Below are 72089 nucleotides of genomic sequence, written 5' to 3'. Positions count from 1 at the left end.
AAATTGGCTACAGGCCTATAGAGTATCTGACAGACCATTTTCAGAAGCAGGATTTCTGAAGGACCATCTTACCCTGTCTTGGCAGAGTATAGTGGTCACTTTCCTTGTGTCCCACTTGTCCAGAAAGGACAGCATTGCATTTGTACTGTCAGCCATCAAGGCAAGGGCAGTTCTTTGCCCAGTAGGCCATTTTGTGCCAAAAAGACAAACTTTCAAATGGAAATGTCTTAGAAGCCCAACATTCTCTCGGGATCAATTGGTGCAGCCAGGAGCAATTGTGTCTCACGTCAACAGAATTTTAAGTTATTTAAATGCCATATTCTCTAGGTCTATGAAGTGTTTGAAGATTACCTATCTATCTGAAATATATCTATGTATACCTAGAAGACTTAACTAACATGGCTACAGATATGATTATCATAGATGACTAATTATTAATCTATTTTTTAATTATCCATTACAATTTTAAATGAGTTACATAAACATAATACCTCAAACAAGAATAGAAATATATATATACAGTATAACAAAATTAACTTCAAGTTTGTATCAATAAACTAAAATTTATACCAATGTAAAACATTTTAAGCATAAACTAAAATCTATACCAATGTAAAACATTTTAAACAGGTTGTTCTTTAAAAGTAGGTTCATTAATCTACCCTTTTATCTTGTCATCTCCATATCCTCCTATATATCTATATTATATCCCCTTTTCTTTTTTAGAAAGAGATCACATTTATGATCAACCTGTTTTAAATAAAAATATTGGTTTTTCTCTGTCCCACACCAGAGGGCTCTTCTGATTTGGGACACAAGATTCTCTTAACCATTTTTTTTAAAAAAGCAATATGTCTATTTAGAGGGGGAGTGAGCCAATTCAACCTCTAAAGCCAGCTTGGTATATTTGGGAATTTGGGCGTAGCATCTCTTACTACTTCCTGCTGGAGGGGGGGTGCTGTATCTTATGGGGACGCAAAGAAAATTTTAGGCCTATGGGGTAGTCCGTAAGGCTGTATTGTGGGAGCCAGTTGCCTTGAAACCGCTCTGGATGTTGGATCATCTGGGCCATGGTGTCATCGGAGACCTTTCATGGGGTCTTGGCTGGTGAAACCTGATGTATCTTAATCTGGAACAAATCCACAGCCTCTGGCTTTCTGTGGAAACAAAAGCAGAACCTCTTTTCCAAAGCAACATATCCTTAAATCCAAATTTTGAAGTCAAGGTACCTTTAAAATATACATTTTGGCATAACTCAACAGCTTTTGCAATCAAATGTTTTTCTTCAGTTACAAATATCAAAGAGAACATAATCCAGATTCTCTGTGTGGTAGCCATCTTTACGTGGCTTATGTTCTATATTACCTTGAGCCTATTGCTTTAAACTGTACCATTCTAAGACTGAAACGGCGCTGTGGCTGCTGGCTCCGCCCAGTTCAGCTTCCCAACATAGCAGTGGTACATTTTCTGCCAGCTCTGGGAGTCATCAAGTCTCAGAAATAGTGGGTCTAAGCTTTTATCAAAGCAGCGTGTAGCCCAGAAACCTCTTTTTTTTTTAAATACTAGTAAAGACTAAATCTACCACACAGCTTAATGTGCCGCTGGCAGATGCCTCATTTCCGCCATACTGCTGGTCAAACGCACACGCCAGGAACCCGCCAGTGTTCAAACCTGCGTTTTGCGGCATCTAGCTGCCCGTATGAGACAAGAAGCAGGAACCTGGTTTTGGCTCTGTTTAGAATTGGTTATTAAATATTCTCAGGTTTAAGGTGGAAACTCGAGCCGTTGGGTGCCATTTGTTGCTGGAGGGCTTCTCTCCAGGTTCCCCAAGCCCCACAGTCCCACAATCCACTTATAAAATAATCACTCAGATGCTTATATCACTTATAAACTGTATGGCCGTAGCAGGCTTCTTGCTAACTGTTCTTATATCTTAAATTAACCCATTTTTATAAATCTATACCTTGCCACGTAGCTGGTGGCTTACCAGAGTCTTTACATGCTGCTTGTCCTGGCGGTGGCTGCAGTGTCTCCCCCCTCAGCCTTCCACTTCCCAGCTGAAGTTTTTATTATTCTTTTACCTTCAGATATATTTCAATACTTTTTATGATGAATCAAAATATAATTTTATGGTCTCAGTGGCCCCTGGAAAATAAGCAAAGATGTCATAATTAGGGGGAGCTTTTTTTGTCTTCTTCCTAAAAGTTTCCATTCCTCATCTATTTCTGTTTATAAAGGGGTAAGTTTTATAAGTGGCCCTACCACAGAGGGGTAGGCCTACTATAATCAAGTTAGTTTGTATAGAAATTCTACTGCTGTGATAGGAACACATGAGCTACTTAAACAGCTAAAATGTCTTTATGATTAGTATGGGTTTTTGTTTACTTGAGTGGATACTTTGATATGTTTTGAAATGACTGTTTTCTCCTGGGAATCAAAATAGTCTCTTGAAAGTTTTATTGAACATCTGTTAGGAGAGAGTTTTGATTTAGAAAAGTACTGAGTCCAGCTAAGACTGCTGTAGTTTCCTTAGACCCATTCCAAATAGGACATTCCATCTTTATTATCCTCTACTCCTTTACTGGGAGGTGTGGTAGCTATGGAGATCACTGTGGATATTTACAAGCTCTTAGTAGGGACCTGAATCAGAGCTGAGTTAGGCTGTGTCCCCTCTCTTGCCAGAGGCTGGTAGCCAAAGACAGGCAACATTCTTCTTGATAGCTTCCTGAATGTATATTTGTAAAATTTATCAAGAAGGATGACCTCAGACAGGCACAGTATATCTGATTGGCCTGGGTAGCCCCTTATTATATCAAGAAGGGGGAATTGTGGAGGCCCACAAAGGTTTCCTAGTGAGACCTGAGCTTGCTTTACCCAGCAGGGCTGAATTAGAGGATTGCTTGACAATGTGTGTAGTTACCAGGTGATTGGAAAGGGTCTGCACTTGGTTGTGCTTGGGGGAGGTCTTTTGCTCCACCCCTTGGCATTCCTATAAAAGGCCCTTTAGAAAAGACAGAAAGGGCTGGTGGATAATGATCCAGCCCTTCCCGAGGCTATCTTGTGCATATATCTGTTTCTCTCTCTTTTATTCTTTCATCTAAATATTTCTCACTCCTCCTTCCTCAAGAGTACACTGGGGATAAAGTGGGAGTGGGCCTCCCACAGAGAAATGGATGGGACCCCTCACACTTATTCCTCTTTATTCAACCAATCTGTGACTCTAAAGTTCATCACCATCTTGAACCTAATTGTGAAGTCTTCCTGTTCTCACATATTACTGCATGACAGGGCTTAGCCACGGCTTCCCCATGGCATACCATCCTGGCAATATTTGCAGTATCTAGTCTTTCCATTACTAATGTAGGTATTGTCATTTGTGGTGGTTTGAAGGAGAAATGACCCACATAGACCCCAGAATCTGAACACTTTTTTCCCCAGTTGATAGCACTCTTTCAGAAGATTTATGAGGCACAGCCTTGCTGGCAGAGGTGTATCATGGAGTATGGGCTTTGAGAAGTTAAATTCTTTTTTTAAAATTAAATTTATTCATTTATTTTACATTCTGACTTTTATTTCCCCTCCTCCTCCTCCCATTCCATTCCCCCACCTTCACCCCATGCTACCCCCAATCCACTCCTCTGTTTATTTCATAAAGGGACAGGCCTCAGCATGGGCATCAACAAAACATGACTAAGTTGAGGCAGGACTAAGCTATTCCCCTTGTATTAAGGCTGGGCAAAGCAATCCAGTATGAGGAATAGGTTCTTAAAAGTCAGCCAAAGCACTAGGGTCAGGCCGTGCTTCTACTACTAGGTGTCTCACAAGTAGATCAAGGTACACAACTGTTCCACACATGTAGATGGCCTAGGTTGGTCCCATGCAGGCTTTCTAGCTGTCAGTCCAGTCTGTGAGTTCCTATCAGCCCAGCTTAGTTGTTTCTGTGAGTTCCCTTGTGATGACCTTGACTCCCCTGGCTCATACAATCATTCCTCCCAAACTTCAACAGGATTCCCCAATCTTTGCCCAGTGCTTGGCTGTGGATCTCTGCATTTGTTTCATCAGGCACTGGATTAAGGATCACTGATGACAATTGGAGTATTTACCAGTCTGATTACAGGAGATTGACATTTTAGGCTACCTATCCACTATTAGCTTGGATCATCCTTGTAGATTCATGGGAGTTTCCCTTGCAAAATATTTCTACTTGACCCCAAAATGCCCCCTCATCAAGACATCTCTTTCATTACTCTCATCCTCCATCCATGCCACCAACCTCATGTTTTCATCTCCATTGGCCTCCAGACTACCCAGGAGGCCTCTTCTATTTCCCCTTCTGAGGGACATCCATCCATCTTCATCTCTCTTTGGGCCTTGCTTGTTACCTAGCCTCTCTGTGACTGTGGATTGTTGCATGGTTATCCTTTACTTTACAGCTAATATCCACTTTTGAGTGAGTATATACTATGTTTCTCTTTCTGGGTCTGGGTTATCCAGGATGGTTTTTCTCTAGTTTTATCCATTTGCCTTCAAATTGCTTTTAACACCTGAATAGTACTCCATTGTGTATATGTACCACATTTTCTTTATTCATTCTTTGGTTGAGGGAATTCTAGGTTATTTCCAGGTTCTGGCTATTATGGAAAATGTTACTGTGAACATGGTTGAGCAAGTGTCCTTGTGGAAAGATTGAGAATCTTTGGGTATATACCCAAGAGTGGTATAGAGCTGGATATTGAGGTAGATTGATTCACAATTTTCTGAGAAACCTCTATTTTGATTTCCAAAGTGTCTGTACAGGTTTGTACTACCACCATCAGTAGAGGGTTAGTCCCCCTACTCCACATTGAAAAGTTGAATTCTTAAGTCACTTCCAATTTCTTCCCTCTGCTTCCTACTTGTAGTTGAAGAGATGACCTCTCAGCTTCCTGCTCTTATAGCTCTGCCTGCCACTTGTTGCCATTGCTTCATTTCCATCATTTATTCTTATTCATCTAGAATCATAAGCCAAAATTAAGCTCTTTCTTGCTTAAGTTGCTTTTGTTCATAATGTTTTATCACAGCAACATAAAAATAACAAATGTGCTTGTCTTCCTACCACACATCCCATTTTTGGAGTCTCTTAGTCTTTTTTTCACTTACTTCCTATACATTATTCTGACTGACCACCATTTTTTTCAATAATTGAGTAAAATTGAAATTTATTATGAGCCACAGTCGTCCTAGGGACCTCCATGGTTCTATGGGTTGTGGTCTGATTGTTCTTTATTTTATATCTAGAATCCACTTATGAGTGAGTACATACCATGACTGTCTTTCTGGGTTTGGGTTACCTCACTCAGGATGATTTTTTCTAGTTCCATCCATTTGCCTGCAAATTTCATGCTTTCATTGTTTTTCTCTCCTGAGTAGTACTCCATTGTGTATATGTACCACATTTTTTTCATCCATTTTTCCATTGATGGGCATCTAGGTTGTTTCCAGGTTCTGGCTATTACAAATAGTGATGCTATGAACATACCTGAGCATGTATCTTTATGGTATGAATCAGCAATCCTGGGGTATATGCCCAAGAGTGGGATGGCTGGGTTATGAGGTAGTTCGATTCCTAATTTTCTGAGAAACCGCCATACTGATTTCCACAGTGGTTGTACAAGTTTACATTCCCACCAACAGTGGAGGAGTGTTCCCTTTGCTCCACATCCTCTCCAACATTGATTGTCATTGGTGTTTTTGATTGTAGCCATTCTGACAGGTGTAAGGTGGTATCTAAGAGTCGTTTTGATTTGCATTTCTCTGATGATTAAGGATGTTGAGCATTTCTTTAAATGTCTTTCAGCCATTTGTAGTTCTTGTTTTGTGAATTCTCTGTTTAGCTCTTTAGCCCATTTTTTTTTAATTGGACTGTTCAGTATTTTGATGTCCAGTTTCTTGAGTTCTTTATATACTGTGGAAATCAATCCTCTGTCAGATGTGGGGTTCTGTCCACCATTTTTTAAGATTCATTTTTCCAATTATTGTAAATCCTACTTGTTTGTCTCAAAACTATTTTCATAGGCAGTGGTTCCTTACAATTTGTATATAGTTTAAGTTTTATTGAGATATAATAATTATATACAATAAATTGTTTCATTATCACCTTTCCATCATCTATGTATGCAGGTATTTTGATTCCATTAATGGCCGACTAACCTCTCTTGTCCTGTTCCTATTCTTACTGATCCTTGTCCTCTTCCCAATGAACTCTGCTTTCTACTTCCACGTCTCTTTTCTTCATGTGTGTGTTTGTGACCAAGTGATTTCCATTAGTGTTGCTTAGTGGGATACAGGAAAGGAACCACTTACAGGATCAGAGGTACCTTACCAGTAGCTACTCTACTGAAAAAAAAGTCATCTCCTTCACCAGCAACCACTAACTACCTAAAGATTCTGAAGTGAGGCCATCTCATGAGTCCTGCCCCTAACTACTCTTAACTGCTTATAAAGTCTCAGAGAAGGGTCATGGCTTGTGAGCACCTCCTCCCTCCTTGGTAGAATATTGAAGGGCTCAGTCTTCTGTAGGTCTTGTAATCACAGCTACTGTGAATTAAAGAGTGCTGTGGCCATGTTGTCTAGTAAACAATATGCCACATCATTCTACCACATCACTATGCTTTTACATAATTTACATACCTTCTTCTCAAAGTTTCTTAAGCCTATATGGGGGGGTCTTGATGTCTCATTTAGGCTAAGCACTGGAAAGACACTTATTCTCAGCATTTTTCACAGTTTTGTGTCTTCAAAATCACCATTGCTCACTACAAGCAGAATTTTTTTTTATCAAACTTACAATAGTGGTATATAAGGATAAACATAGCTATTTAGGAGATAATTTGATGTGCACATCATGTCCATTTAGCAGAACAGCAGTGATAGTTTAAACACTATGACCTATACTCTCCTCAGTATGGGTAGTCAACCATGTTGACTGTACCAGATGTGAACTTTTCTCAATCAGAAAATGATTCATTACTCCAATATCAAAATTGCCATCATTGTACTAGCGGGCATATCTTGTAAGGCTGGTTGATGTATAGATCACAGTGTCCACAGATGAGTAATACTGCTGATGACAATGTCCCACTGTCAGGCTGCAGAACACTTTTTGGTACTATGAGAGCCATTCAGCAGGAAGGCTTATTTCAGCCCATTCCCAGCTTTCTTTCTTTATCTACCATGACAAGAGTATAAGATGTCTTTTGAAATACGGTCTTACCAACTAGTTATTGGGGCAACTGACAACAGTGACAATTGCCTATATTATTTGGATCCTCAGGCCTTTTTTTAGACAACAACTCCTAATGAGGTATCCCAACACTAGCAATGAAGTTTTCAACACTAGCAATGAAGTTTTCAACACTAGCAATGAAGTTTTCATTTAGTATCCTGTGATTTCTGGGAGCAGTACTGTCTACTCACATAAAGTGCCTTGACTTAAACTTTCCAATATTTTTTTAAATGAGCTTACAACCTACTGAGTTTCAATAAAGTATTTTAATATATTCTTGTCTGGTTAATTTTATCTTTCATATTCCCACACTATCTTTGCATTAACCCACTCAATCTCATATTCCCTCCCTCCACATTCATACCAGAGGTGTTCTGGAATTTCTCTTTCTTTTAGGTCTCTTCTTTCATGTTCCCCTTCTGATGGCCCCTTTCTAGTTTCCTGGACTTAATATGCACATCATGTTAGACACACTAAGAATTTGTCTAGGATCCTTATATGAGAGAGAACATGCAATGGTTGTCTCTCTGTGCTGGCGTTACCTCATTAGGCATATTTTTCAGTTCCATCTATTTTACTGAGAATTTCATAATTTCATCTTTATAGCTAAATTATATTTCATTATGTATACAGATCACAATTTCATTATCTACTTTTCGGTTGATGGCGTGTAGGGTGAACCTGTCTCCTAGCTATTGTGAGTAGAGCTGCAATGAACACAGATGTTTGAGTACCTGTGTAGTTGTACATACATAAGTATGTAGTAGACGATACCTAAATAATTTGAGTATATACTGAAGAACTGATAGCTGGGTCCTATGGAAATTCTGTTTGCAGCTTTATAGTAAACCCCACAGTGATTTCAGTGATTGGGTCAGTGTGCACTCCCACTAGTGTTTCTCTTTCCCCATATTTTCTTCTTAAAATTTAAAAAACTAAGTCTTGTCATAAAGAAATTTGTAAATAAGTAAAAATAAGATACACACAAATTAATGAGACTCTAAGTCTATACAACCTAATGGATATGAATTGTATATAATATACAATTAGATTTGGTATTCAAAAGAGAAGCTGCAAAGATTAGCATTAAATATTACACTTTCAATCACTTACATTTCACTCAATTTTCCAACACCCAAACCAAAAATCCATGACAAATTTGTAGCTAGAACACAGCAGCCTTGTATTGTCTTTCAACACTCTCATCCATTATCTGCATCTACTCCTTTCTCACCCCCTTATATTTGGATTTTCTTCTCTTTGCCCCACACTTCAAACATTTGTTGTCATTTGATGTCTTTTTTCTTTTCTTTTCTTTTCTTTTCTTTTCTTTTCTTTTCTTTTTCTTCCTTCCTTCCTTCCTTCCTTCCTTCCTTCCTTCCTTCCTTCCTTCCTTCCTTCCTTCCTTCCTTCCTCCTTCCCTCCCTCCTTCTCTCTTTCTCTCTCTCTCTCTCTCTCTCTCTCTCTCTCTCTCTCTCTCTCTCTCTCTCTCTCTCTCTCAGAGACTGGGTTTCTCTGTGTAACTGTTCTAGCATCATTTGTTTTCTTGACAATAGCCATTCTGACTGGGTTAAGATGGACTATCCAATTAGTTTTATTTTTATTTTCCTGACAGCTAATGATGTTGAATATTTAATATGTTAAAAATGCACACAAGGCATGATTTTTCTTTTTTGTTAACATTGCTTTTTCTTTTTTGGTAACATGGCCCAAGTTTTGCTCCAGGATTTTTCCCATAATGTTGAAAGTTTGTTTTTGTGTTGTTTTGTTTTCTTCATAGATACTAGATACAAATTGTCTGGAGCATGTACCTGGCAAAGATTTTCTTCCATTTTGTAGGTTGCATATTCACATGATTAATGCTTTTTTTTGGTTGATAGAAACCTTTCAGTTTCATGAGATCCCACTTGTTTATCTGCCTCATATTCTGAGTGAGATGAGTATATTTAGAAAGTCCTTAGCTGTGATTTCATCTCAAAGTGAACTTCCTATTTATTCTCTACCAGTTTCAGAGTTTTGGATCTTTTGTTGAGGTTCTTGACCCATTTGGAATTGGGGTGAATGCACGTGCACGTGCATGTGGTGTATGTGTGTGTGTGTGTGTGTGTGTGTGTGTGTGTGTGTGTGTGTGTGTTAAGAGGTATTAAGATCTAAATAAATTCTTCTACACATAGTAATCCAGTTTTAAAAGCACCATATACTAAAGATCCTGTCTTTATTCTAATGATTATTTATGGCATTTTGCCAAAAATCAGATGCCTACAGTTATGTGATCTCATGTCTTGGTTTTCTATTCCATTAATATATGTGTCTGTTTTGTATCAGTGTAGTGCTGTTTTTATTACTGTATCACTATAGTATAACTTGAAAGAGGGTACTGTTTTTCTTTTTAAGATTGGTTTCATTATCTGGAGGAGGTTGTGCTTTCATATGAATTTGTAACTGAATTTGTTCTTTGGAAATTCCATACCTTGAATAAATTATATTCTGATTATTGAAATCCTTCACCCTCTCTAATCACACTCTCATCTCTACTAACTCCCATTCCCTACAGTTCTCTTGGAAAACTTTATGTCTCTTTATTTGTGAGCCATTTAGTTTGATTATGATTAGGATCATCTGTGGGATGGGGTTTGTACTACCATTTAAAACCTGAGGTACCGTTTAAAAGTTGGTACATCAGTGGGACACTACTGAAGACATTACTTCTTTTTTTTTAAAATCACCAACATAATATTTTTTTTATATTAAGAGATTTTCTATTTATTTTACATACCAACCACAGACTCCCCTGTCCTCCCTACTCCCTTCCCCCAGCATTTCCTCCCATCACACTCCCCATTCCCACCTTCTCCAAGACAAGGTCTTCCCTGGGATGTCAGTACAGCCTGATACATTCAGTTGAGGCAGGTTCAAGCGCCTCCTTCCTGCACCAATGCTGTGCAAAGTGTCTCATCATAGGCACTAGGTTACAAAAGCCAGCTCATGCACTAGGGCAATATCCTGATCCCACTGCTTGGGGGCCCCCTATACAGCTCAAGCTAAACAACTGTCATGCTTATCAGGAGGGCCTAGTCCAGTACCATGAGGACTCCTCAGCTATTGGTCCACAGTTCATGTGTTTCCACAAGTTTGGCTAGTTGTCTCTGTACTTTTTCCAGCCATGGTCTCGATATCCCTTGCTCATAGAATGCCTCCTCTCTCTCATCGATTGTACTCCTGGAGCTTGGCCTGGGATCCAGCCATGGATCTATGCATCTGCCTCCATCAGTCACTGGATGAGGGTTCTATGATGACAGTTATGGTATTCAGCCATCTGATCACCAGAGTAGGTTAGCTCAGGCACCCTCTCAACTATTGCCAATCCTGTGGTGGAGTCATTTTTATGGATTCTTGTGAACCTCTCTTGTACTCTTTTTCTCCCTGTTCCCATGGTGTCTTCATTTGTCATGGCATTTCTTTCCTTGCTCTCCCACTTTGTTCTTGTTCCAGCTCGAACCACCCACTCCCCTAAGCTCTCATTCCCCCATCCCCTGACCTCCATTACTCCCTTTACCCTCAGTATTCTTATGCATATCTCACCCATTTCTCCATCATTGGGCAATCCATGCATCCATCCTAGGTTCCTCATTACTAGATAGCCTTGCTGGATGTGTGGGTTGCAGTCTGGTTATCCTTTGCTTTATATCTTGTATCCACTTATGAGTGAGTATTGCTGTGGGATGTTAATGGATGTCCTGTGGGAGCCCTTCTTGGGTTCCTTGTGGCGTTACCCAGCAGGTTTGCATAGAGGATGATTAGGACCATGGGCCTGAGTGCAGGTGTCTGAGATGGTCTGCATTTGGCTGTATTGGGGGATGGTCTGTATGTCAAGTTGCTCTGATTGGTCAATAAATAAAACCTGATTGGTCGTGGCTGGGCAGGAGGTATGGGCGGGACTAACAGAGAGGAGAGATAAAAGAACGGGAAGGCAGAAGGAGACGCTGCCAGCCGCTGCCAGATGCTGCCAGCCACTGCCAGGACAAGCAGCATGTGAAGATGCTGGTAAGCCACGAGCCGCGTGGCAAGATATAGATTTGTAGAAATGCGTTACTTTAAGATCTAGGAACAGTTAACAGGAGGCCTGCCATGGCCATACAGTTTGTAAGCAATATAAGTCTCTGTGTTTGCTTGGTTGGGTCTGAGCAGCTGTGGGACTGGCGGGTGACAGAGATTTGTCCTGACTGTGGGCAAGGCAGGAAACTCGAGCTACAGAGTATGTACCATGGTTGTCTTTCTGAGTCTGGGTTACCTCACTCAGGATGATATTTTCCAGTTCCACCCATTTGCCTGCAAATTTCATGCTGTCATTGTTTTTCTCTGCTGAGTAGTACTCCACTGTGTATATGTACCACATTTTCTTTATCCATTTTTCAGTTGTGGGGAATCTAGATAGTTTCTAGGTTCTGGCTATTACAAACAATGCTGCTATGAACATAGTTGAGCATGTGTCCTTGTGGTATGATTGAGCATTCCTTGGGTATATGCCCAAGAGTGGTATAGCTGGGTCTTGAGGTAGTTTGAGTCCCAATTTTCTGAGAAACCGCCATACTGATTTCAAAGTGGCTGTACAAGTTTTCCTTCCCACCAACAGTGTACGAGTATTCCCCTTGCTCCACATCCTCTCCAACATAAGCTGTCTTCAGTGTTTTTGATCTTAGCCATTCTGACAGGTACAGGATGGTATCTCAGAGTTGTTTTGATTTGCATTTCCCTGATGACTAAGGATGTTGAGCAATTCCTTAAATGCCTTTCAGCCATTTGAGCTTCTTCTGTTGAGAATTCTCTGTTTAGCTCTCTAGCCCATTTTTTAAATTGGACTATTAGGTATTTTGATGGCTAATTTCTTGAGTTCTTTATATATTCTGGATATCAGCCCTCTGTCAGATTTGGGGTTGGTTAAGATATTTTCCCATTCTGTAGGCTGTCATTTTTCTTATTGACCATGTTCTTTGCCCTACAAAAAACTTATCAGTTTCAAGAGGTCCCATTTATTAATCGTTTCTCTCAGTGTCTGTGCTACTGGTGTTATATTTAGTAAGTGGTCTCCTGTGACAATGCATTCAAGACTACTTTCTACTTTCTCTTCTATCAGATTCAGAGTAACTGAATTTATGTTGTGGTCATTGATCCACTTGGACTTAAGTTTTGTGCAAGGTGACAGATATGGATCTATTTGCAATGTTCTACATGTTGACATCCAGTTATGCCAGCACCATTTGTTGAAGATAATTTTTCCCCCATTGTACAGTTTTGGCTCCTTTGTCAAAAATTAGGTGTTCATATGTGTGTGGATTAATGTCAGGGTCTTCAATTTGATTCCATTGGTCCACATGTTAGTTTTTAATGCCAGTACCAAGCTGTTTTTATTACTGTAACTTTTAGTAGAGCTTGAAGTCAGGGATGGTGATGCCTATAGAGGTTGCTTTATTGTACAGGATTGTTCTGGCTATCTTGGGTTTTTTGTTTTTTCCATATGAAGTTGAGTATTGTTCTTTCCAGGTCTATGAAGAATTGTATTGGGATTCTGAAGGGGATTGCATTGAATCTGTAGATTGCTTTTGGTAAGATTGACATTTTTACTCTGTTAATCCGACCTATCCATAATTATGGGAGATCTTTCCATTTTTTGATATCTTCTTCAATTTCTTTCTTCAGGGACCTAAAGTTCTTGTCATACAAGTCCTTCACTTGCTTAGTTAGAGTCACACGAAGGTATTTTATATTATTTGTGGCTATTGTAAAGGGTGATGTTTCTCTGATTTCTTTTTCAGCTCCTTTGTCATTTGTATATAGGATAGCTACTGATTTTTTTGAATTAATTTTGCATCCTGCCACATTACTGAAGGAGTTTATCATCTGTAGGAGTTCCTTGGTTGAATTTTTGGGTCACTTATGCATACTATCATATCATCTGCAAACAGTGCAAGTTTGACTTCTTCCTTTCCAATTTGTATCCCCTTGATCTCCCTTTGTTGTCTTATTGCTCTAGCTGGAACTTCAAGTACTATATTGAATAAATATGGGGAGAGCAGACAGCCTTGTCCTGTTCCTGATTTTAGTGGAATCGCTTTGAATTTCTCTCCATTTAATTTGATATTGGCTGTTGCCTTGCTGTAAATTGCCTTTATTATGTTTAGGTATGTTCTCTGTGTTCCTGACCTCTGTGTTCATGATAAAGGTCTTGGAGACCTTTATCATAAAGGGGTGTTGGATTTTGTCAAAGGCCTTTTCAGTGTCTAATGAAATTATCATGTGGTTTTTTTCTTTGAGTTTGTTTATATGGTGTATTACATTGACAGACTTTCTTATGTTGAACCAACCTTGCATCTCTGCGATGAAACCTACTTGGTCATGGTGGATAATTTTTTTGATGTGTTCTTGGATTCTGCTTGCCAATATTTTATTGAATTATTTTGCATCAATGTTCATGAATGAGATTGGTTTGTAATTCTCTTTCTTTGGTGCATCTTTGTTTAATTATGGAAGCACAGTAACTGTAGCCTCATAAACGGAGTTTGGTAATGTTCCTTCTGTTTCTATTGTTTGGAACAATTTAAAGAGTATTGATATTAACTCTGAAGATCTGGTAGAATTCTGCATTGAATCCATCTGGTCCTGGCTTTTTTTGGTTAGGAGACTTTTAATGACTGTTTCAATTTCCTTAGGGGTTATTGGCCTATATAAATAGCTTATCTGGTCTTGATTTAACTTAGGTATGTGGTACTTATCCAGAAAATTGTCCATTTTCTTTAGATTTTCCAATTTTGTGAAGTAGAGGTTTTTGAAGTATGACCTGATAATTCTCTGGATTTCCTCAATGTTAGTTATGTCTCCCTTTTCATTTCTGGTTTTGTTAATTTGGATGCTCTCTCTCTGCCTTTTGGTTAGTATGGATAAGGGCTTGACTATCTTGTTGATTTTCTCAAAAAAACCCAACTCTTTGTTTCATTGATTCTTTGTATTGTTTTCTGTTTCTATTTTATTTATTTCAGCTCTCAATTTGATTATTTCTTGGTGTCGATTCCACCTGGGTGAGTTTGCTTCTTCTTGTTCTAGAGCTTTCAGGAGTGCTGTTAGTAACTAGTGTGAGATTTCTCCAATTTCTTTATGTGGGCATTTAGTGCTGTGAATTTTCCTCATCACTGCTTTCATAGTGTCCCATAAATTTGGGTATGTTGTACATTGATTTTCTTTTTTTGGTGCTATTTATTTATTTATTTATTTATTTGTTTATTTATGTTGAAGGATGAGTTGCTTTTTGCTTTTAAGGGCCATATAGCTGTCTGTCTGTCAATCCATTCATCTATTATCTATCTTTCTGTCTGTCACCTACCTTTTTGCAAATGTGAGAGGAATTTCTAGGCTATATTTTTTATCAGGCTAGCGTATACCTGCTAGGAACAGTTAAAGAGCAATGTTTAATACTCTGAGGGCAGGGAATTCTTCAATGTGGCTACATAGGACATTTCATAGAATCAAGTACATTCATTTTCATTGATCTCTAGGAAGTCTTTAATTTCTCTTCATTTTTTCCTTGACCCATTGGTGATTCAGTTGAGCATTATTCATTTTCTATGAGACTGTAGGCTTTCTGTAGTTTTTGTTGTTGATGAAATCTAACTTTATATCATGGTGGTCTGATAAGATACATGAGGTTATTCCAATTTTTTTTATCTGTTGAGATTTGCTTTGTGACCAAGTATGTGGTTGATTTTAGAGAAGATTCCATGGGGTGCTGAGAAGAATATATATATATCTTTCTCTATATATATAATAGAGAAAAAGTGCTGGTGAAAGAAACCCACCCTGATCCTGGAGCCCAGAACTAAGGAAAGATTGCTAACATCAGGGCAGAAAGAAACACAGTTTGACTCAGATCAGAGCCATCTCTGCCCCTGGCCAACTGACTTGTGAAACCAGCCAATCACATAGCAGGGTAGTATAACCCTGGACCTGGGGTTGACTTCACCCCCTGTCTTCCTGCATAAACTGCTCTGCATTGTCAGTTAGAGAAAAAGGTTGTTCTCTCCACCCTGGTAGAGGCAGCTACTCTCCTGGACTCTTCCTTCCCAAATAAATCTCTTTCTCAAAAGAGTTTTGGGTGTGAAGATCTTCATTCACTGGCATAGAGAAGATCCTTACTGAGACGCCCCTCCACTGGACAAAACAAGGGAGAGCTAAAGGAGCAGACCAAGGAGGACCTGAACAGAAGATCTTTGCTGAGATGTCCCTCAGTGGACAGAGCACCAGAGAGAGCTAAAAAGTAACACTTTTCTCTGAAGCAGGAGGAGATTGCTACATTTCTGCGGGGGTTTCCACTTTTTCAAAGTGAAGCAAAAGAAGCAACATCTTAGGCTGGAGAAGCAGAGCTCTGCTAGGAAGCCCCCTTTCGATTGGAAAGACTTTCCCCAGCCTTTTATTCTTAGGTAGTGTCTATCTTTGAATTTGAGGTGTGTTTCTTGTATGCAGCAGAATGATGGGTCCTGTTTTCATATCCATTCTGTTAGCCCGTGTCTTTTTATAGATGCATTAAGTCCATTGATATTAAGGGATATTAATGACCAATGATTGTTAATTCCTGTTACCTTTTGGTAGTAGTGTGTGTGTATTTCTTTCTTTCTTTCTTTCTTTTTTTTTGAGATTTACTGCTGTGGGGTTATCTATTGCCTGTGTTTTCATGGGTGTATCTGACTTCCTTGGGTTGGAATTTTCTTTCTAGTGCTTTCTGTAGGGCTGGATTTGTGGATAGGTATTTGTGGGGCGTTTACCCACCACCCCCACAGCTTCCCAGAGTTTTCTTGAGTGCGAGCAGCAGGAAATATTAGATAGAAGGATTTATAGCGGAGAATGTTGCGGAGATAAACAGATAGAAAATAAAGGATAGCCTCGAGAGGGCCTGGAACCTATTCCAACGGGCCCCGACTGTCTCTGGTCCAGGGTTTTTATAGAGACGCCAAGGGGTGGAGCAAAAGACCTCCTCCCCCAGCACAGCCAAGTGCAGACCATCTCAGACACCTGCACTCAGGCCCGTGGTCCTGATCATCCTCTATTCGGACCTGCTGGGTAAAGCCACGAGGAACCCCAGAACGGGCTCCCACAGGTCCCCCCTTCTTAATATATAAAAAAATAACTATTAATGGCTTACAGCAATCTCCATAGCTGTTACACCTCCCAGTATGGGAGTAGAGGATGATATAAATAGCTTTTCTCTTTTGAATTAGGTCCAAGGTGACTACAGCAGTCTTAGCTGCCTCAAGGCCTTTCTAAACCAAAACTCTTAAGGTGACTACAAACTTAAAGAATCCCTTAGCTTCATCATTACCATTAACAGGTTAACATAAATATTGCTATACATAGTCACAATTCTCTCAATCTTACACCTCAAAGCAAACTCTTAACAGAACCATTTTAATTAGCATATATGGTGCTATATATAGTTAACAATTTTCTCCATCTTACAGCTTTAACTCAATCATTTGAATTTTCTTGTTAACAGAACATAGGAAAAACTTCGATGTATTCACATCAAACTTAAACATTTTCTTAACTCCACAAAACCAGGGTGCATTAATATCAATAGGTTTCTGCGAACATAATTCAATCTCATAACTCCTCCTTTTCTTTATAATTTTTTAAACAAAGTCTCAAACCTAGTTAGAGGAACCCAAACTTATCTGTTTGAACAGTTCCATTTGTAACACAAAACCAGTTCCATAAGTAATTCCATTTTTACATAAACAGTTCCACAAAACAATTCATAAATCTCCAGTTAATAAAGCATATACGCATACACAAAATTGCATCTTGATTCTAAGTAGAAATGCATTTCTTCATTTAAACAGTTTCATTTTTAACCCAATTCCAGAAAACCGTTCCTAGGTCATTACTATAAGTAAGCTCAAAATTGTCCCATTGCAATGAAATCTCTATTGTTCATTTCATTTAAGTACCAAAATTCAAATGATAAATATTGGTACTAGCCTTCCAAATTTGAAGAAATCCATAACCAAAATGTTTTTGTAATTTTATCTCATTTTAAGTTCAAAAAGTTTAAACAAATAAATTCTGGTATCAGGCTTTCACTTCCAAATATGAAGAGACGTTTGTCAACCAAAACTTTTTGCAGTTAATTTTTGTTCAAACAAGCGTCTCTGCAACTTTTGTTCTCACAGACAGACCTTTTTAGTTATAGTAATATTTTAAACTGCACCGTTTTTGCGGTTAGCTCAGGTTTTTCTGTGCTGCGTTGATATTCCACGGATCTCAGCTGCGGATGCCTTGTGCTGGTTCTGGCGTCCGCCATTCTTAGCTTCTTAGCGGCTTCTGGAGCTTTTGAAACCATTCAGACTGCCTACCTTGCAGTCTACTAGGACACTATCTCCTGTGTCTCAGGTGTTTTCACCATATACATTAATAGACTCACACTTAACATTTACACTTTTTCACAAACTCACATATAACATTTTTTTTTGCCTTGCAAAGCATTTAGACTCATATTCAACATTTACACGTTTTTACAAACTAACATACAACATATTAACATCTACTTATTTATACTTTATAGAACTACTTTAGCAAATATATTTCCTATTAATTCTTATATACTTATCTTATTTCTTATTTAAACTTACATTTACAACTAGCATCTTACAAGCTTATTACTACATGTCTTAAGACTACCTTAGGTACTTCTTACAAGCTTATATTCTTAAAGGAACTCTATTGATCTATTTTACAAACTTATATAGGCTACCATTAGCATATATCTAACTTAGCAAACACCTAAAGATTTCTTAACACAGATCTAACAAGACAGAATTTTACAAACTCACATATCTTATATACTTCTTTCTACTTCTTACTCTTAATTATCATCACCATCTCTATCAGAAAGATTCTCTTAACTAGACAGGAAGTACATACATCATTTCTAAAGTTTACAGTTTATAGTTAGCTTTGTTATAAAGCACTGGGATTTAGTGATTGTTGTCATTATAGAGTTGTGATACTTGTTGCTAGGGTACTGGAACATTCTCCGGACAAAGCCACACCCAAAGTTGTCAGTTCTCTCAGCTGTTCCGGACCGGCAGAGATGCACTGTCAGCGGTAGACAGTTTTTAACTAGAGGCTGTCCCTTCACCCAAATTCATAATAGTTCCCCTAAGTACTTCAATTCAAACAAACGTTTCTATCACAGCAGTACTTTTGGTTTGCTCTACTGAAAAACTTTACGCTGAGGGTGAAGTTATCATATTTAGCTGCTGTAAAGCTCTTCGCCAAAAACTGCACAGCTATTTAGGTGGTATTTTAAGGATTTTAAAGTGACTCGTTTGCTCTTATAGGTAGCTTTTTTGTCATCCAATTACCGTAAAAATTTTGCACAGTTATTAGGGTAAATAAGGCATTTTACCAATGGAGCCCCAAACCGCAAAGCGCCTAGTTCTATACCCTTTCAATTTTTCACTGGAACTGACACTTAAACCCTTAGACGACTTTTCCACTTTTTCTTTTAAAAGCTGTATTCTAAGTTTACCATGAATGTATTTTCGAGCTGACAAAAGTGTTTCAGGGCAATGTCGTCATCTTTAGCAGAAAAACTACCTTTCCCAGAATGCATTTCCCTTATATCAGTCCATAATAATATCAGTCCCATATCAGTCCCTTATATCATTTCCCATATTTCTTATCGTGTTTGAGAGTCAACTGGTTCTCTTTTACCAGACTTGCTTACAAATTCTTGCCTGGGAGGTTTGAACAAAGTTTTTTGCTTTTGCAACCGGAGATTTGAACAAGCATTTTACCCTTTCAGCTTTGGCACATTGGGAGGTTTCTGTTCTCTCCTCAGCTGGCTTCAACAGGTGTCTCTCCTTCATCAGACACTGGCCCCCGAATCAGAACTGCACCTGCCTCCTTAGCCGGCATTGAGGCTGGCATTTCTGATAGCAACTTTGCTCGAGGCTTGTGCTTGCCTTAGCCGGTCAGTGAAAAACAAGATCATTTACAACCGCTTTTTCATAGCTCCTTCAGAGATTTTCTCCCGCTGATCTATCTCATTTTGCTTGTTCCTTCCTTCCCCAGATGCAGAGCTTCAGCTATCTGTCTGCGGCTCTGTACCTCTGCTAGCTGCCTTTGGAGGTAGGGGCTTTTTTTCTCCCCCCGAATCTGCCTCAAATTCTAGCAGCTTTTTCAGGTCACATATTTTCTGGGGAGGATTATGTCCCTTCTCTGTTTCTTCAGAGTCTTTCTCCCAGACAGTTCCCAGTTTGGTCTCAATTTATCCCCTCTACCCCAGAAACGGTTTCTGACACTAGAGCAGCGGCTTTCCCTGCTACTGAAGGTAGGGGCTTTTGTCCGTTTCTATTTTTCGGGGTCTGAGGTTTGTGTTCATAAATCAAGCTTAGCAAGAGAGGTTTTCGCCATTTCTAAACTCCCATTAGGACAGGTGTTGTGTCTTATCAGGCCTTCACCTGGCCCAGTCCCCCAGTGGGTTGCATTTGCTTGTCTGGGTGCTCAAGGACAGAGCTTATGCCAGAGGCAATCACCCCTCAGGGCAACACTCCCTCATCTCATTGGGAGTCAGTTGAAACAAAGCTTTTCTCAAAGAGGTGCTTTCTCTGACAGAAAAGAAAGCTTTACTCCTAGATTGTTCTGTTCTGCCCTGGCTGGACTCTTTCCCCAGACTCGGCAGCATGACTGCTTCAGACACAGTTCAGCTTTACTGTTTTCCCAGAAAGGTCCTTTCTCTGATAGGAAAGCTTTTTCTCAGATTTCTTTTTGTAGTTGTGGACCTTTCAACCCGGGACTTGTAGGAAAGTGGACAACTGTGCCGTTCCCACCGGCTTTAGCTTTGTTTGTTCATTAGCAATCTTCCCCTGGGTGCTGCACCTTCCTGCCTCAGCTCTGTGCTCCAGGAAGTTTACAACTGCAGGAACCCTAGTATCCCCGAAATGCACTCCAACTCAGAGACGCTGGCCAGTCACCTCTGGGTTTTTGGTCAGAAGCGAGGATACAATGCTAACAGTTTGCATTGCTTCAGGGGATCTTTGCTTTAGGAAGATTAGGAGCACCTTTTCATTCTGAAATGCTCACTTAGACAAAGCCCTTGATGCCTCAACCCAGCTGTAACTGAAAAGCTTGGCTTTTTTGCTTTTCTCAGGTCAAGTTTCCTGCCCTCTTTGGGCTCTCTGTAGCTCTTCACCCATATTCTCCCCAAGCGTTCCCTCAGGGTACTCTGACCCACTGTCTTTTACTAGCTTGAAGAGACAGAGCTTTGAAGGGGTTTTTAGAAACTTGTTCCTGCCTCCTGCATTGCAGGGATGATTTTTAAAGCTTGAAAGAACTTAGAGGTTTTGCTGTCTTAAGAGGTTTGTTGTTTTCCCTTAGAGCTAATCACAGGTGGTCCCCATACTAATATCTTCAGGTGATTCTACTCTCCTCTTTCTGAGAGAGGTTAGAGGCTTTAGTTTTTAAGTTTCTTAAGAGAGAAAGATTAAGGCTTTTTAGAGAGATTTTCCCCCAAAATTTTCCAAGGAAAGCTTTAGAGTTTAAGAGAAAGATTTTTCCCCCCAGGAGAAAGACCAACTTTTCCCAAAACTTCCCAACTTTAAACTTTGACTTCTTACACTCCCATTTTTGCCTCAGGGAGAAATTACTTTCTCCTGCCGCTTGGACTTAGCATTTCAGCTGTCCCCAGGTCAAAAGCTTCCATAGGAATCTTTTTCTTCCCCATAAGCTCAAAGAAGAGCTTTTTTACTACCCATCAAGCCCAAAGAAAGATTTTTTTCCCCAGTTTGCTTTCAAAGCCCCCAAAGTTAGAAAATTGAAGAGTTTTTCTGTCTAGTTGCCTTACTTATTTTTTCCTACACAATCTTACATTTCTAAGTTTTTCCTAAACTATATTACTACCCTATATCTTACTTATCACAGATAGAAATTGAGAAAGGGATAGAAGATAGAAAATTTTGACAGAAGAGAATTTCGCTGCAGCATCGGACATCCTTCCAGTCCGCTTTCCTTTTCTCTCGAGGATAAAACCCCCGCCTCACCAAAAAAATATATATATATATAAAAATATATATATTCCATAACACCGGCATGCCTTTCCACTGGCAGGGCTAACTCAGCACTTTCACCAAAAACTCTGTAATAAAACTATTATTTTCCTTTATCTTTAGTCCCTATTACTTTGTCTTAAGTCCCTGTTCATTTGTCTTTAGTCCCCCCTTTTTTTGTCCCTTTTTTTTTTTAGTCCCTTTTTTCCCCTTTCTTTAGTCCCTTTTTTCCCCTTTCTTTAGTCCCTTTTTTTCCCCTTTTCTTTAGTCCCTTTTTTTCTTTAGTCCCTGTTCGGGCGCCATTCTGTGGGGCGTTTACCCACCACCCCCACAGCTTCCCAGAGTTTTCTTGAGTGCGAGCAGCAGGAAATATTAGATAGAAGGATTTATAGCGGAGAATGTTGCGGAGATAAACTGATAGAAAATAAAGGATAGCCTCGAGAGGGCCTGGAACCTATTCCAACGGGCCCCGACTGTCTCTGGTCCAGGGTTTTTATAGAGACGCCAAGGGGTGGAGCAAAAGACCTCCTCACCCAGCACAGCCAAGTGCAGACCATCTCAGACACCTGCACTCAGGCCCGTGGTCCTGATCATCCTCTATTCGGACCTGCTGGGTAAAGCCACGAGGAACCCCAGAACGGGCTCCCACAGGTATTAAATCTGGTTTTGTCTTGGACTGTCTTGTTCACTCTGTCTATGGTGATTGAAAGTTTTGCTGGGTATATTAGTTTAGGCTGGAATCCATGGCCTCTTAGTGTCTATATTACATCTGTGCAAGTCCTTCTGGTTTTCAGTGTCCATTGTGAAGTCAGGTGTTATTCTGATGGGTCTGCCTTTATAAGTCACTTGTCCTTTTTCCTTTGCTGCTGTTAATATTATTTCTTCATTCTGTAGGTTTAGTTGTTCAATTATTATATAGCAAGGGGTCTTTTTTGGGGGGTCTAGTCTGTTTAGTGTTCTATAGGCTTCTTGTATCTTCATAGGTATTTCATTCTTTAAGTCGGGAAAGTTTTCTTCTATGATCTTGTTGAATGTACTTTCTGTGCCTTTGAGTTGGCATTCTTCTCCTTTTTCTATCTCTATTATTCTTATGTTTAGTCTCTTCATAGTGTCCCAAATTTCCTGGACGTTTTGTGTTATGACTTTTTTGGCTTTAGTGTTTTTTTTTTGACTGATGAATCTATTTCCTCTGTTTTATCTTCAATGCCAGAGATTCACTTTTCCATCTCTTGCATTCTGTTGGTTATGCTTGCATCTGTGTTTCCTGTTCATTTACTCAGATTTTGCATTTCCAGCCTTCCTTCAGTTTGTGTCTTCTTTATTATCTCTATTTCAGTTTTCAGATCTTGGATTTTTTCATTCACCTGTTTAATTGCTTTTTCTTGGCTTTCTTTATGAGATTTATTGATTTCTTCCAATTTTCTGTTTGACTTTTCTTCAAATTCTTTAAGGGTAGTTTGAATTTCTTCTTTAAAGGCTTCTATCTTCTTCTTAAAGTCATTTTAAGGTCTATTTCTTCTGCTTCTTTTGTTTTGGGATGTTCCAGTCTTGGTGGTATTGCACCACTAGGTTCTGATGATGCCATATTGGTCTTTATGTTGTTGACTGTATTCTTGCACTGGCATCCACCCATCTCTTCCTCCACTTTGTGCAAGTGCTGTCTGTGTCTGAGGGAGCCTCTTTTGGTCTGATTAATACTCTTGTTCTAATGGGAGTTCTTGGTCTAATTCAGGCTCTTGGTCCAATCGTTTCTGATGTGTTCTGTGTCTCAGAGAGCAGATCTTAGTCCAATGGGCACCAGTGGGCTCTGTCTCAGGGAGCAGCTATTCCCAATCAATAAAAGGTGGGACCTGTTTTCTGTTTCTAATTGGTGCAGGGTGGGCTTATGTCTCTGGTTTTCACTAGTTTCACAGGGGACTGTTTTCTTGGCAAGGGGGCAGGGGAAGAAGCAGCTAACCAGTCATTGGAACTCCAATGGCTTGGGGGAGGGGTACAGGTTGTGCCCCCAGGGCCTATGTGCTAGGGACCTGGTCTGCCCAGTCTGGAGAATGGTGTCTTACCTGTTCCCAATCAGTGCAGGGTGTGTTTATGCCTCTGTTTTTCACTGATGTCATAGGGGGGCTGTTTTCCTGGCCAGACAGCAGGGGAAGAGGCCACTAGCTGGCCCCTGGGCCTCCAATGGCTTTGGGAGAGGCACAGGGTGTGCTCTTGGGGACTAGGGGCTAGGGACCTGGTCTGCCCAGTCTGAAGTTGGGGCCTTACCCTGACATTGAATTCCTTTTTTTTAGTGTATCTTTTAACTTTATTTATTTGTTTTTTTTATTTTACATTGATATGGATTCTTTCCTTTTATTTTATTTTACAATACCATTCAGTTCTACATATCAGCCACGGATTCCTTGTTCTCCCCCTTCCTGCCCCCCTCCCCTTCTCCCAGCCCACCCCCCATTCCCATCTCCTCTAGGGCAAAGCCTCCCCCGAGGACTGAGATCGACCTGGTAGACTCAGTCCAGGCAGGTCCAGTCCCCTCCTCCCAGACTGAGCCAAGCGTCCTTGCATAAGACCCAGATTTCAAACAGCCAACTCATGCAATGAGCACAGGGCCTGGTACCATTGCCTAGATGACTCCCAAACAGATCAAGCCAATCAACTGTCTCACTTATTCAGAAGGCCTGATCCAGTTGGGGGCCCCTCAGCCTTTGGTTCATAGTTCATGTGTTTCCATTCGTTTGGCTATTTGTCCCTGTGCTTTATCCAACCTTGGTTTCAACAATTCTCGCTCATATAAACCCTCTTCTTTCTCACTAATTAGACTCCTGGCGCTCCACCCGGGGCCTAGCCATGGATCTCTGCATCCAGATTCCTCAGTCCTTGGATGGGGTTTCTGGCACGACTATTAGGGTGTTTGGCCACCCCATCACCAGAGTAGGTCAGTTCTGGCTGTCTCTCGACCATTGCCAGCAGTCTATTGTGGGGGTATCTTTGTGGATTTCTGTGGGCCTCTTTAGCACTTTGTTTCTTCCTTTTCTCATGTGGTCTTCATTTACCATGGTCTCCTATTCCAAGACCCAGCTATACTACTCTTGGGCATATACACAAGAAATGCTCAATCATACCACAAGAGGACTTGCTCAGCTATGTTCATATCAGCATTGTTTGTAATAGCCAAAACCTGGAAACAACCTAGATGCCCTTCAACTGAAGAATGGATAAATAAATTGTGGCACATATACACAATGGAATACTACTCAGCAGAGAAAAACAATGACATCATGAGGTTTGCAGGCAAATGGATGGATCTAGAAAATATCATCCTGAGTGAGGTAACCCAGACTCAGAAAGACAAATATGGTATGCACTCACTCATAGGAGGATACTAGAGGTGAAACAAGGATGACTGGACTGCTACTCACATCACCAGGAAGGCTACCTGGAAAACAGGACCCCAAGAAAGACATGAGGATCACCCAATGACGGAGAAATGGCTGAGATCTACATGAACAACCTGGACATGAGTGGGAGTAATGAAGGGTGAGGGTCGAGGGAAAGAGAGCCTGTGGGAGTGGGAGATCACAGCTGGATCAAGAACAGAGAGGGACATTGAATTCTTATCACCCAGAATCCTTCAGTATCCAGGACTTCAGCAGGGAACAGTAGTGTCCCATGAATGTCCTCTCCATTCATCATGCATCATCGATAGGCCAGTCTTGTGCAGGCCCATTGCAAGCAGCCTCAGTACCATGGAGATCATGCTACACTTGCTCTGTCATGCCACAAGTCAGCATTTCCAGCTCTTCTATTTCTCTTTCCACCTTCTATGTTCTTTCCACTCCCTCTTCTGCAGAGGTCCCTAAGCCTTAGAGGTAATTGCATAATGTTCCATTTAGGAGTGAGCATCCAACCACTCTGTATGAGTTTTACAATTCATACAGATAAAAAACACAAGTAATAGCTCATGCTAGAGAGGAGGTAGAGTAAGGGGAACACTCCTCCATTGCTGGTGGGAGTGCAAACTTGTACATCTACTTTGGAAGTTAGTATGGAGGTTTCTCAGAAAACTGGGAATCAACCTACCCCAAGACCCAACTATTCCACTCTTGGATATATATCCAAAGGATGATTAATCATATAACAACAATATTTGCCTAACTATGCTCATAGCAACTTGATTTGTAATAGACAGTACCTGGAAACCCTGATGTCTCTCAAACAAGAAATAAAGAAAATGTACATTTACCCAATGGAGAATTAATCAGCTCCTTAAAACATGGACACCACAAAATTTGAAAGCAAATGGATGAAACTAGAAAAATCATCCTGAGTGAGATAACCCAGACAGAAAGACAATCGTGGTATGTACTCACTCATAAGTGGATATTAGCTGTAAAATAATGGATAATAATGTTATGATCTACAGAACCAGATAGACTAGGTAAGAAGGATGATTCATGGGGGGAGGTACACCTAGATAACCCTGTGAAAGGCAAATAGAAGAGATTTTGTGAGTGAACTGAGGGCAGGTGGGCATGAGAATGTGATCACTCAGGTTGAGGGAGGGGATGAAGGGGGAAAGTACTGAAAAAGACTAACAGAAAAGCATGCATTTCAGGTTCAGGTAAAAACTTGGCACAAGGCATTGCCAAGAATCTCCAAGGAAGACTCCAAATTAGACTCTTAGCAACAGCAGATATGTAGTCTGAACTGTCCATCTCCTATAACTAGATTGGTGCCTAAGCCCAATTGTCATCAGAGAGGCTTCATCCAGAAGTTGATGGAAAGAGATGCAGACCCACAGGCAAACACTGGGTGGAGTTCAGAGAATCCTACAGAAGAGGGGAGAAAGAATTATTGGACACAGGGGTCAAGGACACCACAAGAAAACTCACAGAATCAACCTGGGCTCATAGGGGCTCACAGAGTCTGAACTGCCAACCAGGGTGCCTACATGGGACTGATCTAGGCCCTCTGTATGTGTATTATAGTTTTTTATCTTGGTGCTCTTATAGGAATCCTAATAGTGGAAACAGGGCCCATCTCTGATTCTTTTACTGGCTTTTGGGACCCTACTCCACATACTAGGTCACTTTGAGAAGCTTTAATACGTGGGGAGGTACTTAGTCTTATTGCAGCTTGATATGCTATATTTTGTTGATACTCATGAGAGACCTGCCCTTTCCTAGACAGAAATGGACAAAGACTGGTTTGGAGGGTGGGAACACGGGGGGTTTACTGGGAAAGATACTGGGAGGAGAGGACAGAGAGGAAACTATGTCTGGAAACTAAAATACACAAATAAATTTATTTTAAAAAGAAAAGGAAAAACAAACAAACCCAAAATCAAACCATCTTACCAATCCCTCTGGGCAATAACATGTTCCTCTATCAATGGAAGTCTTCTCTCATACCAGTCAAATATGTTGTGTCTCCAGTTCCAAAAATACTTATGCCACTTTGTTACTCCATCTTTCCCACCTCTCCATCACATATTTATTCATCATCATGACATTGGGAGCTGGGGTGTGTCATGCAGTAGACCCTTTTGCCCAAACAGCTTTATTTGCAAATGTTCATTGCAATGAGCTGTTGGTCTGGTTCAGGGCTTCTGCTACACCATCAATACTGATTCCTCTAGACTCCTCTCAGATATCCGATTATTATTCCCTGGAGCCATGGAGATCCTGTGGCTATGCTTCTGCAGGACTGACCCTTTCCACCTTCTCCATCAGCTCATAGATAGCGTGAATGTTGGGGTGACCCAACTCAAAGCCCTATATTTGAGCCTCGGTGTTTGTTGAGTTATTCAGCACTGGTCTTTGCTATGCTGTCCTCCACCCCAGAGGTGGGGGCAGGGCCAATCCTGACTATTTTTAAGGTTTATTTTATCTTATGTGTAGAAGTGTTTTTCTTGTATGTCTGTGTTTGTTACATACGTGTCTGGTGACCATAGAGGCTGGGAGAAGGCATTGTGGGTTATCATGTGGGTAGTAGAAACTGAGTCCTTGTTCTCTAAAAGAACAGTGAATGCTTTTAACTGCACATGCTTCTCCCCATCCCTACTTGTTTATTTGTTCAAAATGTCATCTTAGTTTAATTTTGGTAGTTTTTAATCTATGCAGAAATTCATCCATATGTTTTAGATTTTCCAGTTTGGTGGAATGTTCTTAAGGTAAACTCTAATAATTTTCTGAATTTCACTGGAGCTTGTCATAATGACTCCATTTTCACATCTTACTGTATTAGCTTTGGCATTCATTCTTCCTTTTGGTTAGTTTATCTAGAGTTTGTCAATATTATTTATATTGTGAAAGAACCAAATCTACTTCATGACTCTGTGGTTTGTATTGTTGTTGAGCTGTATTTTGTTTCAATAATTTCATTAATATCAGTGTTTTCTTTCCAGCTAATGATTTTGGTGTTTGATTTGTTCCTTTTCTACAGCCCTAAGGTGAATCATTAAATTATTGGACATCTCTTTGAACTCTCAATATGGGAACATTGACCTTTAAACATCTCATGTTCCTTTTCTACAGCCCTACGGTGAATCATTAACTAAATTATTGGACATCTCTTTGATTTCTTAATATAGGAACACTGACCTTTAAACATCTCTCTTAGGACTGTCTACATTGCACCTCACAGATTAAAGTACATTGGTTTTAATTTTCATTTTATTGTAGGAATCTTTCTGCTCTTGATTTCTTCAAGAAATCATTCATAATTATATTGTGAGTTGTTTAATGTCCATGAGTTTGTTTACCTTCTAGAGTTTCTCTTGTTTATTTGTAGTCATTTTATTGTTGTTGGGTAGAATATAAGGAAATATTTCAGTTTCCCCATATTTGTTCAGATGTTCTTTGTGTCCTAATATACGATCTATTTTAGAGATAGTTCCATGGGCTGCTGAGAACAAGCAGTATTCTGCGGTGTTCAGATAAAATATTCAATAGATAACTTTTAAGGCAATTTTACATGTGATGTCATTTAATTTTGTTTACTCTCTATTGGGATGAAGCATCAATTGTTGGGAATGAAACTACTATGACACTTGGTGATAGTCTGTGGCTTTATATCTAATAGTATTTTCTGTATAGAACTGGGTGCACATGTGTGTGGAATTGTACAGTTCTCTCCATGAACTGTTGCCTTAATCAGTAGGAAGTAATATTTATCATTTCTCACTAGATTTACTTTCAAGTCTATTTTGTCAGCTTAGATCAGCAACACTTGTTTGTTTTCTAGCTCCATTTGCCCTGAACACCTTTTTTCATCACTTCATTGTAATTGTTATATCTGTCTTTTATGATGGAGTACAAACAAATATATACTTCCTACTTTTTTTTTTTTTTTTTTTTCCAAATCTTTCATATCATTTATTTGTAAAGATCCTGATTTGTTCCCATGTTTAATTTACAAAAGCTGTTCGGGACCTAAACGTGTAAAGTAAACTCAGGTTGTTTTGTAGACAGAAGTTCCAGATGTTCTATAAGCAGTGTCAGTGAATGTGGCTCCTGCGTTGGGTTTTCTGTCTGGCTTGTCCTGCTGAGGAGACGGAGCCCTGAAGCCAGAAGCGGTCTTTGTGTAAGGCACTCCATGATGTGTCTGTCCTCAGTGGCTGTCACTGCAGAGGGGCCTGCAGTGGGATGAGAAGAGTCCCCACTCGTGAGCTGTCTGTCCGTCCCGGGCTGCAGCCAGCCTCTGACTTGTACTTCCTGAGACGGGGAGTTTCTGAAAACCGGAAGGATGCTTCAGCCTGGTTCTAGAACTGGGAACGTGTTTCAGCCATGACAGCTGAGTTCAAGGATCCTCCAGGACTTCTGATGCGAACCCTCTGCATACAAATCTCAAAGTGCGATTCAGTTCTGGCCCTGGCTGCAGAGTGGAGAGGCTGCCGTCCTGTGTGGCTGTGCACACGTGCTCCCTCAAGCCGGCGGGAGGGGACTCTGCTCATAGGTACAGCTTGATGAGCTCATCGCTCACAGCAGACGGTGTCAGCACACCCAGGTCCGTGAAGAGCAGGGTAATCAAAGACGGGGACGTGTAGTCCACCCATGGGTGTTCCTCTTTGAGGTCCTGCCCCGTCCGCGCAGACTTCAGAGTGTCTGCCTTGTACTTAAACTTGTCTGGGACGTCTTGCTGGTTGAGCGGGAAGAGCCGTACAAATTTGAAACTTTCTGCAACCACGTAGAAGGGCTTGTTTTGGGCTTTGGCACACACAGCCATCTGGTTGGTTCCGATCTTGTTAATAATTCCTCCGTTCTCAACCACTCCTTCAGCACCAACTATGACAAGATCTGCTTTCTCCATGATGTAGCCAACAGCAGCATCCAGCACCACAGTGACAGGGACATTGAGGTGACAGAGGGCTTTGGCCATTTTCTTCCCGGACAGATCAGGCTGGGACTCCGTGATATACACACTGAACCGCTTCTTGGCTGCCACGGCTTCTTCCAGGACCCTCAGGACGACTCTGGAGTAGGCGTGAGTCAAAATTCTCGCCCCGTCTTTGATGAAAGTATGGCACAGGTCCGCAATTTTATTTCTTGACAGGGATATTCTCCTGAGGAAAATCTCTCCTCTCTCAATCATGATCTTCTTACATTTGGAGTAATCCGAGTACTCCAGGGAGGTGAGACTGATGAAGCGCAGGAAGAGCTCTCCGCCAGAGGACACGGCCACGGAGGAGTCCACACCACACAGGATTTCTATGGCATGTGTGAGATTCGCTCTCAGGCCCTGGAGTGTCTCTCCTTTGTCTCTCTTCAAGAACTCCAGCAAAGTCCGGATGGCAGCCACTCCTGAGGCCATGTTAGGATCGCCTTTCATTTGAGACTTAAAGTATTCGATTACCTCCTGGTCCTCCATCGCTTCCTCGCGAGCCCCGCAACCGCGCCGGCAGCAAGCCACGGGGGCTGACCATACTTCCTACTTTTTTATTCCAATCTTCTATCCTGTGTTCTTTTAATTGGGAATTGACATTAATATTCAGTTAGTACTGAAAGGTGCCTATTGATTATTGTCATTTTGATGATTTTGTCAAGGGGCTCAAGCTGTTTTCTTATTTAACTGTTGTTCTAATTTGCTTTATTGTTTCAATGACAAAATGCACCTGTCAGAAATAATGTAGGGAAAGAAAGTGTTTATCTGGCTTCCACTTTCAGGTCACATCTATGGGAGATGTCAGGGCAGTATCTCCAGAAGAATCACTCAGTGTTCCTGGCTAGGTTGATTCTTCACACATCCCAGGACCAGTTACCTATGCTGTGGGCCTTAACACATCAATCATCAATTAAGACAACAACTTAAATCCCTGGTCACAGGCCAATCTGATAGGGACAATATCTTAACTGAGACTTTCTCAGATAATTCTAGGTTGTATCAAGATGATTGGTGAAGTAATCTTATGCTTGTTGCAGTGTTATGGACACATCTTTTTTTTTTCTCTTCAGTCTAAAAGGCTCCTATAATATGTTTTGTAGAGCTATGTTGATGGGTATAAATTCATTTACATAATTTTAGCATGTAAAATTTTATTTCTCCTTGAGTTATGACAAGCAGCTTGGATGAATACAGTAGTTGTCATTGGTTGTCTTTTATAACTTGAAGTATAGCTTTCCAGTCCCTCCTGCAATTTAAAATCTCAGTTAACAAATCTGTTATTCTTACAGACCTTCCTTTACATTTGACTTGGTGTTCCTCTCTTGTGAATTTTAATGTACTTTATTTGTTTAGTTATAATTTTATGGAGGGAGGTTCTTTTCTGGTCCAGTCTATGTGGTGTTTGAAATACTGCCTGTATCTGAGTTGGCATCTGTTATAACAAAAAGCAACTTAGAGAGAAAAGGATCTGTTTTGCTTACAACTCCAGGTTACAGTTTATGATTGATGAGAAGGCTTGGCAGGAAGTTAAAATACTACATTCACAGTCAAGAACAGAGAGACAATAAATATGTTTACCCTTGCTTTCTTGCCCACAGCTAGTTTTCTCTTTCCTTATGCTTTTCTGGATTCTGTAAGTAGAGAATGATGCTCCATCCTTCTACATTATCAGTGAACTATCAGCACAACTTTTCAAAGACATGCCCACAGGCTAATGTAATCTAGAGTATTCCTCATTAAAAATCTCTTCCAATGTGGTTATAGGTTGTGCTAAGTGTTATGCCCAGATTGTGACCCCCCAAAGAGACCACCAGGGATCTTGGGTGTCCAGAATGCAACAGCAGGTTTATTCTGCAGATACAAGTCTAGACAGGGACTCATTCCTACACCCAATACAGTGAGGCAGGGAGGAGTCCTCTTTCTTGGGGAAGTTAGTTTTTATAGGCAAAACCCATAAAATTTCTTAGAGGGGAGGGGGTTAGTACGGGTCCATCCTTGATTGGTCAAGTTTTTCCCGGGCCTGGACTTTATCTTATTTTAGCTTGTCTGTTTGCCTTGTCAGGAGTTTTACAACTTCTCTCCGGGGTCAGGTCTTGTTATCTCTGGAGAGGGGCATCTTGTGGTTAATTGGTTACCATCAGACATCCTGACTCTGTTCTTTTGTTCCTGGGGCTGGCGCCATCATTTCTGGGGACTTGAAACTGGCCTGGCCTAAATCACAGTCCCCAAAGCCCCCACTGAAGACTTTAGGTACAGAATGCAAAAGTAAGGTGTTTTTTAAGTTTACAAGTCTCCAGGGAGGCTCTTCCAAACCTCTCACTCACAGCAGGGAGGTGGGAAGGAGCTCTCCCCTTTCTTTGTGAGGCTAGTTCTTAAAGACACAGACCATATAATTTATTTTAACCCGCCTCCCTTTTTAGTCTTTTGGTCGAATATCCTGACTGTTTTCCAAAGTCCCTGTAGCAGATACAGCCACCTGGGGAAAAGGGGTCTAAGTTCTTATCTACACTTAGGAATCCTGGTTTAAGCTTCTCTTTGTCTGTAGGGGATAGAGTGGGGGGTTTTACTGAGGTATCACACTAAGTTAACTCTAAGAGCTACTAAATACAACATCTCTTTTCCTAACTACAGGAAATGATCTTAAAAATGTTTTCTATATCTATGAACATTAGATTTCCTCTTTTCATAGAGTGACAGATATCTTGGAATTCACACTCCTATCTTCTAATTATGTTATCTTTGTTTTTTATTGGATTGTCCCAAGTACTCCACCTTGTCTTCACACTGTGATTGTTTTCCTTTAAAAAAATCTTATTTGGGCTGGAGAGATAGCTCAGAGGTTAAGAGCACTGGCTGCTCTTCCAGAGGTCCTGAGTTCAATTCCCAGCAACCACATGGTAGCTCACAACCATCTGTAATGAGATCTGGTGCCCTCTTCTGGTGTGCTGGTGTACATGCAGACAGAACACTGTACTATGATAAATAAATAAATCTTTAAAAAAATCTTATTTATTGTGATCTGGTGTGTATGTGTGCATGAGTGTCTGTGTGTGTATACACATCTCACAGAACTTTTGTGAGAACCTGAGAACAACTTTGTGGACTCAGTTGTCTACTTCTAATGTATGTGGGTTACAGAGACAGTTTGGTCATAAGGTTTGTATGATAAGCACTTTTTTTTTTTTTACCCATTGTTATTTCATAATACCACCATTTCCTTTTGTATCTCTATTTACTTCATTTACTATTTATTTGTTGCATAGATAACTTGTGCTAATTTCTACTCTTCCTTGTGCAATAAAGTTGTTTTCATAACTTATTTTTCAAAACTATATCATAAGGAGCTGGAGAGATGTTTTGGTGCTTGATGCTTTTTAGGGGAGGGGAGTTTGTTTTCCACTACCCACATCAAGTGGCTCACAATTTTCCATAGCTCTAGCTTCAGGGGAACTGGCACTCTTCTCATCTCTGCACACACAAACACACAGACTCACACTCATATGAAAACACACAAAAATATACAAAAAGAAAAAAATAAAATAAATCTTTCAAAAATTGCTTCATTAACTACAAGTTTCTAGGGTCTTGCATATTCTCCGCATGCTCATTTATAAAATTCTCTCTCTCTCTCTCTCTCTCTCTCTCTCTCTCTCTCTCTCTCTCCCCTCTCCCTTTCCCACTCCCTCTCTTCTTCCCCCCTCTCTTTCTCTCCCCCCTCTCTCTCCCTATTTGATGACTTATTCCCCTCATTCTGTTAATGTGATTATTAATGATGTCATACAATCTTGATTCATTCATTTGGTTTCACTGAACTGCTTGTTGTATTGATGAGAATCATTCTTCTCAATGTCATACAAAATGTTATTCTTCCCATCTCTGTCATTAAATCTTTGTGTTTTTCTAGGACATTTCACCAGGAGGCAAGTACTTACTTGTGTGTTTACTGACCATTACTCCCCACTAACACTCAGATCTTGAGGTTGTTTGTTGTTGGATACAGCCACTAGGTCTCTTTACTTGATACACATAAATTAATATGTAACAAAATAATATATATCCAGGCTGATTAGTATGGTGTAAGCCTGCAACCACAACATTCATGGGATGGATTCAAGTGAATCAACAGTTCAAGACCATCCTTTGTAGTAGGACAGGCCCACAGGGTCGAGGAAACTGGCTCAAACCAGTTGCCAAAGCATGCACATAGTGTACTTCCTTACAAGCCAACCTGGAGTCTGCCTGAAAGCCCAGCAATAGGTACTGTCAGAGTTCCTGGTCTCTGTCCGAGTTCCTGATTGTGCAGAGTCTGCCTGAGGGCCTAGCCACAGGCACTGTCAGAGTTCCTAATCACTGTCAGAGTTCCTGATTGTGCAGTCTGCCTGAGGGCCTAGCCACAGGCACTGTCAGAGTTCCTAATCACTGTCAGAATTCCTTATCATGCAGAGTCTGCCTGAAAGCCCAGCAATAGGTACTGTCAGAGTTCCTGGTCTCTGTCCGAGTTCCTGATCCTGCAGAGTCTGCCTGAGGGCCTAGCCACAGGCACTGTCAGAGTTACTAATCACTGTCAGAATTCCTGATTGTGCAGAGTCTGCCTGAGGGCCTAGCAATAGCACTATTAGAGTTCCTGGTGTCTGTCAGAATTCCTGATTGTGCAGAGTCTGCCTGAGGGCCTAGCCACAGGCACTGTCAGAGTTCCTAATCACTGTCAGAATTCCTTATCATGTAGAGTCTGCCTGAGGGCCTAGCCACAGGCACTGTCAGAGTTCCTAATCACTGTCAGAGTTCCTGATTGTGCAGAGTCTGCCTGAGGGCCTAGCCACAGGCACTGTCAGAGTTCCTAATCACTGTCAGAGTTCCAGTGCCAATGAGGGACAACCATGCAAAGTCACCAGATTGTGATACAGACTGGGTTCTGTGAGGAGCATATCTAAGGCCTTCCCATTTATTTATTTATTTAAAATAAATATTTTTATTTTATAATTAATTTAATTTTACATATCAGCCATGGATTCCCCTGTCCTCCCTCTCCCACCCCCCAGCCTTCCCCTCTTACCCATTATTTAATAAACGAGTTTGTTATTTGACTTCAACTAACTCTCGGTGTCTGTGCCATTGACACCACACCTTCTCACCACCTCCCCAAAGGGAGCTGTTAGGATCCGGCAACAATCCTTGTCTACATACTGAGACTGAGGTAGCCTTGTTGACATATCTTTTCAGTACCTACTTCCAAATAAACACATATCTTTTAAAATGACTTCCAAGGCAGAACCACTGTTAATTATCAGCTACATATATGTCATTGGCTTATTTTTGGTGCTTGCACTAAAATGCTTTTGGCTTTTGTTTGTTTTTAGACAGGACCTGTTGTATCCCAGGTTGGCCATAAATTCTCTATGTACTGGAAAATGATATTGAACCTCTGGTCTTCTCTTGTCACTGCCTCTTGAGTTTTAGTATCATAGATGTATGACACCACATTTGGCTTGGGTTTTACCTTTTCTTTAAATGTGCATAGGTATGTGTGTTTATGATGGTGTAGTTACAAATGTGTGAATGTGGGTGTTCTTGTGCCAAAGCTTGAGTATGCAAGAAAAACAACAACATCAGGTGTTAAGCCTTAATTTCTATCTAGTTTGATAGAACAAATATCTTCTTGTTCATCACTGTGTGTGCCCGATTAGCTGGTCCCAAGCTTCTGAACATTCTCCTGTCTCCACCTCCCATGTCATAGAAGGAGCACTAGGGTAACATATTTACTGCATCACCATCTTTGAGTGCTTCCTGAGGATTCAAACTCTGGTCCTCACACATGCAAGGCAAATGCTTTCCACTGAGCCATCACCTGAGCCCAGCTTTCAATCTCGTTAAGTGGCTTAATTCTGTCATGTGCTGTGCAGCTTATTTCTCTCTACTACTTCTCTGTAGATCATTTACCCCCAGCTTTCAATCAAATTTTAGATTCCTTGAATTCATGTGTCCTACTGTTCTGACCCTGGCTTAACCCTCAACTTTTTTCCTGATTTGATTCAGTTATTTCTTCAGATAATGGTGAACAATGCAAGTATGCAATGGAGACTGAGAAATGTAGGAAGAGCTCTAGACCAAGAATAGTGAGGACACTGTGACTGTTGAGAATATATCATAGTAGCCCTAGGAATGTAAGTGAAGCATTGGGGTGAAGGTAGAATGCTATTCCTAGAAAGTCTCTAGTAGTCTGTTTTTAGGAGGCTAGGGTATTGAGGAGTCACTATTGAGAAGTGGTGGAAGCTTAGAGGTGGATGACAGGTTAAGGGGAATCTCCCTCTGTAAGGGTTAAGATAGATCTTTAGACATGATGGTAATATAAAGTCCAAGCATGGTCATGCAAAGACCCCTCTGGCTTACTGTATTGGTATGATTGCTTTCCCCCAAAACATGCCTCCATCATTGTAGCCCACCAGGAGGATGTCTCTATGAGGCATCAGGGGTAAAGCTGTGAGATGAAGAGTTTACTAATGAACTTGATTTATCAGCTCACTATCTTTGTGTATGTGTCAAACGTCACATTGAATAGTGTAAATACTGGTTTGATTTTTCTTAGTAAAGCTGTCTGCCATTTGCAGAAAATTGAAGAATATCAGGCAGACCACACTTTCATACTTTATAATCAATGTTTTCCTCTTCCCTTCACACAGTGGTATATGGATCATGGTTTGAGCACACCTGTGCCTGGCTGTCCATGAGAGAAAGGGACAACTTTCTGCTACTGAACTATGAAGACATGAAAAAGGTAACTGTCATTCCTAAAGCAATCACAAAGCCTCTCACAAACTCACCCAATGCAGCACCTCACATTCCTCAGTATCCCCATGTCAGTGTTAGACCAATGAAGAGTCGATAAAAGTGAGATTATGCCCTATATCTTTTATTGACCTGAACCTGACATCTTCTCTCCAGCCTACTTGTCCACCACCCACGTCTTCTTCACCCTACTGGGGAATGGGTAAAGTAATATCATTTACTGTTATGCCCATATTCATGTCATCTCCCCTTGATGGCAAGGAGAGGGACAAAGGCAGGAAATCCATCTATGAATCCTGGGAGAGCACAAGTATTGAAGTCACGTGAACAGCACTAAGTGATACTCAAATTTGACCAGGCATGCAGAGGGTGTAGCCAGTCAGGGAGGACTGTGCCCTGTGATCTGCAGTACAGAGGGTTCTGCATGGTAGAACCACTGGAGATCTCAAAATTCTTAGTAGAGAATATCTAAAATGTTTCAACATTTAATAATGACACATATGTAAATAGATGGATAGGTGATACCCTTATTAGATCATTGCAGGTTTCATTTTATTGAAATGCCCTACAGATGGTTGTCAATATGTTTAAGTACTGCATATGTCTCAAATTTCTCTTATTTTAAAAATTAAAAAAGAATCTTGGCAAGGTGTCACATGACTCTAAACTTAGCACTGACACAGAGAGAGTCAAGATTCAGGTGTTCTATGTTATCCTTGTTTGTATGGTGGGTTTGAGGTCAACCTTGGCTATAAGAGATATTGTTTCAAAAGATCATTAATTAAAGTAATTTTAAGTTCATTTGTGTATTTTATTTTCATGTAGTTAAAAATTCTCCCTCTAAAGATGAACACAAAATAATGACACCAATCATATAAGCATAAAAATATTTTCATTTGATCAGCAACTCAAAAGTTTAAGTAGTTTCGAAGTTATTAGTGAAAGGTAACCATCATTTACATATCACAGATAAAGATATTAATTGTACTTTTTACTGAACAAGAAAAAAATTGTGCAGTCTGTCAGAGAAAACACTTGCCCATCCTTACAACAGCTCAAAAAATTTAGTTGAGGAGAAGAAGCAGTCTTACAGTCACTGTGTACCTTTTAGAAGGAGACTCTGGTAATGATGAAGGTTGCTGATAGATATAACTTTTTATTTTCATTTTATTTCTCTTATTAAATTTTTTATCATTGAAAACAATTTTTTTTTTTTTGGTTTTTCGAGACAGGGTTTCTCTGCATAGTTTTGCGCCTTTCCTGGAGCTCACTTGGTAGCCCAGGCTGGCCTCGAACTCACAGCGATCCGCCTGGCTCTGCCTCCCGAGTGCTGGGATTAAAGGCGTGCACCACCACCACCCGGCTGAAAACAATTTTTAAATTTAAATATATTCTGATCATATTCTTTCTCTCCCACAATTAATTTCTTCCAAAATTTCTCCTCCTCCTTACCCACATAACCTTAAATTCTTTCTGAAAAAAAAAACAACAAACAAAATCCAAATAAAAAAAATTCCCCTGAAAGAAAACAAAACAATACCTAAAAAGAAAAAAATAAACACACACACACACACACACACACACACACACACACACACACACACACCAATAAAACTGTGGAGTCTATTACATGTTGGTCAACTACTCCTTCATGTGGAAACTTTCCTGGAGTGGTTGATATATCCAGTGTCACTTCACTGGAGACAATGGATTTTCCTTTTCCCAGCAGGTGTATATGACAGTTCATATATACCTTTGCCTTTGTTAACCTTTACCGTAGTGGCTAGATTTTCATGCATTCATTTTTTAAAAAAATATAACAAAATAAAGCACAATCTGATGAAGTAATATTATTCCCTCAGAGTTTGACAAGACAAACCAACAGAAGGAAAACAGCACAAGAGAAGGCACAAGCAGAGACCCACATGCTCTTACATCCAGGAAGACCACAAAATCACTAAACCATAGACCCTAACATATAAGCAGAGGATTGGTGCAGACTGGTGTGGCACTTCTCATGCTGCTCCAGTCTGTGCTTCATATGAGCTTTTTTTTTTTTTTTTTTTTCTTTTTTTTGGTTTTTTGAGACAGGGTTTCTCTGTGTAGCTTTGCGCCTTTCCTGGAGCTCACTTGGTAGCCCAGGCTGGCCTCGAACTCACAGAGATCCGCCTGGCTCTGCCTCCCAAGTGCTGGGATTAAAGGCGTGCGCCACCACCGCCCGGCGCATATGAGCTTTTTTATGTTGATGTGGATGGTCATGTTTTCTTAGTGTCCTCCCTCCTCTCTGGCTCTAACATTCTCTTCTCCTCCTCCTCCTTCTCCTCCTCCTCTTCCTCCTCCTCCTCCTCCTCCTCCTCCTCCTCCTCCTCCTTTCTTTGAGCTCTAAAGTGAGAGACTTGGTAGAGACATGTCATGTAGGGCTGACTGTTCAAAATATTTCAAATTCTGTGTATTGTCTGTCTGTGGGCCTCCTTTTTTGTTCCCAAATGCTTTGGGAGAAATCTTCTCTGATAATGGCTGAACAAGGCACTAATTTGAGCAAAGAAGAACACCATTCAGAGTCATTTTCCACTAATTTTTTAGCTCAGTACTACTTGGTTTTTCCTTAGGTCCCCAGGCTATCTGATTTCTGGTCACCAAAGCAGTGTCAGGTATATGTTTCATCTCATGGAGTGGGCCTTAAGTAAAATCCATTATTGGTTGGCTACTCTCATGAGCTTTGTGGCAACATTGCCCTAGCATATCTTGCAGGTGGGACTATGTAATTAGACATTTTTTTGTCCTAACTGCCTGGTCCTGGATAACCAACTCAGAGTCTGAATGTGAATTCAAAATGCTTGGCTGATAGCTCAGGCTTATTACTAGCTAACTCTTACCTTTAAATTAACCCACTTTTATTACTCTATGTATTTCCAGGTGTCTGGTTATCCTTTGCTTTACATCTAGTATCCACTTATGAGTGAATACATACCATGGTTGTCTTTCTGAGTCTGTGTTACCTCACTCAAGATGAATTTTTCTAGTTCCATCCATTTGCCTGCAAACCTCATGATGCCATTGTTTTCCTCTGCCATGTAGTAATCCATTGTGTATATGTACCACATTTTCTTTATCCATTCTTCAGTTGAAGGGCGTCTAGGTGGTTTCTAGGTTCTGGCTATTACAAATAATACTGCTATGAACATAGTTAAGCATGTGTCCTTGTGGTATGATTGAGCATTCCTTGGGTATATGCCCAAGAGTGGTATAGCTAGGTCTTGAGGGAGATTGATTCCCAATTTTCTGAGAAAGGGCCACATGAATTTCCAAAGTGGCTGTACTAATTTGAATTCTGACCAACAGTGTAGGAGTGTTCCCCTTGCTCCATATCCTCTCCAGCATAAGCTGTCTTCAGTATTTTTAATTTTAGCCATTCTTATAGGTATAAGGTGGTATCTCAGAGTTGTTTTGATTTGCATTTCCCTGATGACTAAGGATATTGAGCAGTTCTTTAAGTGTCTTTAAGCCATTTGAGATTCTTCTGTTAAGAATTCTCTGTTTAGCTCTCTAGCCCATTTTTTAAATTGGACTGTTAGGTATTTTGATGTCTAGTTTCTTGAGTTCTTTATATATTCTGGATATCAACTCTCTGTCAGATGTGGGGTTGGTTAAGATATTTTTCTATTCTGTATGCTGTCATTTTGTCTTATTGACTGTGTCCTTTGCCCTGCAAAAGCTTCTCAGTTTCAAAAGGAGCCATTTATTAATTATTGCCCTCAGTGTCTGTGCTACTGATGTAATATTTAGGAAGTGGTCTCCTGTGCCAATGCATTCAAGACTGCTTCCTACTTTCTTTTCTATCAGGTTCAGTGTACCTGGATTTATGTTGTGGTCTTTGATCCACTTGGACTTAAGTTTTGTGCATGGCAACGGATATGGATTTATTTGCAATCTTCTACATGTTGACATCCAGTTATGCCAGCACCATTTGTTGAAGATGCTTTCTCTTTTTCATTGGAAAATTTTTGCTTCTTTTTCAAAAATTAGGTATTCAAACATATGTGGATTAATGTCAGGGTCTTCAGTTCGGTTCCATTGGTCTATATGTGAGTTTTTATGCCAGTACCAAGCTATTTTTATTACTGTAGCTCTATAATAGAGCTTGAAGTCAGGGATTGTGATGCCTCCAGATGTTGTTTTATTGTACAGATTCTTTTGGCTATCCTGGTTTTTTGTTTTTCCATATGAAGTAGAGTATTGTTCTTTCCAGGTCTGTGAAGAATTGTATTGGGATTTTGATGGGGATTGCGTTGAATCTGTAGATTGCTTTTGGTAAGATTGCCATTTTTACTATGTTAACTCTACCTATCCATGAGCATGGGAAATCTTTCCATTTTCTGATATCTTCTTCAATTTCTTTCTTCAGGGACTTAAAGTTCTTGTCATACAGGACCTTCACTTGCTTAGAGTTACCCCAAGGTATTTTATATCATTTATGGCTATTGTAAAGGATTATGTTTCTCTGATTTCTTTTTAAGCCCATTTGTCATTTGTGTATAGGAAGCATACTGATTTTTTTGAGTTAATCTTGTATCCTGCCACTTTACTGAAGGAGTTTATCAGCTGTAGGAGTTCCCTGGTAGAATTTTTGGGGTCACTTATGTATACCATCATGTCATCTGCAAATAGCAAAAGCTTGACTTTTTCCTTTCCAATTTGTATCCCCTTGATCTCCCTTTGTTGTCTTATTGCTCTAGCTAGAACTTCAAGTACTATATTGAATAAATATGGGGAGAGATGTTTGCCTTGTCTTGTTCCTGATTTTAGTGGAATCGCTCTGAGTTTCTCTCCATTTAATTTGATGTTGGCTGTTGGCTTGCTGTAAATTGCCTTTATTATGTTTAGGTATATTCCCTGTATTCCTGATCTCTCCAAGACCTTTTTTCATGAAGGGGTGTTAGATTTTTGTCAGAGGCCTTTTCAGTGTCTAATGAAATGACCATGTGTGTTTTTTCTTTCAGTTTGTTTATATGGTATATTACATTGACAGACTTTTGTATGTTGAACCCCCCTTACATCTCTGGGATTCATTGATTTCTTCCAATTTTTATTTTTTCCTCTATTTCTTTATTGATTTCTTCCATTTTTTGTTTGCCTTTTCCTCAATTTGATTTTTCATTTTTTCTTGAAAGGCTTCTAGCATCTTCATGATGCTATTTTTTCTTTTTATGTATTTAATATATTTAAAAAAGGAACATAGTATAAATGCTGTGGTATAAAGAGGATCCACATTTCTCACAGAATAAATTCGTAAAAATGGCTTGCAGTGAATGAGCAACAGGATCTTGAAACATGAAAGTTTTGTTAAACAAAATTTCAAAATTTTAATCCCACATTTTGCCATTTTATCTATGTATTAACATTGCTGTTCCTCTAAGAATTTTCATCAACACTGTCTTTTTATGTAAAAATATACATGTAGATATTTAACTTCCTGAGTGACTAGTCATACATCAAATATAATTTAATCAGACAATTTTAAAGTTCTTAGAATGAACTAGTATAGATTTATAATGTATGTTTAATTGTGATAAAATTCAAGAGCATACCATAGAATTTGTACTTAAATTCTGAGTTAGAAAATATGATTTATTCCCAAACAAAACCAATAAACTGTTTTAAATAAATTGTTAATAAAATGATCACTGAGAAGTTCTATTTTCTCATTTATTAATAAAATGCAGATAGCCATTTCAGACTACCAACTTGGATGTTTCCTACTATATACAGCAAAATGATTTCATTACCAAGAAATTTCTTGCAACACAAAAGGGTGAGATAACTCAAATATTTGCTTTATAATCAACCAACCTATAGAGTTCATCTTTCCTAGGCTTGAAATGACTGGAATGGTGGCCCATTCTCTTGTATAAAATCCTCCTCTTCTGAAACCCTGAGGGAAGGTAATTGAAGTAACAAATGTGGAGCCACAGTTCCAGTTCTCTATGAAACTGCTGCTGGGTTCAAATTTCTTTTTTCAAAGACAGGTGGAAAATTGTGGGGTTACTCTGTACAGTTTTTAGAAATACTTCCAGAACGACTTAATTAAAAGGGCCTAAAATGGCCCTGTAAACAATGTCCTTGGAATGCTTGTTAGTGTCAAGATGAGGGCCATTTCCCACCTCTACTACTGTCCCTATGTTATCAGTCATGGCTCCAGCCATTAGGATTCCTGTCGTCATAGTAGAAATCCTCTCGGCCTCCTCTGTAATGATAGTCAGACCCATGGGCAGAGTAGCGTTGTTCACAGCTATAGTGTCTATCTCCTAGGTAGGGGTGAGAATTCTGTCTTTTACGCTGTAATGACAGTGCATCTTGGCGCCACTGGGAGCTGGAAGACTGGTTAAAGGTATGAGCGTGTGATTGACCTGATGGCGAAAATCCCGACTGATCTGCATGTGGAGAACCAAATTTCCCAACATAAGACATCTCTCTGAAAACATTGTTCATTACTGCTTGCCGCTGATAATCTTCTGGAGAAGAGAAGGACCTCTGAACCATCTGCGCTGATGGAGTCACGTTACCCACCGTCCTTTCATAGCTGTTAGGAGATGTGGATGTGGGGTTTAAATTTCCAACATGATGCTGGGGATATGACACACTGGCATCCTGAGAGGCGTGACTACTTCCTGATCTAAACTGAATTTTGATAGGCCTCCCGAAAAGTTTGATTCCATTGAGAAGACTCACGGCGTAAGGAACGGACACTTCGTGTTTGAAATTCACGAATGCAAACTGTTTCAGTTTGCCATCTTTATCTTTTGGGATTTTCACCTTTATTACTGGCCCAGCCTGGTGGAACAGCTCGAAGAGGAGCTCCTCCATCACCTTCGTCTCCAGGTTGCCCACGAACAGAGTGCGGTCGGCCTCGGCGGCCGCCGCCCCCATTTCCGCGTCGCTTCCAGTCTTGGGCCTAGTCTGACTGCTCACAGCCAGCCAGCCGACCCTACTGCGCACTCTCAGGAAGACCCGTGTCCTCTCGTTCAGATGTCACAACGAAAACCATGATGCTATTTTTAAGGCCGCTTTTTCTGCTTCTATCTTGTGATGTTTAGGTCTTTCTGTTGGAGGAGGGCTAGGTTCTGATGATGCTGTATTGCTCTTTATGTTGTTGTATGTATTTTTGCCTTGACATCTGCCCATGTCCTCCTCTAATAGGTATAAGAGGTGCCTGTGTCTGAGCGAGTTGCTATTGTTTCACTCTGTGCTTGTTGTGTCTGTGTCTCAGGGGGCCCCTCTTGTTAATGTTAGATCTTGGTCTAATTGGAACAGGCAGATTCTGTGTTTCAGCAAGCTGCTCTTGGGTCACCCCAAGCTTGTTGATTCTGTGACTCATGGAGCCACTCTTGGTCTAATCAGGGCTTTGGTCCAGTCAGAGCTGACAGATTCTGTGTTTCAGGAATCCTGTCTTGGTCCAATGAGAGGTGGCAGATTCTATGTCTCAGAAAGCCACTCTTGATCTAACGAGGGCTGGCAGATTCCCTGTCTCAGGAGGTTACTCTTGTTCCAATGAGAGCTCTTTGTCCAATGAGGGTTGGTGGTTTGGTTTCCATGCCTTGGGAAGTGGCTGGGGTCTCAGGGGGATGGGTATGGGGGCAGGGCATGTAGATGCAGGGTTGTGTGTGTGGGGTCTTGTTGAGGGCGGCCTTCCCACAGGAGCCCTGCCTGCTGGCCTGCAAATGGGACAGAGTTGGGTGGGGGTTCCCGGGGACCAGCTGTGTTCCAGTGATGGGTCCAATGGGGAGGACTCTCTGGGTATGAGCAGAGTCACTCACCTCTTGGTCCAATCGACTCTTTTGTCTTTTATAGAATCTTTTACTTTCTCATCATAAAGTTCAATATTCCCTAGGAAGCTTCCTTACTAAGATGTCTCTGTTGCATGGTAGTGCAGTTTTTCAAAAGTCTCCTGTCCATCTGTTCAGCACATCCTTTTCTGTTATTGCCATGGTTGTTTGTTTACCTTCCCACAATACATTAAGTGAATCTGTGATAAAATATGTAATAAAAGTTTTGAGACAATGATACCTTTAGGCCCCCAGGAAAAGAGCTGGAATTCAAAGGCAGAAAGGCAGAGAGTCTGCCTTCTTGTGAGATTTCCTAGTATTAACCCTGTTGTGGCAGTGCACAATTGTAATTCCAGAACATGGGTATCTGAAGCCGGAAGACTGTGAATGTGATGCCCATCTGAGTTACAGCATGAGATTATAACTGAAAACAAACTAATATTTCCCAGAAGTATCCCCAAGTAATAATTATTGAGATCAGTCTTATGAAAGTGTAAAACTATATTATTCTCATTTACCCATAGAATACAGTATTACATGGTGTAAACATTAAACCCTCTTATATTCTTTGTGCACATTGCCTTCATTCCCATGGATCGTTGTCTAGAATTATTTCTATAAATCTCTTTGAACATCACAGGGCAGATTGGGTATGGTGGTGCACACCTTTAATGCCAGCACTTAGGTGGCAAAGGCATGTAGGTGGATCTCTGACCTCTTTGAGCTTGAGGTCAGTCTCGTCTTCAGAGCAACTTCCATCCCACCATACAGGACTCCATAGTGAGACCCTCTCTCAAGAAAAACATCCCAATGCATTTAGTAGGTGGGTTGTCACAAACTTGTGAACACAGCACTACATAGATGGAAGCAGGAGGATCAGTTGTTCAATGAATTCATCCACTAGGAAGTAAGTTTGAGAACAGCATCAGTTTTATGAAACCCTGTCTCTAATATTCTCTCCTCCCTAGAAGAAATTACAGATTGTGTCTTTTGGGGCTATACATCAGTCACATTTCAAGCCCACTCGATATACATATGCTGTGTGGTACTCCTATCCTCTCAACATTCCCTGTACCTTTCCTAACCCCCTTTCAATGCTTTCTCATTTCATGTTGCCATTTCTTTCTTCATGTCCCTTTTCATCCTCCATCCATAGTTCCCATCGATTTGCTGCATACAGGTAACACACTTCAACTTCAAAGACAGACACCACCTCAAAATAAAAGGCTGGGAAAAGACATTCCAACCAAATGGATTTAAGAAGCAAGCTGGTGTAGCTATCCTAATATCTAATAAAATGGACTTCAAACTAAAATCAATTGAAAGAGATCAGGAAGGACACTAGATATTTATCACAGGGAAAATTCGACAAGATGAAGTCTCAATTCTGAATATTTATGCCCCAAATACAAGGGCACCGACATTCATAAAAGAAACATTACTAAAGCTTAAATTGCACATCAAACACCATACACTAGTAGTGGGAGAATTCAACACCCCACTCTCACCAATGGACAGGCCTGCCAGACAGAAACTTAACAGAGAAATAAGGGAACAGGGAACTAACAGACATTGTGACTCAAATAGACTTAATAGATATTTACAGACTATTCCACCCTAATATAAAAGAATATACCTTCTTTTCAGCACCCTGTGGAATCTTCTCCAAAATCTACCACATGCTTGGTCACAAAGCAAATCTCAACAGATACAAAAAAATTGAAATAACCTCCTGTGTCTTATCAGACCACTATGGCTTAAAGTTAGACTTCAACAACAACAAAAATTACAGAAAGCATACAATCTCATGGGAACTGAGTAATGCCCAGTTGAATCACCAATGGATGAAGGAAGAAATAAAGAGAGAAATTTAAAGATTTCCTAGAATTCAATGAAAATGAATGTACAACATTCCCAAACTTATGAGACACCATGAAAGCAGTGATAAGAGGGAAATTCATAGCACTAAATGCCCACATAAAGAAGTTGGAGAGCGCCGGGCGTTGGTGGCGCACGCCTTTAATCCCAGCACTCGGGAGGCGGAGGCAGGCGGATCTCTGTGAGTTCGAGGCCAGCCTGGGCTACCAAGTGAGCTCCAGGAAAGGCGCAAAGCTACACAGAGAAACCCTATCTCGAAAAACCAAAAAAAAAAAAAAAAAAAAAAAAAAAAAAAAAAAAAGTTGGAGAAATCTCACACTAGTGACTTAACAGCACAACTGAAAGCTCTAGAACAAAAAGAACCAAACTTACCCAGGAGAAACTGATGCCAGGAAATAATCAAACTGAGGGCTGAAATTAATAAAATAGAAACAAAGAGAACAATACAAAGAATCAATGAAACAAAGAGTTGGTTCTTTGAGAAAATCAACAAGATAGACAAGCCCTTATCCAAATTAACCAAAAAGCAGAGAGAGAGAGAGAGAGAGAGAGAGAGAGAGAGAGAGAGAGAGAGAGAGAGAGAGAGCATCCAAATTAACAAAATCAGAAATGAAAAGGGGACATAACAACAGACAATGAGAAAACCCAGAGAATTATCAGGTCATACTTCAAAAACCTGTACTCCACAAAATTGGAAAATCTGAAAGAAATGGACGATTTTCTGGATAGGTACCCCATACCAAAGTTAAATCAAGACCAGAGAAACTATTTAAATAGACCAATAACCCCTAAGGAAATAGAAACAGTCATTAAAAATCTCCCAACCATAAAAAGCCCAGGACCACATGGTTTCAGCACAGAATTCTACCAGATAATCAAAGAAGAGCTTATACCAATACTCTTCAAATTGTTCCACACCGTAGAAACAGAAGGAACATTACCAAATTCTTTTTATGAGGCTACAGTTACCCTGATACCCAAACCACACAAAGATGCAGCAAAGAAAGAGAACTAAGACCAATCTCCTTCATGAACATTGATGCAAAAATATTCAGTAAAATACGGGCTAACTAAATTCATGAACACATCAAAACAATTATCCATTATGACCAAGTAGGCTTCAACCCAGGGATGCAAGGATGGTTCAACATACAAAAATCTGTCAATGTAATACACCATATAAACAAACTGAAAGAAAAAAAAACCCCACATGATCATCTCATTAGATGCTGAAAAAACCTTTGGCAAAATCCAACACCCCTTCATGATAAAGGTCTTGGAGAGATCAGGAATACAAGGAACATACCTAAACATAATAAAGGCAATTTACAGCAAGCCAACAGCCAACATCAAATTAAATGGAGAGAAACTCAAAGCAATTCCACTAAAATGAGGAACAAGACAAGGCTGTCCACTCTCTCCATACTTATTCAACATAGTACTTTAAGTTCTAGCTAGAGCAATAAGACAACAAAAGGAGATCAAATGGATACAATTTGGAAAGGAAGAAGTCAAACTTTCATTATTTGTAGACGATATGATAGTATATATAAGTGACCCAAAAAATTCTACCAGGGAACTCCTATAGCTGATAAACTCCTTCAGTAAAGTGGCAGGACACAAGATTAACTAAAAAAAATCAGTAGCCTTCCTATATACAAATGAAAAAGGGGCTGAGAAAGAAATCAGAGAAACATCACCCTTTACAATAGCCACAAATAATATAAAATACCTTGGGGTAACTCTAACTAAGCAAGTGAAAGACCTGTATGATAAGAACTTTAAGTTCCTGAAGAAAGAAATTGAAGAAGATATCAGAAAATGGAAAGATCTCCCATGCTCATGGATAGGTAGAATCAACATAGTAAAAATGGCAATCTTACCAAAAGCAATCTACAGATTCAATGCTATTCCCATCAAAAATCCCAACACAATTCTTCACAGACTTGGAAAGAACGACACTTAACTTTATATAGAAAAACAAAAAACCTAGGATAGCTAAACTAATCCTGTATAATAAAGCAACCTCTGGAGGCATCATGATCCTCAACCTCAAGCTTTACTATAGAGCTCTAGTAATAAAAATAGCTTGGTACTGGCATCAAAACCGACATGTGGACCAATGGAATTGAATTGAAGACCCTGACATTAATCCACACACCTATGAACATATGATTTTCAACAAAGAAGCCAAAACTGTACCATGGAAAAAAGAAAGCATCTTCAACAAATGGTGCTGGCATAACTGGATGTCAACATGAGGAGATTGCAAATAGATCCATATCTGTTGCCATGCACAAAACTCAAGTCCAAGTGGATCAAAGACCTCAATATAAGTCCAGTTACACTGAACTTGATAGAAGAGAAGGTAGGGAGTAGTCTGGAATGAATTGGCACAGAAGACCACTTCCTAAATATAACACCAGTAGTACAGACACTGAGAGCAATAATTAATAAATGGGACCTCCTGAAACTGAGAAGCTTTTGTAGAGCAAAGGACATGCTCAATAAGACCAAACGACAGCCTACAGAATGGGAAAAGATCTTCACCAACCCCACATCTGACAGAAGGTTATTCTCCAAAATATATAAAGAACTCAAAAAGCTTGACATCAAAAAACTTAACAATCCAATTAAAAAACAGGCTACAGAGCTTAACAGAGAATTCTAAACAGAAGAACCTCAAATGGCTGAAAGACATTTAAGGAATTGCTCATCATCCTTAGTCATCAGGGAAATGCAAATCAAAACAACTCTGAGATACCATCTTACACCTGTCAGAATGGCTAAGATCAAAAACACTGAAGACAGCTTGTGTTGGAGAGGATGTGGAGCAAGGGGAATACTCCTCCACTGTTGGTGGGAATGCAAACTTGTACAGCCACTCTGGAAATCAGTATGGCAGTTTCTCAGCAAGTTGGGAATAATTCTTTCTCAAGACCCAGTTATACCACTCTTGGGCATATACCCAAGGAATGCTCAATCTTACCACAAGGACACATGCTCAACTATGTTCATATCAGCATTATTCATAATAGCAAGAACCTGGAAACAACCTAGATGCCCCTCAACTGAAGAATGGATGAAGAAAATGTGGCATATATACACAATGGAGTACTACTCAGTGGTAAAAAACAATGATATCATGAAATTTGCAGGCAAATGGATGGATCTAGAAAATGTCATCTTCAGTGAGGTAACCCAGACTCAGAAGAACAAACATAGTATGTACTCACTCATAAGTGGATACTAAATGGGAGGGAAGGGATGCCCATACTGCAACCCACAACTCCAGAGAGGCTAGCTAACAGGAAAAGATCCTAGGAGGAACACATGGATGACCTTGTGAGGGAGAAGTGGATGAGATCTACATGAGTGGACTGTGTGTGTAGGGGTGGCATAGGGTGAGGAGTAGGGGAAGAGAACATAGAGAAATGGGAGGGTTGAACTGGAACAGGAACAGAGTGGGAGGTCAGGAAGGAAGATACCATGATAGATGAGAACATCATGGGAACAGGAAGAAGCAGGGTGTTGGGGAGGCTCTCAGGAATCCACAAGGTTGACTCCACCTTGGTCTGCTAGCAGTGGTCCAGAGGGTGCCTGGACTGGTCTACTCTGGTGACCAGCCTAGCAAATAACCTAGCTGTAATCATAGAGCCTTTGTCCAGTGACAGATGGAGGCAGATACAGAGATCCACCGCCAGGCACTAGGCTGAGTTCTGGGAATCCAATTGATGAGAGAGAGGAGAGATACTGCAGGCGAAGGATGTTGATATCATGATGGGAGGATGTGCAGAGATGACGGACTACACTAGTGGAAACCCATGAACTCTGGACTGGTGGCTGTGGAGCCCCCATGGGACTGGACTAGGCCTGGATATGGAAGATGGTAATTTGGCTCGAACTGTTTGCAGCGGCACCCAGGCTGGGGGATCGGAATCTGTCCCTGGTGCAAGGGCAGGCTTCTGGGAATCTTGTGCCTGTGGTGTGACACCATGCACAGCCTTGGTGCAGTGGGAAGGGGCTTGGACCTGCCTAGGCTCAGTGATCTGGGCTCTGCTGACTCTCCATGGGAGACCTCGATTTGGGCGATGTGGGGATGTGAGTGGCTTGGGAAAGAGGGCTGGGGGGTGGGAGGATGGAGCATGGGGGGGGGGGTCTGTGGATAGCATGAAGAGTGAGTAGAAAATTTCTTTCTTTTTCTTTTTTCTTTTTTTTTGATTTTTCGAGACAGGGTTTCTCTGTGTAGCTTTGCACCTTTCCTGGATCTCACTCTGTAGACCAGGCTGGCCTCGAACTCACAAAGATCCACCTGCCTCTGCCTCCTGAGTGCTGGGATTAAAGGCGTGCACCACCACTGCCCAGCCCAGAAAATTTCTTAATAAAGAAAAATAAAATACAAAATAAACACACACACACACACACACACACACACACACACACACACACAATATCAAAATAAGTGTGAAGCCAAAAAAAAAAAAAAAAGAATTTCGTAAGGGAGCTGGAGAAATGGCTCATTGGTTAAAAACGAGTCCAGCTTTGCAGAGGACCTAAGTTCCACTCCTGTCACCCATTTCAGGTAGCTCATAACTGCCTAACTGTAACTCTAAGAGATCCATCAACCTCTTCTTTGCTCCTTGGGAAACACACACACACACACGCACACACACACACACACACACACACAATTAAATATGAAATGTTTTTGACAAATACATAATGATCTCTCATGGAAAGAAGTGAGAGGGACCCTTCAGACTTTAAATGTTTTATTTACACTGAATTACTTTTATTTGTATATCTGAGTGTGAGTATAAAGCATGTGCACGAGTAGAAGTCAGAAGACAGTTTGCAGGTTCAGTTCTCTCCTTCCACATAGGTTCAGGGGATCAAATTCTGATCCTCACAATTGGCCACAACTGCCTTTACCACCTGAGTGATGTTGCCTGTGTAATAGCATGGGGGGGCATACACTGCAGCATGGAAGTCCTAATGGTCCTCACAACCCCAAAAGGGAACAATTCTTTCTCCCAAGCAGTTAGAGCTCTTCAGTATGGGACTTGTCCTAGAGATCATGTGTCCCATTGATGACAGACTTCTGCTGCTTGACCCTCTGCAGGTATCCACAGCTGCTGTGATTTGATATTTGCAACATCATGATGAACACATTAAGATATACTATGAGGACTTTTGGAAATTAATTGCTCAACAAACAGTTTCTTCTTGGTTTCTCTGTAACCTCTGACCCTTAACCCATTTCTTACTAAATATCCATAATATAAATATTCTCTTCATCCAGAACCCAAAGCTTAGGTCTGATCTTTCCATCATCCTTAGTCTAGTAGTTTCTTTTAATTTTATATATTATAATTTGATATATTCTCTTCATTACATCAACTAGGGATTTTTTTTTGGTAAAATATTTTTTGAGACAGGGACAAACTATATAACCCTGTCTGGTTGTCAAATCTCAATGAAGAGCAGGCTGCCCTTGAACTCATAGAGATTCTCCTGCCTCAACATTCTAGGTACTGGCTGACCATGTCTGGCTATTTTTAAATTATAGCTACAGAGTTGAGGGGGTATTGGAGGACGGTTTGTGCACATGAGTACATTTGCACAGGAGACCAGAAACCATCATATATTCTCAAGCTGTCTTTATAGAAGGTTGTGAGCTCCCCAGCCTGGGGTCTAGATATTGAACTCCGGAACACTGGAAGAGCAGCAAGCAATCTTAACCTCTCGTCATATATCCAGTCTCAGTATATTTTATAACTCCTTAAACAATTTTATCTATTGAAACAATAGAGCGTGAAGTCTGTTAGAAATATGTTTAAAATGATTCAAAATTTGATATTTCTGAGAATCCCTGGAAAAAGTGACATAATATCCAAGAAGAGGAATTTGAAAATACTGGGAAACTTTTCCCCACATTGGTATTATTCTTAAATGTATCAGTATTTGATGAATAAACATAATTATTTTAAATTAAAATTAATATAAATACCATGTCACAAGTAATCTGAAGGGAAATAGGGGAAAACAGGGATATATACTAACTACAGAGTGAATGTAGATACATATAGAATAAGGAAAAAGAATGATAAATTAAATGTTTGTATAAAATATCATAAGGAATCATATTATAAGAAATCAACATATAACACATAAACATATATAATTTATAAGAGAGTTTCTTTTTTTAAAATGTATAAAACATTACGCCCCATGTTTTTGGAACTTAGTGCCTATGATGAGACACTTTGCGCAGCCTTGGTGCAGGGAGGAGGGTCTTGGACCTGCTGCAACTGAATGTACCAGGCTCTGCTGTCTTCCCATGGGAGACCTTGCTTTGGAGGAGGTGGGAAAGGAGGGTTGGTTGGGGGGAAAATGCTGGAGGGCAGGAGGAGGGAGGATATGGGAATCTGTGATTGGTATGTAAAATGAATAGAAAATCTCTTACTAATATATATATATATATATATATATATATATATATATATATATATTACAAAAATAAAATGTGTAAAACAAATCTACATTTTATTTTTGCCAAATTTCATCAAAGATCATACAGAAATTAAAACAGCTCATCAAATATCCATAGATCACTTGGCTTAATGCAGACAAAGTCACAGGGATTTATCATCTTCATATGAAGGTCGCCTGGTATGAAGTGTAGAATTTCCAGTTTCAGATTTAATAAATCTAATATATTTATCAATAGAATTACTTCACGCATTCTAGGGGTAGGTTTGGAAATCAAATATCAATAGAATAATCACAGCCAATATGCATTTTGTGGATTAAAAAAAGCTTCATCTAAAGTTGAGTTGTGGAATATAAAGGTAATTCTAAAGAATTAGTAATTTTAAAGCCATCAGAATCTATGACAATCACCTTGTCCTCTACTCACCCTCAAAAATACAAAAATATGTTAAGATGTTTATGAGATAATACAGTTGGTTTCCTAGTTTCTTTTTTCTTTTTTTATTGTTAAGAAATTTTCTATTCATTTTACATACCAACCACAGATCCCCCACTCTCTCCTCTCCCCACCCCAGCATTCCTCCAACCCACCTCCTATTCCCACCTCCTCCAAGGCAAGGCCTCCCATGGGGAGTCAGCAGAGCCTGGTACATTCAGTTGAGGCAGGTCCAAGCCCCTACCCCTGTATCAAGGCTGTGTGAGGTGTCCAACCATAGGCACTGGGCTCCAAAAAGCCCACTCATGCACCAGGGATGGATCGTGATCCTGCTGCCATGGGGCCCCTTAAACATTTTGAGCAAAACAACTGTCTTGCCTATGCAGAGGGCCTAGTCCAGTCCTGTGGGGGCTTGGAAGCTGTTGGTCCACAGTTTGTGAGTTCCCAGTAGTTTGGTTTTATTGTTCCTGTAGGTTTCCCCATCATGATCTTGATGTCCCTTGCTCATAGAATTCCTCTTCTCTCATTGACTGGACTCCTAGAGCTTGGCCTGGTGCTTGGCTGTGGATATCTGCATCTGCTTCCCTAAGTTACTGGATGAAGTCTCTATGATGACATTTACAGTATTCACCAGTCTGATTACTGGAGTAGGCCACTTAAGGCACCCTCTCCGCTATTGCTAGTAGTCTAAGGTGAAGTCATCCTTGTGGATTCCTGGGAACTTTCTTACCACCCTATTTCTCCCTATTCCTATGATGTCTCCAACTATCATGGTATCTCTTTCCTTGCTCCCATTCTGTCCCTGATCCAGCTCAAACATCCCGTTGCCTTATGTTCTCACCCCCCATCCCCTACTCTCCATTGCCCTTTTCACACCCAGTTTGCTCAAGGAGATTTTATCTATTTCTCCTTTGCTGGGCAATCCATCCATCCCTATTTGGGTCCCTCCTTGTTTGCTAACTTCTTTGGAGCTGTGGGTTGTAGTCTGGTTATCCTTTGCTTTACATCTGGTCTCCACTTACGACTGAGTGAGTACATACCATGTTTGTCCTTATGAGTCTGGGTTATCTCACTCAGGATGATATTTTCTAGTTCCATCCATTTGCCATTGTGTATATGTGCCACATGTTCTTTATCCATTCTCTGGTTCATGGGCATCTAGATTGTTTCCAGGTTCTGGCTATTACGAACAATGCTGCTATGAACATAGCTGAGCATGTGTCCTTGTGGTATGATTGAGCATTCCTTGGGTATATGCCCAAGAGTGGTATAGCTGGGTCTTGAGGAAGGTTGATTCCCAATTTTCTGAGAAACTGCCACACTGGTTTCCAAAGTGGCTGTACAAGTTTGCAGTCCTGCCAATAGTGGAGGAATGTTTTCTTTGTTCCACATCCTCTCCACCATAAACTGTCATCAGTGTTTTTGATCATAGCCATTCTGACAGGTGTAAGATGGTATCTCATAACAGCTATGAATGCCTAAAGCTTCTCTTCTGCATTGGCAGATGAGTAGGTTTGCTTTTCTATCTGAAACTCACAGACCACAAAGTGACAAGAAAAATTATTCATCAAGAACTGCAAAGAAACCAAGTTCTTTTTCTATTTCCCTTGTCAGGTGGTTAACAACTGTCTGTAACTCTCTATCCATATAATCCAACATTCTCATCTCCTTGGAAGACTCCTGCACTTCTGTGGAAATATCCAATACCACACACACATAAATAAACAAACAAATAAATCCAGCTGAGGTTAAATGAAGTGTTTAATGATAAATAATTATTAAGAATGAATAATAATGTGGACATATATGTGTGTGGCTAGTGCACTCAAAATCTAGAAGAGAGCATCATATCCCTGAATCATGTGTAACTGGAGATACACATGGTTTTGAGCCACCACATTGGTTCTAGGAATCCAACCTATGTCTTCTGCAAGAGTAGTATTTTTTTAAGATTTATTTACTTCATGTGTATAATTTTTGTCTTCATGTCTGTCTGAGTGCTATTTGTGTGTGCCTGGAGGCCACAAATGACAGGACAAAACCTTCAATCCCTGGAACTGAATGATTGTGGGATACCATGCACATGCTAAGAACTGAACCCAGGTTCCCTGGAAGAACAGCAAGTTCCCTCAACCACTGAACATTCTCTACAGCCTCTACTTTTTTAAAAGCTGATCTCAATGTACTTTTGGGGATTTCGAAGTCTCACCAACACAGCTGCCAAAATATGAGCAGAACACGGAGCAAACATGAACAAGGGAAAGCTCAGGAGACCTCAACCCTACACAAAGAGCTGCAGGCAAATAAGGAATACTGAGAGCAGGAGGAATAGTCTTCCCCAGGGAAGAGCTCACCAAATGGTTAAACAATATTCTTGAAAATATACAAGTGATGGCTGCCCCAGTTGCAGGCCAGCAGGGAAGAATCCAGTGGGCAGGCATCCCCAGTAACACCCCACATTGGACTGTGAAATTTATAAAACCCACTCACTTCCCCAAACCTACTCATTCCTCCTGTGACCTCAGAGGCTCCCTGAGACGCAGAATCTTCAGTTCTGATTGAATGAAGAGGTGAGTGGCTCTTCTCCCACCCAGAGAGTCCTGTCTCTAGAACCTAGGCTCTGGGGCACAACTCATGCTCCTCCCCATCATTGCTCCATTTGCAGGCCAGCACGGAAGACTCCTGCAGGCAGGCCTCACCATCAACACCCCTCATCAGACCCTACAAGACCTACTCCCTCCCCCAAATCCACCCATGCCCCCCACTACCTCAGCATCTCCATGAGATACAGAATCTGCAATCTCCAGTTGGAACAAGAGCTCTAATTGCACTAAAGGTGGCCCCCTGAGACACAGACACAGCAAGCACAGATTGGACCGAGAACAGCTCCCTCAGACACAGACACCTCTTGCAAGTATTGGAAGAAAAAAAAAGGGTAGACACCAGTGCAAAAATACAACAACATAAAGAGCAATATGGCACCAGCAGAACCTAGTGGTTCTACAACAGCAAGACCTTAATGTCACAATGAAGAAGCAGCAGAAGAAAGCAACCTTAAAAATAACTTTATGAAGATGATATAGGCCTTTAAAGAGGAAATGAAAATCCATTAAAGTAATTGAAGAAAAGACAAACAAAAAATTGGAAGAAATCAATATATCCCTTAAAAAATCCCATAAAACCAAGCAAAAACCAATTAAATAGGTGAAGAAAACAGTTCAAGACCTAAAAATTTAAATAGTAGCAATGAAGAATACACAAACAGAGGGAATGTTGGCAATGGAATATCTGAGGAAATGAACAGGAACTACAGATGCAAGTGTAGCCAACAGAATACAACAGACAGGAGAGAGAATCTCTGGCATAGAAGATACAATAGAGGAATTAGATTCTTCAGTCAACGAAAACATAAAGCCAACAAAGTTATAACACAAAATGTCCAGGAAATCTGAGACATCATAAAAAGGCTAAACCTAAAAATAATAGGGATAGAAGAAGGGGAAGAATACCAACTCAAATACGTAGAAAATATATTCAACAAAACCATGGAAGAAAACTTTCCCAACTTAAAGAAGGAAATGCCTATGAAGACACAAGAAACTTACAAAATACCAATTAGAATAGACCTCACAAAAGTCCTCTCACCATATAACCATTAAGCCACTAAACACACAGAATAAAGAAAGAATATTAAGAGCAGCAAAATTAAAAGGCCAAGTGACTTAAAAAGTCAGACCCAGCAGAATAACAAGCAACTTCTCAATGGAGACTCTGAAAGCCAGAAGGTCCTGGACAGATATTATGTAGACACTAAGAGACCATGGATGCCAGCCCAGATTACTATACCCAGTAAAACTTTCAATCACCATTATCAGTACATAAGATATTCCAAGACAAAACCAGATCTAAACAATACCTATCAAAAATCCAGCTCTACAGAAAGAACTAGAAGGAAAACTCCAACCCAAGGCAGTTAGATGCACTCATGAAAGTGTACTAAATATATAACCCCACAGGTGCAAATCCCAAAGAAGGAAATACACACCAACCACCAAAAATAACAGGAATAAACAATCACTGGTCACTAATATCACTTAATATTAGTGGACTCTTTCACGTATAAAAAGACACAGGCTAAAAAAATGGATAGGAAAAACAGGCTCCATCCTTCTGCTGCATACAGGAAACACAGCTCAACTTCAAAGACAGACACAAAAGGTTGGGAAACGACCTTCCAATTAAATTGACTTAAGAAGCAAGCTGGTGTAGCTATCCTAGTATCTAACAAAATTGATATCAAACTAAAATTAATCAAAAGAGATGGAGAATTATATTTCATATTCATCACAGGAAATCCATCAAGAAGAAGCCTCAGTTTTGAACATTTATGCCCCAAATACAAGGCACCCACATTTGTAAAAAAAGTCACTAGAGCTTAAAGTCACACATCAAACCCCACACACTAATAGTGTGAGACTTCAACACCCCAATCTCACAGGTCTGCCATACTGACACTTAAAACATAAATAAGGGAACTCACATATGTTATGACTCAAATGGGCTTAACAGACATCTATAGACCATCCCATCCAAACACAAAAGATTATACCTTCAGGAATCTCTTTTTGGCAAATTCTTTTTCCTAGTGAGCCATATTGGTGGCCTCAGATATTATTACTGGCTTTTTAGGAGAAAAGTGTATTAAATGTATTTTAATTACTTTGGCATATGATCTACCTTTAATCCCAGGACTCAGGAGGAAGAGGCTGGTGGATCCCTGTGAGTTGGCTAGCCTGATCTACATAACACTTTTCAGGACAGCTGTAGCTACACAGAAAGACCTTCTGAGACAACAAATGTGTAGATGTGAAGATATATGAAATCATATTCCTTTCCCTCCCCTGCTCTTACCCACATCAAACTTACCAAATGTCAGGATTATCATCTTTAATAAAAATGAATACAGAAGTAAATAAAAAAAGAAAATAAGTAAGACACACACAGACACCTAATGGAGTCCATTAAACCATTAACTGCTGACCTGATCATGTGACCTGCACTAGAGTATGTTTGCTATACCCAGTGTCTAAAAACCTATAAGGAATGCAAGAAAACTCACAGTTCACGAACTTGCACTACTTTTTTCTTTTTGTCCTTTCTTCTTCTTTTTTTATGTTTCTGGAGATAGGGTTTCTCTGAGTAATGCTGGCTATAGTAGAAACCAGGCTGGGTTTGAACTCACAGAGATCATCCTTCCTCTGCCTCTCAAGGTTGGGATTAAAAGTGTGTACCACCATGCTGAGCTCCAATTCGACTTTGGTGATATCCATACTTTTTTCTGTCATGGGTTCCCTATGAGGGGTGAGTAGACATGGGTGTGTTCCGTCTGAACATCAAAAGTTTTCTCATACTACATGTTCTGACAGATGAGTAATACTTAGAATACACAGACAATTTTTAAACTACAAGAACAAGCTAGCCTAGCAAATCGTGTGGTCATCTTTAATCCCAGCACTAGGGAAGAAAAGGCAAGTGGAACTATGAAAGTTTCAGGATAGTCTGCTCTTTCTTAACAGTTTTAGGACAGCTAGGGCTACGAAGAGAGACATGTTCTCAAAAAACTTGGTAATAAAAAAGAAAGAAAACAAGTTTCCAGAATTAAAAATAGAGTATAAAACTAAATTAAAATTTCTCAAAAGATGAAACACAAATGCCTGAGAAACACTTTTAAACAATGTAAAATAGGCTACCTGTGGTGGTAGATACCTTTAATCACAACACTCTGAAGGCTAAGGCAGGAAGAAATCTGTGAGTTCCAGCCTGGTCTGGTCAACATAGTAGGATCAAGGACAGCCATGACTCTAGACAGATACTTTGTCTCAAAGAAATAATAAAACAATAATATTAACAAGAAAAGAAGGAAGAGGAAGAATTCAATGTCTTTACACATCAGATAAATGGAAAATATAAGTTGGGATTCATGTTTACCTAGTCAGAGTGGCCAAGATAAAAAAGAAAATGAATGATACCTCATGCTGGTGAAGATGTGGGCAAAGAAGTATACTTACTTGTTGCAGGTTGGAGAACAGCCACTATAGAAACAATGTGGATATCCCTCAAAAGCTGATAAACCAGGGCTTGGGTTACAGATCTGTAATGCCAGCCACTCAGCGTGAGGCAGCCAGACTGAATATCAGGTCTGGGAAAGTCAGTGAAACACTGTGTCATAATAAAATTAGAAAGGGAGGGGGGCAAAGGAAGTGGGACTTCAGGGAAAGGAGTTTGCCACAGAGCCTGGTGACCTGTGTTCTATCTCTGGGATAAACAATTTAAAGCAACAAAAGGAACTACTAAGCAAGAAGGGGTGGCACAGGCATTTAATCCCAGCACTCAGGAGGCAGAGGCAGGCAGATCTCTGAGTTCGAGGCCAGCCTGGTCTACAAAGGGAGTTCCAGGACACCTAGGGATATTACACAGAAAAACACTGTATCAAAAAAAAAAGAGAAAGAAGTAAATAAATAAACACTAACAGAAATTCTGGTGTGAACATTTTTTAATTGATTGAAGAAAATATTTTATATTTTTATTTAACTAAAATAGAATCTAAAATCAAGTAATGAATTTCTAAGGGTGTTTTTTGAGACAATCCCACTCTATGGGCCACAGTAGCCTGGGACTAGTACAGATTAGCCTGCCTCAGTCTCCAAAATCTTGTGATTAAGAGCTTGTACTCCAACACCCAGCTAAATGCTTTCTTTTGGAAGATATTTTTACATTTTTATTTATGTTTCTCAGATTGTGTCTGCCTTCTGTGGATGGGTGCCCAAAGCCTAGAAGAGGGTTTCAGAGCCCCTAGAACTGCAGGAATAGGCATTTAAGGGGTTCAGGACCAAGTTTCCAGAAGAGAAATTCCAGCCTTCAAGATCAACAAGCAATCTGTTCATTATGTGTGTGTGTGTGTGTGTGTGTGTGTGTGTGTGTGTGTGTGTGTGTATATGTGGTTAGTCTGCACATGTGTGTGTACAACCCAGGCACGCCCAGGATCCTAGGATGATTGTGAGCCAGCTGGTGGTAGCAAGAATTGAACCAGGCTTTCCTGGTTAAACCATGACTCTGACTCACTGATCCATCTCTCCAGCTCACTGAAAGGAATCAGTGACTGGATGTCTCTAGTCACAGAATTTTCTAAAGTTTTGAAGGTACGCAATGAGAAGTAGCCAAATTGACCACATTAAATTTTACTCAAAAAGCACTTTATTTAAAAAAACATAAATGAAACTATAAAATATCTTTACAAAACATTAAGTACTAAGAAAAGTTCATGGTAACCCAGGCATTTAGCACACACCTGGAATCTCAGCACTCAGGAGGCAGGAGGAGTAAGGCTACAACATAGGGGTCAGCCTGGGCTACATATGTAAACACTGGTTCAGTACAGAGACAAATTCATATAATTATTTCATAGACCATAAAAACTAAGCCAATTAAACTGGGTAAAGAAAAATCTCTGAGGAACTTCTAACTCCTGTTCAATTCTCAGTCAGCAGCTAGTATCCCAGCATTCAGGGGACAAAACAAGTGAGTTCATAAAAATGTCCAGGCACACTTGCTAAAATAGAGTTGGAACCAGTGTCAAAAAATTAAAGTGATCTGAGTGTGGTGGCAGCTTCTGCCTGTTACCCCTACACTCTGTAAGGGGGAGGGAGAAGTGCCAGGAGCTCCAGGAGAGCCCCCCCATATAAGAGACAAAATAATAAATTCCTCAGTCAGGGCACAATTAAGTCGTCATGTGAAAACAGTGTAAAGCAGGAGTGAGCTGCTGACTCTATCTACAAACCAACACAAGGACATGACCTGCAGTACTTAAGACAAAGGGGCACCAAATCCCCAATCCTCACATTCAGAAATGTCCCACATCTTTCTTGCAAATGAGATTTTTTTTTGGCTAACACCAAGGGTTCTTGTTCCAGGGGTGAGAGGGATTGTGTGGAGTCAGGATGTAACTTCAAGGCTGTGAGTGCCCTGAAGTCTTCAGGTTTTCATGGGTTCATTGCAAGAGCTGCTCAGATAATGATCTGGATCTTGAGCATCCTCTGTAATTTAGGCTGCAGCAGCTGTTGGAACTGGACCTTCAGCTGGGGCTCGACCCTCAGTAACTGTGGGAGACAGTCAGGGCTTCAGTTGTTTCAGATTGACCAGGGTCTGTAGCTGCAGCTGGGGCTTGAGAATCAAGCAGGTCCCCTTGAAGATGACAACGGGCACACTCCTGGGTCTGGTAACTATGGAGAGAACTGTCCGGGCCGGGGTTGATTTTGCTAGTCAGCTCACAGTGGATATGCCTAGAGATTTGAAATCTACATTGACAAAGATAAGGACAGTTAAGCAATCAAGAAAATGGGATGACTTAGAAAACATTCACTTTCCACCTATCATAGGCGCTCCTCTGGACTGTCATGAAATTTCTCCCCTTTGTACTTACTTTACCACTGTGGATCTTGATCCAGATCTAGGAGGACAAAGGAGAAGTCAGAGGAAAAACTGAGTGCCCCCAACTGGGCCATATGGTGAACATGCTGGATGGAAAGCTGGCTATAGCCACACACCCACACTCAGAGTTCTGAGGCCTTTGATGTCAAAAAGGAGGTAAGAAGGGAAGACGAGTGAGACTTGACACCAAAGGACTAGGAAGGTTCAGCTAAGACAGTGGTTCTAAAGCTGTGGGTAAGAACCCCTGTTGGAGTTGATGACCCTTCATAGGGGTGGCCTTAGAACATTGGAAAGATCAGATATTTATATTTATGATTCATAACAGTAGCAAAATTATAGTTATGAAATATCAATGAAAACAGTTTTGTGGTTGTGTGGAACCACAACATGAGTTCAAGGATAGCAGCATTATGAAGATTGCAAACCATTGAGATAGAGGATATTTTAGACCCTGGGAGGCAATAATTTGACTTCATTGATGTACCCCAGTTGAATCAGAATTCACGGAACAGCCCCAGATGCACATATATACACATTCTCTAACTGTCCCAAGCTGCCACAAGCAGTAAAGCATCACTGTAGGATTCTGATATGTGTACTGGTAGCTAATGTGAGAGTGATTATTCCAGCTTGAGGAGAGAGGAATAAGAGAGGGTCATACCTGAATTTGTTATGCAATCACAAGAATCTTATCAGCCAGTTCTATGCATTGCTCCAGGCAGGGGTACATGCACTGAATATCAAAATATTCTTGCAGCAAAAGTTTTGTTCCTTGGTGTACACATGGTTTCTTTAGAGTCTTGGGGTTGTCTCTGTGCATTAGAGTGCCCAGAGAACCTTATCAAATATAACTTATTGGGGAACAAGAGGACCTTGGTGGACTTGGGACAACTGGGAACTTTCCCTGTGTTTGAGGACCTGGGAAAGTATTCAACATAGATGCCTATGAAAAGTATGTTCCCCATGTGCTCGTGGGAGCACTTGGGGTTGTGGGGACCTTTCAGGGTCTGGTTGCCATTGGAAACTTGGTAGTATTTGGGTTCCTGGGGACACTAGAGGACTTTGAGATATTAGGAGACAAAATTTCCTTATGCGCTCTTAAATATACAATGGGAAAAAGAAAACACCTTCAATAAATGCTGTTGGCCTTACTGGATGTTGGACTGTAGACAAATGCAAATAGATCCATATCTATCACCCTGCACAAAACTCCAATCCAAGTGATTCAAAGACCACATCATACAACCAGAAACACTGAACCTTATGGAATAGAATGTGGGGGAATAGCCTTGAACTCACTGGCACAGGAGACAACTTTCTGAACAGAACACCAATAGCAGAAGCACTAAGACTGACAGTTAAAAACTGGGACCTCATGTAACTGAAAACCTTCTATGAGAAAAAAGATACCATCAATAGGACCGAATGACAGCCTACTGAATGGGACAAGATTTGCACCAACTGCACATCTGGCAGAGGGCTAATACCCAAAATATATAAAGAACTTAAGAAACTGGACATCAAACTAAATAATATAAATTTAAAAATTAGGTATACATCTAAATAGAGATTTCTCAGCAGATGGATCTCAAATGGCTGAGAAGTACTTAAAAATGTTTGACACCCTTTGTCATCATGAAAATACAAATCGAAATGACTCAGGTATTGCATCATACATCCCTCATAAAGGCCAAGTTAAAAAATACAAGTGATCGCTGGGTGTTGGTGGCATGTGTCTTTAGTCCCAGCACTGGGGAGGCAGAGGCAGGTACATCTTTGTGAGTTCAATGCCAGCCTTGTCTCTAGAGTAAGCTTTGAAACAGCTAAGTCTACAGAGAAACTCTGTCTAGAAAAACAAATACATTTTAAATTAAAAATAGACCTTAAGTGACAGCTCATGATGGCAAGTATGTGAAGAAAGGGGAACATGCCTCCATTCCTGATGGAGACTTGCTCAACTATGTTCATAGCAGCTTTATTCATAATAGTTAGAAAGTGGAAACAACCTAGATGTCGCTAACTAAAGAAGAGGTAGAGAAAATGTGCTACATTTACACAATGGACCATTATTCAGCTGTTAAAAACAAGGACATTATAAAGTTTGACAACAAGTGGATGGAAATAGAAAAAAATCATCCTGGTTGGGATAACTGAGACCCAGAAATACAAACATGGTATGTACTCACTTATAAATATAATAATGTCACAATACATAGCCCCAGAGGCTAAGTAACAAGGAGGGCTCAAAAGGGTATGCATGACAAACTTGTACAGCCACCCTGGAAATCAGTATGGTGGTTTCTCAGAAAATTGAGAGTAAGTCTTCCTCAAGACCCAGCTGTTCCACTCTTGGGCATTTACCCAAGGAATGCTCAATCTTTCCATAAGGACACATGCTCAATTATGTTCATATCAGCATTATTTGTAATAGCAAGAACCTGGAAACAAACTAGATGCTCCTCAACTGAAGAATGGATAAAGAAAATGTGGCATATATACACAATGGAGTACTACTCAGCGGTAAAAACAATGACATCATAAGTTTTGCAGACAAATAAATGGAACTAGAAAATAACATCTTGAGTGAGGTAACCCAGTCTCAGAAGGACAAACATAGTATGTACTCACTCATAAGTGGATACTGTATGTGAAGGAAGGGATGGCCAGACTCCAACCCACAGCTCCAGAGAGGCTAGCTAACAGGGATATACCCTAGGAGGGACACATGGATGACCCAGTGAAGAAGTGGATGAGATCTATATGAACGGATTGGGAGTTGGTGGGGTGGTGGAGGGTGAGAAGTGGGGCATGAAAACATAGGGAAATGGGAGGGTTGAGCTGGAACAGGGACAGAGTGGGAGGGAAGGGAGGGAGATACCATGATCGATGATGACATCATGGGAATAGGAAGAGGCAGGGTGCCATGGAGGCTCTCAGGAATCCACAAGGATGACCCTACCTTGGTCTGCTGGCAGTGGTCCAGAGGGTGCCTGGACTGGTATACTTTGGTGACCAGCCTAGCAAGTAACCTAGCTGTCATCACAGAACCTTTGTCCAGTGACTGATGGAGGCAGATGCAGAGATCTAAGACCAGGCGCCAGGCTGAACTCTGGGAATCCAATTGATGAGAGAGAGGAGGAATTCTGCAGGCGGGGGACGTGGAGATCATGATGGGAAGATGTGCAGAGATGACCGGCCACACTAATAGAGGCCCATGAACTATAGACTAGTAGCTGTGGAGCCCCCATGGGACTGAACTGGGCCCTCTGGATATGGAAGATGGTTGTTTGGCTCAAACTGTTTGGGGAGCACCCAGGCAGGGGGAACGGGATCTGTCCCTGTTGCATGGGCAGGCTTTTTGGAGCCCAGTGACTGTAGTGTGATGCCTTGCACAGCATCACTGGTTCAGTGGGGAGGGCCTTGGACCTGCCTAGGCTCAGTGTGCCGGGCTCTGCTGACTCCCGATGGGAGACCTTGATTTGGGTGATGTGGGGTGGCTAGTGAGGGAGGACTGGAGGGTGAGAGAAGGGAGGAGAGGGATCTGTGGGTATTATGTAGAGTGAGTAGAAAAATTCTTAATAAAGAAAAATGAAAAAAAGAGGATGTGCATGAGTATCCTTGGGAAGGGGAAATAAAAAGATTTCATGGTTGGACTGGGAGTGGGTGGAGATGGGAGCAGGAGGAATCAGGTAGTGGGGAGAGAGTCCTGGGAGAGGCATGGAATTGGGGGTCATTTCAGTGGCATGGTAGAAACTAAGTAAATGAAAACTCCCAGGAATCTACAAGAGTGATCCTAGCAAAGACTCCTAGTAATGTGGACACCTGAACCAGCCAACTTCTGTAACCATTGAAGGAGGAGTGATTGGGACACCAACCTAGCCACAAAAACCTCAACTAGATGTGCTGGGGCAGAACTTGTGGAGTGGACAACCAATGACTGGTGTAGCTTGAGACCCATGCCATGAGACGGAGCCCACACCTGGCACTGTCTGGGGCGGGGCAGAAATCAGATGTGGGAAAGTCCAGAGACCAAGGATAGAGCTGAATATGAACCCAAAAATTAAATAAATAAATAACTCAATGAAATTATTCCTAATGGTCCTCTGCTGTACTCATATACTGGAGCCCATCATAAACATCATCAGAGAGGCTTCATCCAGCAACTGATGAGAGCAGATGTAGAGAACCACAGTCAAACAATAGCTGGATCTCTGGCAATCCTGCAGAAGATGAGGAGGAAGGATTACAGGAGTCCAAGAGGTCAAAAACATGGGCCTCATGAACAACTAACCAGGTCTCATAATTGCTCACAGAGACTGAACCAATTTTTCTACATAAGCTTTTAATTTTTTTTAATGTTTTTGGGCTAAAAAAAGGTCGGTCCATTCTAAAATATTATACTCTGTTTGCATAGTAAGTCCAATAGGGGTATTGGTAGAAGGTAACATAACTAAAATATATTCAAGTTTAGGACTTAATTGATCCAGATATGCCTCAGGTAATCTTTTTTTCACTTGAGTCATTTCTTTCTCTGCTTCAGCTGTTAGATCTCACAGACTATCTAAATCTGAATTACCATGCAAAACTTGAAATAAAGTATTTATTCAGCTGAGCGGTGGTGGTGCATGCCTTTAATCCCATCACTCGGGAGGCAGAAGCAGGCGGATCTCTGTTTGTTTGAGGCTAGCCTGGTCTACAAAGCAAGTTCCAAGAAAGGCACAAAGCTACACAGAGAAACCCTGTCTTGAAAAACCAAAAAAAGAAAAAAAAAAGAAAAAAGAAAATTAATTCTTGAGTAGTCAATCCAGTATTGAGTCATACCCAATTAATATCTCCCAATAATATTTGAAAACCAATAAGAGTTTGCAATTGATGTCTTCTGATCTGAAATTTTGGGGTTGGATTTTTTAAGATTTATTTATTTATTATATATACAACATGTATGACTGCAGGCCAGAAGAGGGCACAGATCTCATTATAGATGGTTGTGAGCCACCATGTGGTTGCTGGGAATTGAACTCAGGACCTCTGGAAGAGCAGTGAGTGCTCTTAACCTCTGAGCCATCTCTCCAGCCCCGGGGTTGGATATTTTTGTTGACTTAATTTAAATTCTAAATAGTTTACAGAATTTCCCCTCTGTATCTTCTCAGGTGTAATCTGTAATCCCCAACAAAGTAAAATTTTTTCTGCTTCAGAAGCAGCCAATAAAATATCATCCATGTAATGGTAATTAATGGATTGATAAAATTGTTTATGAACCAATTCCAGTCAGTGGTTGAGGCACAAAATATGGACACTAAGTTGGACTGTTTAACATTCCTTGCATGAGAATTTTTCATTGATATCTCTTTACAGGCTTGGCATAATTATAAGTAGGTGTTGTAAAAGCACATCTCTGTCTTGTTTTGTAAAGGGATAGTAAAGAAAAAATCATGTGTAGCACGAATCTTAAAAGTTCTTATTAATAAAAACAAACCCGGAGCCAGGTATTGGGGTGAATGCTGAAAGATCAGAGAAGCAGAACAAGCCACAGCTACCTCACCTTGCCAATTCCTCAGCTGATCCTATTTCCTCAGACTGGATGCCTCTCAGCTGAACTGTGCTGCTCAAAAGCCTAAAAGCTTAACTGACTCTAGTTCCTGGTCCTCATGCCTTAAATACCTTTCTGCTCCCTGCCATCACTTCCTGGGACACAGATATCAGAAATGTACTGACAGAGGGGAGAGAACCTGATCTGTGAAATGGCTGTATGCTGCTGTTCCTCCTCTGATCCAGAATGTTAGCTGGGTGGAGATGAGATGGAAGACAGGATTTAGGGCTTTAGCCTGCTGTCTTTTCAGAATGGTGGTTCTCTGAATACTATGCAATGGAAAGCTTCTGTTCCAGTGCCTGCTCATACACAGTTTGTGTTCAGAGACTACATAGGTTACATGTACTGGCTACACAGATGAGATGGCTTTCATACTTTGTGCCGAGACATTAAAGAAGGACACTGACTGTCACCAGGGCTGGTGATGCCTGGGTGTGGGCTTGGAGGGATGTGAAGGTCCTGAGCAGCTGCCTAGCAATTTCACTCAGAGACTTGCCCTGTACTAGGATCTTTTGTCTGACAAATTGAATTGCTGCACTTTATTGTTTTGCTCCAGGATTATTTTTGGCCTCTTATTTAATGATTTTTTTATGTGAGAGTATGTGTGCATGTATATATGCATGTATAAGTGCATGCATATGACTGCCTACGTATGTGTACATATATATATATATTCATACCTCATTGATTATGCTTTATTTTATATACTCTTCAAGGTCTTGACTGAAAGAAAGGATAAATATAGAAATATGATATGAGTAGGAAAGTAGTCAGATGATCCTCCCTCACAGATGATATTGCCCCACATGTCACAAATCCTAAAGACTCGTCCAAGAAAATACTTAGACCTCATAAGTCCTTTCTGCAAGGCAGCACTTTCAAATGACAACAATGAACATGTTGAGAAAGAAATAAGAAAAACTGCTGTTCACAATAGCTTAAAATGTAATAGGGGGGGGCTGGAGAGATGGCTCAGCGGTTAAGAGCACTGGCTGTTCTTCCAAAGGTCCTGAGTTCAATTCCCAGCAACCACATGGTGGCTCACAACCATCTGTAGTGAGATCTGGTGCCCTCTTATGGTCTGCAGGGATACACGCACACAGAACACTGTATACATAATAAATGAATAAATCTTTAAAAAAAATGTAATGGGACTAATGCTTTGAGCCACAGAAATAAGAAGTAATTACTCAGCTGGCACTGACAAGGCTAACCCAGCAGAGCCCCTGGTTAAAGCCAAAACTTAAGGAGTTTTGGTGATATTGGCTTTTGAATGGATTCGCTGTTTCCTGAAGTAAATTTCTTGTGTGCTTTGTAGCCTTCCCATCTGATTCTTTCCCCAAGAATTTCTAACAATGTGATTGATCATTTATTGGGCACAACTTCCCCTATACATTTACGGTATTTGGATAACATCCCCAGCTGTGTATGGAAACAGTCACACAGTCAATACTTGTTTCCCACAACCAGGTCTTTGTTCCTTTCTCCAATAAAAACTTAGACATCTGCCTTCTTGCAGTTATCTTCATTGGCAGATATTTGGTAAGTGTTAAGTGTCCAGGCAAAAGTATCTCATTTGAGACATTTGCAGACACCCAAGGATATAGAATTCCAACATGTCTGAATGTGTTGATTCTCAGCCTTTAGGTAGATAGGGAGCAAATGTGCCCTGGGCTCACCCCACCTGGAGATAGGAAATTGCTGCCCCACACATAAACAACCACTTGGGCCTGGAAAGGGCATCTAAGAGGTGAACCTGCTACTGTAAGTTTCAGAATCCAGTATACTTTCTAGCTGTTTTCTTAACACCTATCTTTTACACACAGATAAATATAGTTCCCACCCTCATCAAAAAAGCTTTTGTAACATATGGAGACTATCACAAAGTCCCACATCTGGTCAAAATGCAGAGAATTGTGGGGCACATAGGATGACATGAGCTACAAAGACGGTGCTGAGAGGAAGTTAGCCCAAGTTGTTTACACAGAGATTAGATACAAAGATCAGGAGATGACGTCAGTGCATAAACAGCTCGTAAACAAAGAAATGAGCATAGGGTGACCTTTCAAACGATTGGTTGGTTCCTTCCACCTCCTCCCAGGGTTCTGAGGTTTTCTGCTATGAAAGAGGCTCACTGCCTAATAATAAATGAGTTCTTGCTCGACTTGACTCCCCACTGCATCTGATTGTCTCCTGGTAAGAGAAAGCCTGGGAAACGGGCGAGTGGTGCACTTACCTTTCCTCGGTTCCAGGCCACCTCTTCAGAGGTGACCTAAGTTCCCGGTGGAGTAAGACCCCACGTTGGGCTCAAAAGCACAATTGGCCAGGGCAAGAGGTCTTCAAAGGTATGTGAATCCCTCAGTATGGGTAATGCAACCTCCTCAAGTGGTAAGTCAGCCCTCAAGGCCCTGCATTATATATTTAAGTCTAGAGGGCTCGCAATTTCTAAAAGTAATGCTATTGCCACCTGGGAGACTATAATTCTCCTTGCCTCTTGGGTGCCTAATGCCAACCTTTTCTCCTGCAGCATCTGGGCCTGAATGCAAAAGCTGGCAAGAGAAAGGGAGAAACATTTAGGCATACTGCCGCCCCTGGGCTTCTACCCTACTATCACAGCTCTTAAGGCAGCTTTTCACACAGATTCTCTGCCACCCAAAGAGTCAAAGAGGGGGAATGATTCTCCCCAAGGGTTAGAAAAGAAAGAAAGAAAGAAAAACAGTCCCCCTCCTGGGGGCTAAAAAGAATGGGGAAGGTTCTGAGAGGAAAAAATTGGGGCAAATTCTGTGAGGAGTGTGAGAGATGTGCAGAGAAGTATACAGTAGAGGTTAAAGCAAAAGTAATACACTGAGCCTGAGCCCTGTGCCCCAAGGGATTCTGGCCCTCCACCTTGGGACCCTGGGGTTGAGGCATTAAGGAGAGAACTCCACGATATGGACCCCTACAACCAGCCCCTCACTGGGAGGCATGGGCCAGGGGAAAACTTGGCCCCCCGGCCCTAATAGACCTCTAGAGTGGTGCCCCTGGGACGCTAAAGATCGCAAAAAACTCTGCAAAGCAGTAGTGGAAGATGGAACAGGCCCTCCATGGGCTCATATCTTACTACAGGACATTGCCTGTAATCCCCGTGTCTCAGAGGACTGGTTAGATCTGATCAAGGTCGTCTTTCCAGAGCCCACTACATCTTCTCTAAGGAGGAATGCCAGACCAGGGCAGAGGCCAACTGGGCAGCCAACCCCCCTATCCCTATCACCTATGACATGCTATTAGGTACAGCTGAAGGGTACTTTACGGGGGTCCAACAGGCAGTCATGCAAGGGCCTTACTGAGATCAGGTTAGACAAGCAGGGCTTGCAGCCTGGAGCACATTAGGTGAAGGGCCTACTGAATCTCCATAGCAGGGGGAAGACAAAAACCCAACGAACCCCTACAGGAGTTCATAGATAGAGTCCAACGCAGTATGTAGTTAATTTCCCCACTCACGGTTGCCCTCAGGGGATTACTGGAGGAATGGGCATGCTCCATACAACATATGAGGAGGGCATTCTGGGCTCTCAGGATTTCTGTCTGAGGGAAACCACCATGCCGACGAGCTGGCATCAGGACCTAGGATATTGACCTTAAAAGATAGTTCATAACTGCAAGGCATGCCAGCCCTTCCTAAAGGTACCCCCTTTACAAACATAGGGAGTTAACCCCAGAGACCCAGAGCCAAATATTCTCTGACAAACAGATATTACCCATTTTTACATGCTTTAGCAAACAAATATATTTTTGTTTCAATAGAACAGAAAGGGGAATTAGCCACCATATTCAGTTACTCTGCATGCTACGGCCATGGTGCTCCAGCCTCGGGGATACAAGGACGCCTGTGCTGGGCCCCAATCAGGGCCTTCTGCTCCCCAGTGACCCCTTTGTTCCCCTTGTGGGGCAGGAGCTCCTGGAGTGGCAGTCCCTATAGAAGTGATGACAGGATACAAGTGGTGGTGTGGGAAAGAGTGCCCTGGCCATCCAGCTGATCCAGAACCATTTTGTGGACAAGTTATGACCCCACCATAGAGAACTCCTATCGGAAACAGGTGGTCATAGATGGGGAGACATGTCCGCTGGACATCTTAGACCCAACAGGTCAAGAGAAGTATAGTGCCGTGCAGGACCAGAACATGGGCACACGGGAGGGTTTCCTCTGTGTGTTTGCCATCAACAATACCAAGTCCTTTGAAGACAGTGATCACTACAGGGAGCAGATCATGTGGGTGAAAGACTCAGACGATATGCCAATGGTGCTGGTGGGGAACAAGTGTGACCTGACAGCTTGTTCTGTTGAGTCTCAGCAGGCCCAGGACTTTGCCTGCAGCTATGGCATCACGTACATTGAAACATCAGCCAAGACCCAGCAGGGTGTGGAGGATGCCTTCTACATACTGGCATGTGAGATTCAGCAGCACAAACTGCAGAAGCTCAATCATCCTGATGAGAGTGACCCTGGCTACATGAGCTGCAAGTGTGCGCTATCCTGACACCAAATGGCAGTACTCCAGCTGATGGCTATCCAGCTCTTCCTGGCTCTGGCTGCAGCCCAGAGGGACCCACACCAACCTCAGTGGGTGACCTGGGTGCTGATCAGTGCTGGCAATGGACCCTGGACAGAGGATCCTGGGACACTGAGGATTGGTCTCCTTTTTCATAAAGAACTCCAGTTCTCCCAAGTCCCCTAAGCTTGGTACCCATAGTGGGTATGGCCTTCTCTCCCCAGAGGTCTCATCCCCATACCCACCACTGCCCCCACATCCTCTGATCTCCCCCTCTTCCCAGCAGCACCATCTGACACTGGCCCCAGGAGAGCTCTACCGCCTGCCTCCAGTATTCG

General features: G+C 40.9%; 2 protein-coding genes and 1 pseudogene across 2 annotated transcripts; 1 reads left to right on the top strand and 2 right to left on the bottom strand.

Annotated features, from left to right (window-relative positions):
* Positions 1–28713: 28713 nt before the first annotated feature.
* On the bottom strand, positions 28714–30265 carry LOC102905355 (translation initiation factor eIF2B subunit alpha). Its single transcript, XM_015990145.3, has one exon. The coding sequence runs from the start codon at positions 30217–30219 to the stop codon at positions 29302–29304; it is 918 nt and encodes a 305-aa protein (XP_015845631.1). The 5' UTR covers positions 30220–30265; the 3' UTR covers positions 28714–29301.
* A 12419-nt stretch (positions 30266–42684) lies between these two features.
* On the bottom strand, positions 42685–43495 carry LOC102905670 (RNA-binding protein 7). Its single transcript, XM_042269281.2, has one exon. The coding sequence runs from the start codon at positions 43441–43443 to the stop codon at positions 42700–42702; it is 744 nt and encodes a 247-aa protein (XP_042125215.1). The 5' UTR covers positions 43444–43495; the 3' UTR covers positions 42685–42699.
* A 26097-nt stretch (positions 43496–69592) lies between these two features.
* LOC102906596 (GTPase HRas pseudogene) lies at positions 69593–71873 on the top strand (annotated as a pseudogene).
* Positions 71874–72089: the final 216 nt, after the last annotated feature.

The sequence above is a fragment of the Peromyscus maniculatus genome, chromosome 1 (assembly GCF_049852395.1).
Source record: "Peromyscus maniculatus bairdii isolate BWxNUB_F1_BW_parent chromosome 1, HU_Pman_BW_mat_3.1, whole genome shotgun sequence".
NCBI classification, from domain to species: domain Eukaryota; kingdom Metazoa; phylum Chordata; class Mammalia; order Rodentia; family Cricetidae; genus Peromyscus; species Peromyscus maniculatus.
This window is presented reverse-complemented; position numbering and strand designations above follow the sequence as displayed.

Coding starts and splice junctions, on each gene's coding strand:
- LOC102905670 (XM_042269281.2), bottom strand. CDS start 43,443: ATGGGGGCGGCGGCCGCCGAGGCCGACCGCACTCTGTTCGTGGGCAAC.
- LOC102905355 (XM_015990145.3), bottom strand. CDS start 30,219: ATGGAGGACCAGGAGGTAATCGAATACTTTAAGTCTCAAATGAAAGGC.